The following is a 65,859-nucleotide window of genomic DNA, read 5'->3' on the forward strand; positions in this document are numbered from 1 at the left end:
GACGTTTCACCTACCAAGCACCAGGGGAGAAACTGGCGCTCGTCACGCAATTCCGTTTACCTGGGGGGAATACCAGCTGTCCAAGCCGTGTTGTAACTGCAAGTCGGTAAGGCCAAATCAGAACGCGCCAAGCGCCTGAACGCGCTCGCTGCCCCGCGAGGGGTTCATAAATAACTCGAAGAACTGCTCAGCGGTGTTCAATTGGACGATGATGCTTTCGCATTCACAACACGTAAGCGCTTAGGTGTCCGAATTTTTTCGTCACGCAGCCGTCGCTAAGGCGACGTGCTCATGGGCGACCTTTACAAGCAAGTGTGATTGCAGAAATTATGTCGCGTAAGGCCTAAGCAACACGATTCCCAGAATAACGATAACAAAGGTTAATTAAATGAGACTTCAGGAATACGGTTGTCGCTATATTACTTAAATACTAATTGTGTTACCGTCGGCAGTCACCGTCAGATTTGTTCTGCCGTAATTATTTCTTTGCTAACAATGTGGCGAGCCTGTTCTGCAGCATTAGCATGCAAGAATATATTAGTAGCTGGCGGTCAATAAAAGGTCATTAAAACGGCTAATTAGTAAGAATGATGATTAAAACGATAGCGAGGGAATCTTTAGTCATTTATTTATTCATTTATTCAAGTACCCTGAAGGCCCGGGCAGCCATTACATAGGGGGGGGGGGGGGGGGGGGCAAGAGTAAGCCAAAAGCAACGTAGCACTACGATGTTCACAGAAGTCGCTGGCCGTTAACAGCACGTTGAAAAGAAAAGAAAAAAACACAAGAAACGGCAAGTATCTTCTGGGTATCAAATAAATAGGTGTTGAAATTGTCACACCTTAATATTTACCGGTACTAATTGACTCTCCTGAAAATGCACCTACGAATATTTTAGACGACATTTAAGGGGCTGCCAGCTGCTTCCGAGTCGCCATAAAAGGGCCCGCACAGCATCATTTCTTTCGTGCAAACGGCCTACTGAAATAAACTAGGTGAGTGAATTTTTTTACTTGATAGCGAAATTTTTGCCTGTTATATATATATATATATATATAAAGTTGACGAATTTAACTTTTCCTTGATCATTTCATACAAGAAAAAGTACAATTGACAATCATAATGTACCGGGCTAAGTGTACTATTCCCGAATCTCCCAGTGTGACAATTCTTGCCAGGCACCATGGAGAAAACGTAAAGGTATTGCTCCATAAGCTGACGGGGCATCTTTGGAGAAGTACATGTACGTCCATATGGGCGCCAAGAAGAACATCTCAAGCGACGAATATAGACAACGAGGCATTCAGTATTGGTACGTAAAGAGGAAAGAAAAGCAACAAATAACTGTAAAGACAACGAATTGATGATGGAGCAGACAGTTGGTTAGGATGTGGAATGGTAATCCATCTACGAAAATTAGGCATTGAATTGAATTAGGCATTGAAAACCGGCCTAAGACCGCACTTAGTATTGAAGAGAAATCAGAAATGTGACCACTCCAGGAAAGAGGACAGCCCGAAAGTTTCATTACCAGCATCAGTCATTTCGAATATTTGCCGTTTCCTTCCCGCCATCCCAGAATATCGATACAACCATCTGGTGCCTCTGGCAATATCCACCGCACCTGTCGATATTGCCACAGGTGCGGTGGTAATATCTTTCCTTTAGGAAAAACTTCCAGGTGCCCTTAGCTATCGCCCAACAGACGGTTAGGCGAAATCCTTGCAAAGCCTGCTGTAATTCCTCTTAGTCCGCCTTAATCCTTCATAATCGACCCAGTCTAACACAAACCACCCTAACCCACCTTAAGTCTTTTTCATCCACCTAAATCCACCTTAATAGGCCTTAATTCACCCTAATCTATCTCATTCCACCTTAATCCTCCCTAATTCACCCTAAACTACCTAATCCTTCTTCAGCCACAATAAACGACCTTAACCCACCTTAATCCGGTAACTCTTGAACTTTTCTAATCATTAGTAATCCCTTATACACGGCTGGACATGTTTTGGTTCGCTTCTGGCCTTCTCTTGGTGACGTCATATTTTCTGTTCCTCACAACGCTACCTTGAAAGATAGATATTTCAAGCTTTGGCCTTAAAAATCATCCGTATTTCGCATAGGCTAACCCATATTAGTGCGACAGCGCTAAAGGCCCCCGTGTCGCAAAGAATCCGGCGTCGGCGTTTTGCATCGGACGTCATTTCTCGAAAAATCATTCCCAACTACAAACACGCCGGCCCACCGCGTGGCGCCGAGGAGTTGCTGACCTACTCAAATTCTTGGAAGTAAAATGCGTCAGAAAAATAGTAAAGTACGACCTAAACACAGCCTACAGATATGATAGCGTGGGACGGAGGTTGCAATATACAGGAAAACATAATTCTGATATGCGGAAACTCAAACACAAACCACTTTTCTGGTGTTTCTACCATTCGTAGAGCGGAGCGGCTCACTGGGTTCCTTGAAACAACACGGTCCAGATGGCGCTTGCCTCCGTTTATCCGCAAGAAAGCTGCGCTTACCGGGAAGCGTGACAAGCTGTCAGCGATCTTTGATTGCTATTGCGTTCCACTCTTGCAGGCGCGGCTTAAGCGTCCTGCAAATTTTGTCTGGCCGATTCTACTGGCTCGCCCTTGCTGTGCATGAAATTCATTCTAACGGATAAAATTATTCGGCAGTAACAGTTGTACATCATCATATGGGGCCCAGACAGAAATCCAAGGAAAGAACAGAAATATTCCATATGAGAAAGGCTTTTGCTTCGTCGTCGGTCCTCAAGGTAGCTTCCGCGTCACACGTGCATGCATACACTGCAGCCAGTTGTGCTGTGATCACGTGCTTCGTCGTAACGTCATAGTTCCCCTTGTGTCTTATGCAGCAGATCGCACTTCTTGCTTAGCGTTATAAGAGCCATATATACCCTTAGAGAGAATTTACCTGTTTTTACATCTTACCGCGATTCCAGCGTTGCCCAACTCTGTGAAGCAGCCTTCCTTATGTAGCCACACGCGGTGACATGGAGAACCCGGCGGAGCCACATCTCGATCCTCTCCCCTCGCTCCCTCTCAGTGAAGCACGTAGGGCTTGTGTTTCCTGCAAATAACTTGTGCAGTCTTTACACGTATATCTCTTGCGTGCTAGGTGTTACTGTTGTATAGATGTATGGTGAAACCAAAATACGCCACGTATCCGAGTATTTAGGATGCCTAAAGAAGGTTGGTAACAGCTTCTTGAATTCGCAAACATCCGGAGGAGTGAAGTAACACGTGCCGATTGCTTCAAGCTTTGCGAAAAAAGTTCCAAGCTTGCGTCATTCTGATGGCAGATCTTATTGCATCGCAACGTCTACGCCCAACTATTACGATTTGCGATGCCATCTGAGCCATTCATGCGCGCGAGCTTGGGCAGTCGTGGTGTGCTGACATACCTGTATAAAAATCTTGTGCCGTAGAATTTGTGAAGTGGACGCTCGCTTTGTGCCAAGTGTCACGTAATGCGGTAACGGTAGTGAAGATTTGAAAAAAAAAGCGCTTATTTCTGTATTTCACGGCATGAAAATTGCGTACGACACCACATGGCGCTGCGGGATCCTCCGAGCCTTATCAGGATTAGTGATTCGGGAAAACATGCCAAACGTTACAAAAAATAGACTAGCCGAGCGGTACTTTATCTATCAAAATGTGGAATGTGGTGCCGCACCTAATTAATCACGAAACCATTGTACCTCAAGGTCGTGGACTAAGCTGTACGCTTTTCATCGCGAAAAACCGGCTCCGGGCATCGTCACTTACAGCCATTTTCTATTCTGTCTGCGTAGACAATGTCCAGGTAGGTTTCAGACTTCATAAAGTTGCAGCGTGTGATCGGCAAGAGCACAGAAGTCTCAACAATCTACCTAATGGCTTATCGAAAATGGATTCAAATTTAATCGCCACACAGGTCCTGTGTCCTGTTCTCAAGGAAGACAGGGCTGCCCCCAACGGGATTATTGAAGCGCTGTCGGGTTTGGTTATGCTTTCAGGCGCTGTCCTTTCAAGACAAAAACTTCGACATGAATCGAGCATATGCGTTCGTTCTTGCATACGCATTAGTAATGCTAGTCCCGTGTTCTTCAATTTACTCGGGTATGGAGTACACCGACGGTGAGTATCACAGCGACTGCATAAACATTATTCATACATCGCTTGCCTTATACATTGCTTACCTTATACTGTGGCATGCCAACATCTGTCTGGATAAGAATAGCGATGTGGGCGAGTTGGTTTAAGTTCGTGGTGTAAAAAAAAAACGCTCGTCTTGGTCCTCTTGCAATCCTTCTTTTGTCGGACTTTTTTTTACCTTTCTCTCCTCATTTCGGTGCTTCGCGCTGCAAAAATTTTTCCCTCATCTATCCTGAGAATGATTGCTTCAGCATCAACTTTAATCACTTTTTATGACAACGCAACTTGTTGGGGACGGGGGGAGGGGGGGTTGACTGTGATAAGCACTTCAACTTTTATCAGCACACCTTTTGTTGAAAGGAAAAAAATTACATTTACCCAAGAGTAATAAAAAAAGGCACTCGTGCCTAAAATTTTACGTAATTTTCATTGTTTACTGTGCATTCATCCTTAGCCATCCTTATTATTGCAGTTTCACCGAGGGCAGCTTACACACAACATTCTTATTACAGTTACAACACATTAAAAAGATAATTCAAAACTTATACCTAAATTCTTTATTTAATTCACGCTATCTACTGTGGTGTCATATGATTTCTTCTGTCTACAGAACATTGGTTCTTGGTATTCTTGGGCATAAATTCGTTTTTGGCAAGTTTCCTATGTACACATTTTTGCATATTTGCTTCATTAGGGTACTTCCAGCGCCTGTGTGGCAATACTTTCTGCATGAAGTAACATGGTTTGAAAATGCCCCCCCCCCCCCCCCAACTAGAGAAAACGCTTGTAAATGAACAAATAGTAAACCGAAAAATCTGTACCGTGTAACAAAGAAAAGCGTTGTACTTTGCATATAAAACGGAAGTATACAAGCTTCATATAAAAGGGAATGCGTGCATTCAGTAGCAAGCCAAGCTTTAAGAAAGAAAAAAAAATCATTCAACGCGTTCCAAACGCTGTCTTTTCTCAATATTGTCACATGGTGGTGGCGTTGAAGAACACAGTAGCAATACTGTGAACGACAAAACTGACTTTTATTGGGCGAACCTGTGCCCACAAGACAGGCTACCCTTATAGGACAACGATAGCGGCGAACACGGTCGGCGATCGCCGAAAATCTGATCAGCGGGTCGAGCATGTCGGCTTTTATACATCAATCGTCGAATGTTCCAGAGCAACAGCTGGGACCCGCGTGCCTTCCACAAAGTTCTACATTATTCGCGTCGCGCACACATGCAATCATATTACACAAGGTTCGGTCACACACAGCGGATGGAACCATCGATAACATTCCAGAAACTTCCGATACATGCAGGCGCGTCCTGGGCTGTTCGATAACATTTGTTAGGCAGTGAAACGTGTCGCCCGATAAAGACAAGTACACGTGTCAATATGTTATAATTAAAAATTTTACTACAATGGAATCACACCTGGAAAACATTAGCCTACCACACAATTCCATTACATTATTGATGGTGTCAACGCACGCGATAATACAGCCTGCTTTAAACAGCTGTTTGTCCCAGTTTCTGGCATTTCTGCAATGAATGAATGTGCGCTGTTTGGTGGCGCAGCCATTTCTGCAATAGAAAACTTTGCGAAAAGTCATCAAAGAAGTTTCGTCCTTACATGAATTCTGAAGTGGCATAACACCAAGTTGCTCTTTAGTCACAGTCAAGCTAAAAACACTATCATCAGTAGAATATACAAAGAGCGCAACCTAATGTTGAATGCGTTATGATTTCTTTATTACAGTGGTCAACCACATATCTTAAGCCCACCTAATGTGTTCTACTGTGAGGAGTGCGTATATATATATATAAAAAAGCAGTTTTATTGCGCACCACGGATAGTACCTTTGCATTTCTCTGCGGGAAGCCTAATGCGCAAATAGCGTTGCTGACGATACAACCAATATGCCTGTTAGAGGAATATTCAGGAGTGAAGTGATTGCTAAGATATTTCAACTCAACAGACATTGCATCTTTGAAACTGTAGGCAATATTTTTTATGTAACACACATGCGCTTTTTAGTCACCTTAACATGTCTACGTCATTTATGACATCAGTGTGAAACCATTTTCGAGTCGACATGCAGCACAGCACAATCTTCGGGATACTCTGCAACATGGTATAAAACAGACATAAGCAAATAACCGCACATAAGATGAACGTCAGAAATCGATGTTATCTTTATGTATTAAGAAAGTCGCAGTTTTGCCCAAATGCAAGCACTGATCGCTGCAGCAAGCGAATTGACAGCTATAGGCAGTAAGGTCAGTGGTGCTATTAGCTGTATAGAGTGTTCTAGACATTCTCTTATACCTAAATCAACAAGCACGCTGTGACGCGCACACAGGTAAACATCAGCCCACCTCACTCGATGACGGCGGACCCTTGCTGTCAGAACACGGCGTGACGAAAAGCGAATTCTCCTTCGTGCTGTCTCCCGCTTCGACGCGAACCAAGCGCACAAGAACACAGCACACGTGTAGCGATCAGCTATATCGGGTAGGCCAGCCTATAAAGACCGCGCAAAACGCCTCCAACATAAGAAGCGCACTGCCGCGTTCCTCCGCACTAGAGACAGCCGCGGCCACAGTAGAAGTGGAGAGACGTGCTACCCTGCCCCTCCCTTCCCCATCCACTTCCTGGCATGCGCACATGTCCCTACTACCCCATTCCACGCGTGAAAAGTCGGCGCACACCTTCTCCGCCTTCCTTCGTTGCGCGCTAGAAGACGCCACTGCACAAAGCCACCATACTTCTCGGCTCTGCCTCACATCCGTTCCCTCGCACAAATAGCATACAGCTCACGGCCGCGATTTGATCGAGGTAGACAGATAGGCTAAAAATGAATAAAGTATACAAAGATGTCCCTACTACCCCATTCCACGCGTGAAAAGTCGGCGCGCACCTTCTTCGCCTTCCTTCGTTGCGCGCTAGAAGACGCCACTGCACAAAGCCAGCATCCTTCTTGGCTCTACCTCGCATCCGTTCCCTCGCACAAACAGCATACACCTCACGGCCGCGATTTGATCGCGGTAGACAGATAGGCTAAAAATGGCTAAAGTATACAAAGAATGCTATTCATAATAAAATGACCTTCGACACAATGCCGGACTAGACTATAAAGCGAATACTGGGCCACCGCCTCAACGCTTGAACTTGGTTTCTGACGTAGGCTGTATTCATAAAATTACACAAGCACTTAAACGGGTTCTGCACTACCCCTCGGGTTTGGTGAAAAAATATCGCTGTGAACATCTCAGCCAAGTCTTGCACTCGTGTGCGGCATGTGGAGCTGGCACACGATGCGCGAACTAACCTTTCTCTCAAACGCTCCCGTTTCAACAACAGCCCACTTTTCTATGTTTTCTGGACGCTTTATTTGCTAATATAGCTGATTCTGATGCACGGCTGCTATTGGCTAATAGCTGACATCATTTAAAAAGGGTGTTTCGATCTGTGCGCTTCTTTGTGCTGTTGCTATGTGTATTTATTGACGAAGCTTTATAAGCAGGCTCAAGTAAACGAAAAGGCGCTTTCGAGTTTCGATAATAATTGCGTATTTCCGGAAGATGCAGATATTGTGTGCTCTCGCTCAGCCGTGGCCGTCCGCTAGCAGAGGAATTCAACTTCGGCCACCTCGCTTATTGGTGTCGTGGCCGTCGGGTCTCGCTAATTTCAACCAGTATCGAACGTTCAACTAGCCTCGAACCACGCTAAGCCTAATGTCAGACCCCACGCACGCTTGCCAGCGCATGCTCACTACTGGCCGCTCCTTTCTTGATGCCTTGACACACTATTGATAGCGCAACAAAACGCGCGCATTGGATGTGGCTAATATCCGTCGGTCATGCTAGTGAGGGACAAAGCCAGTCCGCACCCCGTAGCGCGGCCAGACCGGAGCATATGAGCATGAAAACAACTAAAGCCCAGTTTCGAGCAAAGCAAACGCTGCGCATGCGCACTACGGATGCACGTCGCTGCGGTATGCTACGTAGAGCAGATAGCACGCCCGCCGCGGGTGTCCGCCGCGACGAGTGACCTGTCTGGGTGCACTGCGGCTCGCTGAGCTATTCTAGGCCACTCTAGTTGACGACAACCACACTTGGCTTACGCTTGACACGTCGTTGGGTGCCAAAATCGGAAGTAGTGGCGTCTACATCAAGATCGAAAATCAAACTTGAACTGCCCGCCCCGGTGACGTTCAGTAGGCGGAACGCTGTGGGCACACACTGCTCTGCCGTAGCTTTCTCAGTACAAAGCATTGAAAAAAGAATGAAAGTACCACAAAGGACGTGTTTGATTGCCAATAATCCGCTTCTGCTGAGTGCATTCAGGTACTTTTTGGAACAAAATAATAGGGAAATAGCCTGTTTTCCCTTCAAACGCGTTTCTACACTTCGATAAAAATATTTCAGGGCCCCTTTAAGTCACCTTACGTGCACGGAATGCGAACGCATTTTGACTCTTACGCGCGATACTTTTCACTTGGCGAAATTGCGTTGGCTCAAATTAGGCGAAATAAATTTTGAGGGTGGGGCACCAAAATTTTGGGGTGGGCCAGGTTGTTTTGACGTGGGTCAACTCAGTTTTCGAATTGGACAAAGTCAATTTTTGGTTCTGGACCAAATCAAGGCTCGAACCTTGGTCAAGTATACTAGATTTCACGGTATGTTTGAGCCCCTTGCATTATGTGCACTCTACAAAAATGGAAATAAATTCATTGGTCATTTGTCAACTTCGACCCATTCGTGGCGACCACCGAATGTTGGGTGACAATGCATGACGTACGAGGCAACGAGGTCAAAGAGGAGGAGACGACGGGTGCGGCTGGGCAACTAATGTGACGTAGCGCACCGGTAAGAAAGGTTTGACAAGGCTTTCAGTTGGTCTAGATGGTGTTGCTTCCTGGCGCTTCTTTTTTTGGACATGCTGTGCCAGCTAGTGGCGCTGCCGAGAAGTCCACGTGTGGCCTTCGTGACAAGAAGCGCGGCGCGTTGGTGCTTCCGAACGCTTAAAGTTGTTCCCTCGCTCTTCGCACAGCCAGTCGCACATACTCATGTACCCAAGTTGTTCATTGAAAAGCGGCACATTCCCAGTGCACTCATGGCGCAGCTCGGGAAAGCGTTTTCGTGAAAGACGATCATTGAAAAGTGGCACATATCCAATGCATTTGTGACGCAGCCTGCTAAGGCGCCGGCTTGCTGTCCTTGAGGTACTCTGTTGAGATGGGTTAAATTCTGCCGAGCATCGGATAAATTGAAACGACCTTTTTGTCAGTGAAGAAAGGCAAATTACCAGTGGTATGTACCTAGCTACCCAAGTTGACCTCAAACATTTTTATTTAAGAGTGGTACACCCACTTGCGCATGCCCACTAGCCCACTTTGGTATCCAGGAGGTTCACGGAACCGCGGGTACATGCCATGTCCTACATCTAGTTTGACCCATGTCGGTGTGAAAGAGGTTCATTGAAGAGCGGCACATATGCACACATTACGACATGGTCAGCCAGCCAAGCTGGTCCAATGGTGGGTATCGAACCCCGTTCTCTCAGAACAGCAGCCCCATGCGATACCCATTCGACCATAGAAATCTTAGTGTTCCAGGTAGGCAAAAGAACGGTTAGCGATATACATCTATACGTGCACACATACATGCGTAGTACATTGGAAAGTGCGAGAAGTGCCTCAAGAACGCTGACCCTTGAAAGCCACTCTAAAGAATTCGGTGACAACCTGAAAATGATTCGAATATTCCATCAGACCTTTTTTTCAGAATATTTAATCACTCGACTTTGAAAAGAGCAGAAACGGATTGTTATTTATGCGAAGCTCTGACAGCATTGTAGCCTTCAGTTGCACCCTTGATATACTAGATACCTATTTCTTCATTTGAGTTCCTTGCTGTGAAATTGTGGGCGTTATTTGCACAAACAAGAAAGTAACTATCACTTAGCTGTGCATAATCATCCGATACTCGTAGGCATGCTAAAAGCAAGTAGGACACTATCACTAATAATGTAGGTTCTGATGTGATCGGCCGTTCACCCCGCGACAACCACCGGTCACGGCTAGCGCGATTATGGGGAACGGGCCGACGGCCTCGTCAAAATGGAGAAGTTGGCTCCGGCAAAAACCGGAGGCCACGCCTCGGCTATGCCGGCAGGCGAGGCTTAGCTGAAGTGTGTACAGATGTACGGTGACATGTGCCGCATGTATAGCGAGGTCGAGTGGTGACGTCGCTGTTGTGCCGTACTTATGACGCACTTGTTCGGATTAATACGGCCGCCACAGATTTTGAAACGCCCATGCGCAATGACATACAAAGATTTCACAGGACCTTGGAAAAATGGGACTCCAGGTTGCGTAAATTTTCTCTCCTCCAGGTTGCGTAGATTGTTAGTATTTCTAGTGCCTTGAAAGCAAGCAAACCGCTAGTGAAAAGTCGGAGATACAGACGTCATACGGGGAACACCGGTCACTAAACAGCATGTAGCGCCCTCCGTTCACAGAACGAAAAGCCGCCGCAAGCAGGGCTGTCCTCTTCAAGACCAGCTGCAACGATATTTCGGAAAACGTAAGAGGCCCATTTAGAAGCACTTTGCACATGGAGGAAGCTCCGTGCAAAATTTTACGCTTGAAGTTCGATAGTACGCCTCCCAATGAGTAAGCCTCAAATATCGATGTTCTTATGCAGAAACAAAAAAAAAATATCCACGCAGAAACTCCTCTCGCAGTTGTCTAGGTATACGTAAGCATTGTGCCACTCGCTCATCTTCATACAGCGCGGTGTCATTATTAATGTTATGAAACTTGATCCAACTAGTACACATCTCATCAACCCTTACTGGTTGTTACTAACCTTATCGGTCTCGCTCCGACCCTTATGAATCCTTATTGGTATTTGTCAAACTTAACGCAATTGGTCCGATCATTGTCAACACTTACCTGTTTCTATCAACCTTATAGGCGAAGGTCCGACCTTTCTCAAGTCTTGTCGGTTCCTATCAACCTTATCGGAATTGATACAACAATTAATAACCGTAATCAGTGCTTATTAACGTTATCAGAAGTGATCCGGCCATTACAAGCCCTTATAGCTTTTTATCCCCTTATCCATCCACGTCGAACCACTATTGACCGTGATGAAATACATATCACCACTCATCGCCCCTTATCATCCTTATAAAGTCACATACTGCTTACCCTTCTGTGTTACACAACGCAAAGCTCATGAGCCCTATAGATCGGTTGCAATTTGGTCGGTGAAGGAAAGCCCCAACAGAAAGTGCATCCCGCGACTACCGAAATGCAACGGGCATTTGGCCCGTGTGGCATTAAATTTTCCCAAAATCAGAATTTTTCATATGTCCACAATGCACCAAGTATCCTCTACATGTGGTTCTAGAGATGGATTTTATTCCACCACCACAAAATAATTTCAACGGAGCTTTCATAGAAACAAGGCTGTATACATTACTTTCTTTATAGCGATTCGTCTTACGTGACGCACAGCTTCTCCCGTGTGGTAGGCACAAAAAAAAAAAGAAAACCCCCTGTTCACCATTTACCGTAAGTGACCTAGAACTTAGACGGTAGAAAACGAGATCGTGTGCCACCTACTTCCCTCGCTTGTCCCTGTACCGTACATCATCAAAGGTCCTGCATGTCTGCTAGCTGCGGCGTGCGCAGTGTCAGTAGTTTTCGTTGCTTTACTATATAAAACAGTGGCAGTGCAAATGGGCCCGTTGTGCCTCTGCATACACTTGAAAATACACTCTACTCAGTGGCCTAGTCCTGAATATGTGGTGCGAAAAGGGGAAAGCAGCAAGGACTTCACCAGGGAGGAGGGGGTTTATGAAGGCAGATGTTCTCACACATAATTTGTGCCATGTCACGTGCCACACAAAAATTTTGGGGGGTTGAGCATGTGCCAGGTGTGACCCTGCCTTGCCCATGAAACGGCCCTGTTTGACTGTATCTGCACACGCCTTTCGTTTGATGCTGCTTCGTCTTTTAAATTTGGTTAACCTCCCTGCCTTTCTTTCATTTGCATCTCTCTTTCTTATATTATTAAATGCTATAGGTGGGCTTCTACGCAAATATGAAGGAGAACCTACATTGTTCAATTGAGTGCGATAGATATCGCTACCAGCGCGGCTAAGGGTTTGCTTTTCTAACGCACCAGACGTTTGGCAGTGCCTCTACGCATTCAATGTGTTATTGGCAAATTTTTACAGTAAGATTTATTTGAAATGCACATGACACATGGTTTCAGAAAAAAACCGAAGTAAACACGAAATAAAGCGCTAACTACATGCGCAGTTTGCAGTCAGTGGTTAATGTATGAGACATTTCATAACTGGTCCGTTCTTAGTGTTGCGCTAAATTCTCTGGATAATATGCTTGATACCCGGTATCGATAGCAAGTCACAGATATTGATCTGCTCTGGGACAGTTGGTCTGACGTAGCGAAAACCAATTTAGCCACTTATGTGTAACAAGGAAAGATTATGACTTGTAATGTTTGCTCCCTACTGCCCGACAGCCACACCCATGGACCGTCGGGTCATGCGTTTTAAGAAGTTCATTGCACTGTTTCTTTCCGCGCAATATTGTGCTGCACGTGTTCTCTAGCAACTGTACAAGCTGCATAATAAACCTATCATGAAAACAGTGCACCAAAGCTAGTTAAACACCGTACCTGATGGTCCAATAGATGTGATATTCGAGTGGTAGTCACGACGCACACAAAAAAAGAAATTCTGTGCCGAAACCACTTTATGATTATGAGGCACGCCGTAGTGGTGGACTCCGGAAATTTACACCACCTGGTGTCCTTTAACGTGCTCTTTTATCTAAGTACACAGGTGTTTTCGCATTTCGCGTCCCATGAAAATGCGGCCGCCGTGGGCGGTATTCGATCCCGCGATCTCGTGCTCAGCAGCCCAACACCATAGCCACTGAGCAAGCACGGCGGGTACTCGGGGCCCACTGTTTCTGTCATCTTGCCATTGAAAGATGTAAGCGGGGGAAGTGGTTTTCAACATATGAAGCAATGCGCCGCAAAACCAAACACAAATACTGATAACGCGACACCACATAAGTGTACTTCAGCATAGCAGATTAGCAACAGCGTTACATCGCAACGCCAATAGTTGGCTGTGATTAAGCATTTGTTTTTTGCAATGTTAAATACTCACTGCGAACCTTAGAGCTTTCCGCCGCCTAATTTCTGTTGATTTCAACATTGCTGAACACCAATTTTATGCACATTACATACATTGTATTGTAACTCTTTACCTATAACACATTTAACGCCAGATCTACTTCTAGCAGCCTGTTTCTTTACCTAAATGAAACATTCCACCGCACTGGCACTGACTGTCATCGAAATCAGCCACTGAGAGTAGTTGTTCCTTCATCTTTGCGCAGGACTCCATCTGTCAACTTCGCACATGTGATGATGATAAGGTATGCGTGTAAGAAGCACGGATACGTATGTATCTGAAGGTAGCGGAAGGATTTGCTGCATGCTGCTTTTCAGAAGAGGTTTTTGCTTATGGATCCGCCGTGACGTTAAAAAGATCAGCAAGCATGGTTTAAATGCACGAACAAACGACCACAGAAAGAACAAACGAGGACCAGTGCCTGTCCTTGTTTGCTGTTTCTGCGGTCATTTGCTTGCGCATTAAAAAATATTTTCTAATGTGCAACAACACGCCAAATAACAAGTTCCAGTAAAAAGAGCAACTGTGTCGTCGGAAGTACCCGGATAGAAGCATGAAGGTATGCATCTAAAAAGTCTTCAATAAATGTTTGCACTGTACATCCTACGTGTCTCTAAACACTTCGTAACGCGAAAGGCAATCGGTAAATGTTGAACGAGCGATGTGCCTGGGCGTGTAGCAGTAACTCCGTTAAGGCCGATCCACACGACGGACCAAGTCTGCGGGCCGATCGGTCACGTGATGCGACGTCACGGCCCGCCGCGGTCTGGTCCGGCTCAGAGCACATCCACACGGCGGACCGCCATAGCAGACGGCAGAGCAGACCAACCAACTACACTAACGCTTTTTCGCGCTATCATTGTAACCATTCCAGCTCCACACCCACAAAGCGAGGAACTGCTCAACGAGGGATACAAAATAAGAACCTTCTCGTCACTCCAAGTGGAGTGACGAGAAGGAGGACGAGAAGGCCAGAACTGAAGCGGGAAAAGCCTCGGCGATTTGTTGGACCGCGAGTGCCGCGGTCTTGCGCGGGCCGACGGCGGTCCGCATGAACTGGTGACGTCCTATCACTTGATGCGCGGACCGCGGGACAAAAGAGCAATTTGGCCCTTCGTGTGGATCGGCCTTTATCAGCACTCGTGCACGGTCCTGGCGGGGCTGAAGCTTTCTTCATATCCGGGATAACGTCTGCTCACTGCCAGGTGCTCGAGTAGTCTGCCTAAGCAATATTTAAAATCTGCTAAAACAAATCTAGACAAATGCCAGCCCTGCGGCTTAGCGAAGATTGCTTGGACATATTATAAAATGCATTTACAGTCAAGTTAAATTTTGTTTCAGTTGTCCTTTAAGCGAAAGGCAGGTGGCTACGCTCGCGTTCGAAAGTGCTATTTTGAAAGCGGCCATGACGCAGCCTACTGAGGCGCCTCAAGCGTTGGAGCACAAAGTTAATGTTACGAAGCCAGTAGACGCCGTCTGCCTGAACACTGAAGTGGCACGAAGTCGAAATGCTCGAGCGGCGCTCCTGTCGTTCAGAAAAGCCGTGAGGGGCGAAACATAGGCACCTAGGCTGGAGTCGGTTGAGGAACGATCTCCAAGACTCAGTTACTCCAAGATATTACATGTATACTGGGGTGCTACTCGCGTGGCCCTTGAGCAGGTTATATGCACTACGATTGCTGGGTGGAAGTGAAAAGTGGGCGATTTGGTGTATTTTGAAATTGGAAGATAACAGAGGGAACAGATAGCACATAGCTCATCTGCGTCCGTTTCTCTTTCTGCGCCTTCTCTTCGCACTGTTTCTTTTGCTATGTGCAACAATCCGTGGTCATTCGAGATAATGCTTAGAAATGAGCCATAATAATCGGATATTGTAAGTATTTACTAGAACAAATAACACAGCGAAAAGCCAACTAGTCACATATAGAAACATCAATGAGGCACCATCGACGCCTTCGCGTGTTTGTCGTTGAAGTGCAACGGGAAAGGCCTCCACAGCTTTTATTGTAATTTCATGCATAGTTTCATTGTTACGAAGAAACAAAATTTTACCGCCGAATACGATACTCCCTAAGGCGGATCTTAAGGGCAGCTGTTTAAGTGTTTTGAATTCGCGACATAATATGGCAAAACAAAAAACGATACTGAAGGACAAGATCCTATTAGTGGCGCCGCTGAGCCTCTGCTCGGGCAGCTCGTTTAGCAACAGTGGCGGACGAAGCATTTCTACCGGTTACCTCAGTCATTGTTCAGAAAGAAAATGTGAAAATGGGAATGCGTGGCTCGCGCACAACGCATTCGCTCGTGGCGGCGGCGCCGCAGGAAAGGTAGCGCATGCGCAGTAAGTCCGAAGGCCCCACCAGCGCTTTGTTTACGCGCTGCCCCCATGCTTGGTTGTGTCGGCACTGCGCTACAGTCTACTAGAATAAGTACACTGCACTAGTACACTGTAACTCCGCTGTACTTCAACCTTTTCGCCAGACCCTAATCCGCTTTCCGCCTCTTCGATGCACTACACCCTCCACTCCACTTTCCTCCTCGCGTATTTCATGCGCCCGCTGCGCTCCGTGTTCGGTTTCATCTTTCGCTGTGCTCGTTCGCTCGGTTATGCTGACGGCAATGGCGACGCTCGCCGCAGGAACAGGCGCCTAAGAGCTGCGCTGTAAAATAATATTTCAGTGGTTCTATAAAGCAGGTACTTCAAAATGTGCATATAGCTTGACAGGTAAAACACTCCTGCTCTAGTATGCCATACAGCTGCAGCGCATGCTGAAAGAAAGCTTTAATTTTTATGAAATCATTACGACGTTATTATTTCTTACCTGCTGTGGCTGCTTAGAGGCTATGGTGTTGGGCTGCTAAGTACGAGGTCGCGAGATTGAATCCCAGCCACGGCGACTGCATTTCGATGGGGGCGAAATGCGAAAACGTCCGTGTACTTAAATTTAGGTGCACGTTAAAAAAGCCCGGTTGGTCCAGATTTCTGCGGTCCCCCACTGCGGCGTGCCTCATAATCAGAAAGTGCTTTGGCCACAAATAAAACCCCCTAATTTTTTTACTTGTTCATAGAATAACTGCGTATAGGAGAATTCATATATATTCCAATGTTCTAGGGTTCTGCAAATATTATGGCAATTATCTCGGCGATTGGCAAACATCCAACTTGACCTATCCATGCGAAAGAGTGCTCTGCAAAGCAAAAAAAGGGAAAATTGTCGTATGGGGGTAAGTAAACTGTTTTGAAGACTTGCGTACATGACAGGTTCTGTCTTCTTTTTAAAGCGAAACTTTTTTCGCCAACCCTATCGGACATTTCTGACCCGTGGCTGCTTGGTGCTGTTGCTATCTTCCTGAATAGCTCGTACGGAAAATATTTGGAGGATGCTTCAGGTTCGCCTTTAAGAGTGGGACGCGATAGCAGTCAAAGATCCCTGATTGCTTTGCACAATTCGCGGCAACTGCAGCTCATGTAAGCGTAATGGTTACCGGGAAGCGTATTTTCATCCGCTAGCAGCTACAACGGGGCGTGCCACTTTTGACGGAGCTCGACGTTTCTGCGCAGGCGCGAGTAAGAGCGGGCGCGAGAGAGAAAATCTGGGGGCTTTTGCTCCTTGAATATATGACTCAGCCTAGGCACTACGGAGGAGGTTTCTTAGATTGCGTTGTATTCGTTTGTCCCCTGACATGCCGGCATTGCGGAGTTCGGTCGAGTTGGTTTATACGCTCCGCCGCTGGCTGCCCGCGCGGTGAGGCAGTGGGCGCGGACGCCGCTTGGTGATCGCTGTGTCTGAAGGGACAATGTTCTGACTGGTGTTTTATAAGTCACGGGTGGAATTTTTCGTCGCGACGATAGATCGGATTTTTTACAAGCACTGCTCCAGGAGGGCACATGTAACCGGCAAACGGAGGCCTCAGGAGAGCACCTGAGGTTATATTAAAGCAGGCGGCGCAGGATCTCCGGGGCACCCAAGCGGTAGCGGGGGGATCAAAGCTGGAAGCCGGGCGGCCCGTGGGTTGGGGCCGCAGAGGCCGAAGCGTGCCTGGGGGTGTTCGCATAAAACATTGGCTGTCCGCGATAGCGGACAGCCGATCTTATACTCCCCTGGCACGCGCAGGCCTCTGCGAGCCCCAACCCACGGACCAGTCCGGCTTCTAGCTTTGATATCCCCGTTGCCGCTTTGGTGTCCTGGAGGCGCCGCCAATAATGCGAAATAATGACACGTTGTTTTCATTAGTAAAAACATGATCGATTAAATATGATTGCGTCGAGCCGCCAACTTGCGATGCTAAGTTCAGCACAACCGCGCTCCGCGACTTCTGCCGGCACGGCGCGCCTAGGGACAAGCGCATACACCGCGCCCCAAGGGACTCCTCCGTAGTACCTAGGCAGAGTCGTATTTTCAAGAATCAAAACTCCCCACATTTCCTCTCTCGCACCCGCTCTCACTCGCGCATGCGCGCAAACGTCCGTCGTCTCCGCAAGTTCCACGCCCCGTTGTACCTACGAGCAGTTGGAAATACGCTACCGGGAAACACTGCCACCGAACGCTATGCGTGAACGCAAGCTTTCTGGTAGAAACGCGGGGCCGACCTCGGATGTAGTGCATAGCAGTGCCAATATATATATATATATATATATATATATATATATATATATATATATATATATATATCTTATTTTCAGGTTTCTGTTATTGTTTCGCACTTTTAACGCTTAGGTCTGAGAAGATTTAACATAAAGGGCGGGCGCTGTGGGTGTATTGCTTGACGACATATATTTGTGAGCTGTAACTCGCGAAATTTCGAGAAATATTCGAAGAATAAGCTTGTCAAGAATGTGAGACAAGGTATGAGCAAATTATTGATAGAATATTACGACAATATAACCCGCATACGTACAGCAAGGCCTTGTCATATACATAAACCCAAATATATAATTTTTGTTCCCGCTGAACTCCGCTGACGGCAAATTCGACATCAAATTTTCTGCGGCATGGGGCTCTTAAACGCTACCGCGTTAAAAAAATCGATTTGAATTGGCGCGATCCAACCTCGGTTTCACTGCATCGCATCCTGATGCTCTAAAGATTAAATTATAATCGCACGTATGCTTCGGTCGTGCAAACACCAACTAACCCTTTGACATAATCACCGAGTGTGTCACATCGTGTAGCATTGGTGTGCCAGAGCACATGTGCGCACCAGTTTACGCCAAACACGCAGTCAAGTAATATAAAGCATTTTATATAGCAAATTTATAGCATTTGATTAACTAGTGCACGAATGGTTTGCTCCATACAGATTTCAAGACATGCGTCGCTCTGCATAACGTCTGCTATTTTCATTTTCCCCAGTGAGCAGTAGGCGGCTCGAGTGATGAGCCTAAGCCAAGATTTGCAATTTTTCCTAGCCTACCTTTTCCGGTAGAGCTCAAGTTAACATCTAACAGCTACGGACAGGTTGAGCTTGCAACACTGTCCAAATAAACTAAGAAAGCTACGACATCAAGTTTCTGGGTGGCCCTTTTGCTTGGTGCTATGGTGACGGTTCTATTTTGTGGCGTCGAATCAAGGTGTTTTGTGGAAGCCGAAAGGGTCCTTACTGCTAATTACCTTATTTTGACCGGTCTCAAAGGTTTCAGTGACGAAATCGTGGAAATAGTTGCACTATGCGTGCAATCGTCTGGCCTACCCAGTGAGCCACAACAGATTTATTCAGAGAAAAAGAGCCCTTCAAGTGAACTCGAAATTAAAGGGGGGATATGTTTGTCCGTAAGGGGCCTCCGAAAGCGTATAAGCACTTTAATTTCTTGTCGACGATTTATTAGCTTACGAAACCGAATCCTAGAAACACTGCTGCGGCTTCTTGGATTATATTTACCTGTTGAAAATGCGCCTTATTTGGGTGCCTTTATACTTGGGCATAGCGACGGGAAGGTTAGCGCCTTCATCCAAGATTTTCTTTTAGGATCAGGGAGATTTACACCCTCAGTACAAAATTTTTAGCCTTCTTTTCTTTCTCCAAAATTGAACTTCAATTGTTTTTACTTTATGTTCGTGGTAGAATTTTCACTTTCATAAAATCATGCAGGCTCTACAATCTCTATTTCTCGAATATAACTGACATATATAAAATCTGGACTTACTTTACACTTTACTAAAACCTACCCGATTCTTGGCCAAGCCACCAGAGTGGGTACGTGCCAGTGGATCACAAGGCTACATCTGCACCAATAACAAGCGCTTTTCACGCATGAAGCGCATACGCTTATATGACGGAGGTTACCAAAGGAGCTGTTAAGCATGACGCTGGTAACGTACATAAACTGGGCGAGAAACATTTTTTGTACCATATTCTAAGACAGCAGCTCGTTTGATAACGTCCGGTACAACGTATGGATGTTCCTGACTGAGAGTACAGCGTATTTAGAGAAATGCGGCATATGCTCATGTGAGGCCGGAGATCTAGTTTTGGTTATAAATATTTCACATAAAGTTATTCATGTATGGGCTGTACCCCCTTGTTTCTAAGCACGGGCGTTCTAGTGGTTCTGCAGCAATATCTCCAAGCGGTCTCAAAGCGGTATAGAGGCGCATCATGTCCCCTATACCTTTGGCGTCCTCACGGAAGTAGTTTCTTAGCTATATCGGGATTGTGGCGCCGCACTTTCTCACAAATAACTCAAATGAAATTTACAATATTGTTAAGGGGATGCTGGGACGTCATTAACTTGACGTAGGATTTCATAAGTCCCTGTGTAGCGAGAAAGACGATTCTGGGAGAGGTCGAACGCAGCTGAAGGATATCATCAAGGACTTTCGACAACAACTAACGTCTGCGATCCGTGAGGAACTGGCGTGGAGCACCGCGGTGGAGGATGACGTTGTGTAGGAGGAAATCCGCGACCTCAATGGCACATCTTGTAGGCAGAGCACCCGTACTGGCAAAGCGCGTGGCGCAATCGGTTGCAACCGCAACCTATTTGTGGCGCTTAGTTGAGGAAGGGAAAGGGCCAAGTAAGTGAGCCATACGCGAAAGGAAGTCTCAGTGGGAATGTCTATGGGTTGTAAAAGCCCAGCCGGAGCCATGGGAGTGGGCTCCCGGCGTTAGCACCGGTCGCAAGCAGTCACATGCCGGCGCGCAGAGCGGTAGCGGTCGGGCCAGAAGAAAGACCGCCGGACTCGGTCAAAGGTGCGAGTAACAACGAGATGCCCAGCGGTGGGCGCGTTGTAGAGTTGTTGAAGCACGGTGGTTTGAAGCTGCCCCGGTACTGCCAGCAGTAGGTCAGCACCATCAGGGTCCACCCTGATGGTGCTGTGCGATGGAGTCCTGTACATTTGTGCAGGACTCCGTCGGAAATACAGAAGAGACGAAGGGAAGCATCAGGAGTTGACGAGATTAACCGATCCATGATGGTTCGCAGAACGAGATCACGGCGCTGTTCATCGACGGTGCTGACGAAGCCTCAGACAGACATAACGCGTGTGTCGGATTCGAGGTCTGTGGCTTCCGGTGGGTCAACAGGGAGGCAGGAAAAGTCGGCGTGTGTACTCTTGAAAGCCCAATGCCCAACGCCTTAGACGCCCTGTAGGGTCCTTCAACAAGGAGAGCCAGCAGAGCGCGTTGTGGTCGGTAGTTACGCAGAAATGGTGACCAAATAGGTATGGGCGAAACTTTCCTATCGCCCAAATGAGCGCTAGGCAGTCTCGTTCGGTGATAGAAGAGATGCGCTCTGCCGTGGACAGAAGACGGCTTGCGTAAACGATAACGCACTCTTGACCACGTTGAATCTGGGCGAGAACAGCGCCAATTACGTGACCACTAGCATCTGTACGGATTTCACTGGGTGCTGAAGAGTTAATATAGGTTCAAATTGGGGAGCTCGTCAAGAGTCTGAGGAGTGCTGTGAAGGCTACGGCCTGCCGCTGTCCCCACGCGAAAGCGACGCCGTTCTTTAAAAGCTCGGTGAGAGGGCGAGCAATGTCAGCAAACTTTTGAACAAAGCGACAAAAGTACGAGCATAATTCTGAAGCTGCGAACGTCCTTAAGTGAGCACGGCATAGGAAAGTCTTGCACGGCTGGTATTTTGGCCGGCTCAGGTCGAATTCAGTTGGCGTTTACAAGGTGCCCGAGAATGGTTATTTCGCGACGACCGAAGTAACTCTTCGAAGTAACACTTCGGTAGTTGTACCGTCAGCGCATTGCCTGTCCAAAGGAGTTTCTCTGGCGGCACGGCCACTTTCGCTGTACTCAACACAATAACTGAGATTGTACTGCTTTTTAAAGGCGCTGTTGTGATGTGCGATTTGGACACTATGCCGGTCTCTGTGCTTGCCTCGACTACTGCTGCTTCGCAACCACCCACAGCTATACAAGCGATCCTTGCTTCTGTTCTCGCTATAGTGCCATCAGCACCTATCTGACGCCACAGGAAACGGAGGAGTTACTGGCGTTGTTATCCAAGCATAAAGACTCCTTCGATGTGCACTCTCCTCTTTTGGGACAGACTTCTGCGATGGATCATCGCATACACAGAGATGGAACTTCCATCGTGCGCCGGCAGCAGTTCATCAAAACCCACCTTATCAACATGCTGAAATGAAGCATAATCCGCCCTTCCTCAATACCTTGGTCGTGACCTGTCACTTTGGGGCTAAGAAAGAAGGTTCAATGCGCTTTTGCGTAGACTACTATGCCCTTAACAAAATAACCCGCAAAGATGTATATCGACTCCCCCTAATCGATGATGCGCTAAATTTATTACAAGGCGCGGAGTATTTCTTCAGCTTTTCCGGATTTTCTTCAGCTACGCTCCGGATACTGGCAGATCCCCATGCACGAAGCAGCCAAGGAAAAAAACTGCCTTTGATATACCCGATGGACTTTCCGAATTTAACGTATTGCCTTTCGGCCTGTGTAATGTTCCCGCCACATTTGAGCGGATGATTGACACCGTACCACGGGGCCTAAACTGGAAAGCTTGCTTATGCTACCTTGACGACATCGTCATATTTTCGTCGACCTTCCATCAGCACTTTCAGCGCCTCGATGAAGTCCTGGCATGCCTCTCAGCTGCAGAACTTCAGCTGAATACAAAAAAAAGTGCCACTTAGCCCGCAAAACTACTAAAATACTCTGACACATTGTCAGCAACGACGGCCTTCGGCCTGACCCCGATAAGATTACCGCTGTCCTCCGTTTCGCCAGGCCTCAACGCGCCAAAGACTTGTGTAGCTTCCTTGGCATAGCTTCGTATTTCCGGTGCTTCATACTAACTTTGCCACCATCGCGGCGCCACTCCATCAATTCCTTCCTTCTGGAGGTCCCTACATATGGCCGGAAGAATCTCGAACTGCTTTTGACGCTCCCAAGTGTGGCCTCACGTCCGAACCTGTGCCTTGTAATTTTGACAACACAGCGCCCGCTATTCTACATACTGACGCCAGCGGCAACGGTATCGGCGCTGTTCTTCTGCAACGTCCGAAAAATTCCGAAGAACATGTGGTTGCATATGCAAGTAGCACGCTAAAAGCTGCAGAGAAAAATTATACGATTACCGATCAAGAGTGTCTCGCCGTTGTTTGGTCCGTCCAAAAGTTTCGGCCTCATCTGTACGGCCGCCAGATTGCAGTCGTTACTGATCACCAGGATTTGTGCTGGTTGGCGACGCTAAAGAATTTAACTTGTCTCGGCTGTTGGATAATTCGTTTACAACAATACGACTTCGACGCCACGTACAAGTCTGGAAAGAAACACTAGGATGCCGATGCTCTCTCTCGTTGTCCTCTACCACGGTCTTCAACCGATGCTTGCTTACAACCTTGCGTGAGCAAACTGCAGGACGCGTCTTCTGCATTTCCTTCGCTCGCAGCTCTCGACCGGTTCTCATCCAGTCATTCTCATACGTTTGCATCTTGCCAACGTTGTGACTCCTACTGCCACTCCGTTATGAAACGTATTCGCGTATCATCTAGCGCACCTAAAACTCGGCTCCGTCGGCAGTTGAAGAACTTCAAGATCGAAAATTCGATGTTATGCCGGTACGTGTTTCATCCCGAAGAACACCGTTGAGTTCCTGTTATTCCCTAATCCCTTCAGGCTCAGATACTGGAGTCCTTCCACGACGACTCCACTGCCGGTCACTTTGGTTTCCATAAAACCTATGAGCAAATCCGCAGCCGCTTCTCTTGGCCTGGACTTGCTACCAGCGTAGCGATCTAAGTGGCTTCCTGTTCGCTCTGCCAATACCGCAAACGACTCGCCTCACCTCAGGCTAGACTGCTCCAACCTGTCCCATGTCCCGAAGCTCCTTTCCCAGTCGTTGGTATTGACCTCTAGGGACCGCTACGCTTATCCGCTGGCGGTGTACAATGGGTCGCTACTGCTGTAGACCACTTGACACGGTACGCCGAAACAGTCACACTTTCTTCGGTATCCGCAGCGGAGGTTGCAGCCTTTTTCTTGGAAGCCATCTTTTTACGGCATGGAGCCCCATGTGTGCTTTTGAGTGACCGCGGCAGGACCTTTCTGTCTAAACTTCTCGACGATGTTCTCCGTGCGTCCAATACCATCTATAAAGCGACTTCCAGCTACCACCCTCGAACTAAAGGCCTCACAGAAAGCTTTCATCGGCAGTCCGACTTGATACCAATCTACTATCGCGAGCAATATGAGCAGGAACACAGGAGTGCGTGTCAGATAGCCTCGAGCCTACCTCGAACCCTGCTATGGGAGATACGCGGTGGCCGCCGTAGGAAACAAGGTGGAAAGGAAGACGCCGTTCTAATAACTCTTGGCGCTCCCACCATGAGTCTCTTTATAAAACATGCAGAACTTCCCATCGCCAGCGCATATTGACAAAGCTTTTTGATATTGCGGTTAGTGATAACTTTGTGCACCGAAGCGGGGCCAATAGCAGCACTGTTTTGAAGCGTAAACATTCGAGAGCTATTGCCCTGGAAAATCTTTCCGCCTGCCTGGAACACGTGACACGATTAAAAAAAATTGAATTATGGGGTTTTACGTGCCAAAACCACTTTCTGATTATGAGGCACGCCGTAGTGGGGGACTCCGGAAATTTCGACCACCTGGGGTTCTTTAACGTGCACCTAAATCTAAGTACACGGGTGTTTTCGCATTTCGCCCCCATCGAAATGCGACCGCCGTGGCCGGGATTCGATCCCGCGACCTCGTGCTCAGCAGCCTAACACCATAGCCACTGAGCAACCACGGCGGGTGCGTGACACGATGAGCTTCACAAGGCATGCATGTGTTCTTATGGGGGTATATATGAAACCAACTTACGCTAAACGCAACGGGCGCCTAAGAGCTGCGCTCTATAAAAAAAGCATGCAAGAAAAAAAAGTCTCGCTGTAAGTCAATGTAAACGTAACGGTCGTATCGGCCAACGGCAGCCAGTGAAATGCCGTAAGCTGCCGTTTTCGACACACGCAAGCGCTGTGGGAGCGCCAACAGTTAACGGAAGGGCGCCCTCCTTTTCCCCCTTTTTTCGACAGCACCATCCGCGTATCGCTCTAACTTGATTTCGAGGCTATTTGCCACGCGTTCGCGTGTTCCCGCTCATATTGCTCGCGACAGTACATCAACACTGACCACATCAATTGGAATGTCATTCTACCATTCGTCACTTTCGCATAGAACACGGCCGTCCCACGCACTACGGAGTACTCGCCCTTTTTTCTTCTGTATGGTCGTCAACCGATCAATATACTCGACGTTTCTTTCTTTGGTGTCCCCGTGGCCTCGTCCACATCAATGTGTAAGCAGTTTGTTTCGCGCATCGCCTGTTGTCGCCAACGTGCCCGGCTCCACACCTAGGCAAGTCAACAGAACCAGAAAACTCGCTATTACGTATCCCACCATGTGGTTTCCTTCCACCCTGGAGGCGCAGTTTTGTTGTGGGCCCCAGTTCGGGGAGGGGGGGGGGGGGGGGGGAGTGCTCCTGGCTTATCCGAGACATTTGAGCCCCGTTTCATCGGGCCCTACTCTGTTCGGAAACAGACTGCGCCCAGTTAACTATCAGGTCACTGCCGCTGTTCCGCTTTTGGACGGCCGCTGCCACGCCACAGAGATCGTGCATGTTTCGCGTTTAAAGCCTTTCATACGGCGCTCGCCGCGATAACCGGCGGCTAGGTTGGCCGCTTCCATGCGCGGGGGAAAGTGCGTCAGCATTATTGAATTGGATTGGATCCAATCCAATAATTATATTGCGCCTTCATCTACTTCATGGGGCTGTGACCAAGTCAAGCTGTTCTGACACAGATTTTTGGCACAGTCCTTCTTTCTGCATTATTGAAAGAGTGAAAATAATGATTGATTGATAGATTGGTATTCATCATCATGGCCAGCGGCATCGTCTTCAGTGCGCGGCCTGCAAAACAAACCGTCGATTTGTAAGAGCTGTCTTGCAATATATATATATATATATATATATATATATATATATATATATATATATATATATAGACAAGTATGTCTGACTATTCCGCTCAGCTCTGGAGAAATCTTGGAGGAGCAATTTTTGTCATGGAAGAGTGGCGCGTACCCCGCAACACAAGTTGGCGAGAACAATTTTCATTAAGAAAGCACATATCTACTGACCGAAGTTCATGCAACGATTGTTTTCAAACCCAGTTCCCTCAGCACAGCAACCCGAGCCCTACCGTTAGACCACGGGATACCCAGTAACCTAATTTGGCGGGAATAATGTTAGAGACAGCGATACCTACCGGAAACTGAGTTAAGTTTCCTAACAAAGCTAATATCAATAAAACACTAAACGGACAAGGCCCTTGCGCGGTGCGCGTCTGTTTCTTGTTTATGCATGTGTCTGTGTGTCACTGTCTGTGCCCCCTTAGTAGAGCAGCAAACATTTGTCATTAGTTTCTCGGTGAGGTTACAACAGCGGGTTTCGGCTGGCCTGTAGTAGCCGGATTCAATGGGCTCACCTCTTTTGATAGCTCGGTATCCCACCTTTCAGTGAAGCTTATGCATTCCTACTCTCGTAAGGTAAGAGTGCTTGAGTCTTCCTTCCACTCGAGTCTGGCTTCGTGGACATCATAGAAGGAATTGTGCCGAATATTTGGACCACTCTGCAAGAGCTGGCTCTGTTGGTCCAATGGTAAACTTGCGTTATGTCGTTCGCCAAGAAAATATGCTCGTGTAATCGTGCTCAATCCGAAAAAAAGAAATTGTGCCCGAAAGGATGGAAGCTTGCGCGACGTCTCTGCTGCGCCGATTACGGGCAGGGTCCCTGCCTGGATATGTGCGATATCGTACACTGCCTCCCTCGCTGCTTCTTGTACGGTCGCTTGCCGTAACGCCAAGAAATCAAACGTTGACTTGGGGACCGTAGTGTTACCGCTGGCCGGCGCATTATCGGGAACGCCTCGCTTACGTTGCCTTCTCCAGCGTCGTTGCTCCTAGTGTACCACAGTCGCTACCTTAGTTTGTTTCTGGCAATACAGATGTTGCATTCATAGTGACAGGCATGGTGGAGCTGAAAGGTTGACTTCACACGTCTCGGGCATACGCTGTCCCACTTGTCCCGCTGTGTTAAGAGTACATGTATGCTTACCGATATAGAGAGAAGACTTGAAAGTGTATTTATACTAAACAGCATTTATTGATGTAAAAAGTCAGAATGGAGACTAGAATGCGCTGACTTACTAGCTGACTAGTCCGTTGCATGCGCTTGCTTACCGATGCATCACACAAAATGACAGCTTCACAAAGACAGCATGCATCGAAGTCAAAAATGATGCATGCTACTTGCTGTCCAAACAAGGTGGCGGCTGAGCACATCAAGTCACAAAGACGCCTTGGAGATGGACGTGCTCTGTCAATTGGAAGCGATGCTGTCTTCTAAGCCATCAGTGTAGACTGCGTCTAATGCCAAAAAAAAGAAAAAAAAAGCGACCATCCATTGCTAAAATACATCTGACGCAACGCCTTCTGCGCAAGGACACCATTAGGTCCAACACTTCCATGCACCCTATTGCGGAGCTTTGTTGCACTCATATGTGACGTGCATAAGAATTGATTGTGACTGGATTTCCGAGAGAAAATAAACGTTCATGTTGTGCATATTTTCAGATGTCTGGTATCGAAACTTTTAATTTTCTTAACTTGCTCACTTAATTAGCTATATTAGCTCGACCTTTCCTGCACCACTATTGTTTTCAAATTGATATTTATGCTGACTTTCACAGCGGCAACGCCCTTTAACATAGCCTAACGATAGCCACATTATTGGCAAGTGCACAAGTGCGTTCAGTCGTTGTGTCGGTCGATTAAGTTACAGACACAAGTATATCGCTAAACTGCATAGCAATACTACGTTTTCTAAGGCACGATCAGCTGCTGCACTATTAGGGTTACTATTGGGTTACGTTGTTTTGTACTTTTTTCTAAATCAACCAATAAATGTGTGGAAGTAATATTGGCAGTGCGCTCGATGAACACTTCGTACGTATGCTAGGGGGCTAGATGAATAGGCATGCTGTCCTAGGGCTGTTCCCCAGTTCTCGGCATGACGTCGCATAAAATGGCCCTGCATTCAGTAGAACGGTGCCTCTATGAGCGTCATCGTCCATATGTAATGTAGGCGAGTCGTGCCTGAGGATACCGCTGCGGCTGGTTTTGACTGTGATGCACACTTCGTAATGTTACCCTTCTGAGCAGAGCGAACAAAGCTCTATGGCACATTCTGATTTTGTAAAAAAAAACCGAAATGCTGGGATTACTTTGTCCAGCTCGTATGCAAGAACCTGGCACGGCAGTTTCAGTGGCTTTCAAAAAGTTCAGAGATATATTAGAGTCGTAGAATGCGAAAATATTTGTCATGGACTCGCTGCAAGCAAGTATTGCTTAAATCAAATCAGTTGTGATGTTCAAAGTCCAGAAACAATCAACACATTGGCTATGACAGACGATGCAGCAGGATACCCCGTAATTCTTTTTCACCACCTGGGCATCAGTAACGTCCATCTAAAGCTAAGTGCCTGAGCGTTTTGCTTTCAGAACCCATCGGAAGGCGGCAGGTAATGAAACCCGCGACCTCGTCCTCAGCAAGAAAACCATAAGCACTGAACCTCATGGTGCTATGAGTCGTTCGTAGCAAGAATGTGGCACTTGTAGCTGAACTCGCTGCTCCCATATATATATATATATATATATATATATATATATATATATATATATATATATATATATATATATATATATATATATATATATATATTGGTTTTGTTTTCGTGCTCGCTTTCTTGAAGCTTCCTGCAATATACTCACTGGCATTGACGCCATTGCTACCGATATTTTGGTGTATATTTCACCAAATAGCGAACTTAGCTCTCCTGTAGTTATGGTTCAGTTGTCGGATCACAAGCCTTCAATAGAACCTCATTTATTGAGGTTAGTGTCACAGTGTAAATTCACACGAATAGAAAACGCGGGAGCCGTAGGAAATTACACCGCAGGATCCAATGTGAGCATCAGTCAACATGCACGGACTGACAAGCTCCGCAAGCGCTCGTACCAAAATATAAGGTTGTAGCAGTTGGCGCAGGCTTCTTTTAGCAGCTTCTTGTGATCTCTCGGAGTGGTTGTGGTCTTAATCACGTTTTTTGATCAGTTCAAATTATTATATCGCTTCTCTCTTCTCAGGCATCATACTACAGAGATGAGCGGAACAACTGTATCATTGCATATCTGTGACACGCGTTTTTCTGCCTTATGTTAAACCTATGGTAAACCGCGTGGGTGAAAGAAATTACCTGTTTTACCTGAAATTGCCTGAAAGGAATTGCCTGTTTTTAAAAGCGTCCTTAACCAAACAAGCGGCGTCCGTTTCGGCTCTTTCCGGCGCTTAGAAGAATGCTGCGGTAGTCCCTTTGTCTTACAATTCAGAGCAAGGAAATACGCGTGCATGTTGATATTCTTTGAGAAAGTAAAACCACCACTAATTGCTGTGATCTCCGGTGATTCCTGAGTAATGAGCTTCCGCTTATCTTGCCCCTCATGTTTTCGTCATAGAAGCTTTTGTTGTAAAGTGACGTCAGCCGCAATCAGACTGCCTTGCAAGCGCTAATTACGGGTGCGTTCTTCGTTCGATATCTTTTCCCTTGTCCTCTCTTCCCCCTCTCTGTTTCGTATATATGTTCTCGAGACGTAAGCAGGAAAATTTCTTGTTCCAACCTTCAAACCACTTGCTGTCGTATTCAGTAGACACGTCATATGTGTCGTAACGACTTAACAGCTTCCACATTATTTATAAACTTCTAACAGCGCAATAACAGAAAACCATAGCACCTCACTGTACAAACTGACGGCTACAGGTCATAATTTTTCACACTGCTTGTCTTATTCGTCATGCGCCCCTCATCCCCGTTCTCCTGAATGCCGTGTTAATTTTGCGTCATGATTCGGAGAAGTGGGGTACTATGTCCAAGACCGGTCGGTTTGCACACCTACTGCTCAAGCCACCATACATATATGCTTTGCTTCTACTGCAGCATAGTTTTGACGCCTGATTTATATGGGTTTGATTTCACTGACAGTGTAACTTGTTTATCCGTACACAGATGCCCATTTAGAGAGAACAACGAAAAATTTGTTGAAGGACAACCATGGCCCCTTTGCTGCCCGAAAGAGAAACAGAGGGATAGTTCTTGAATAAAGACGTCGCTCTTAAATGGCCTGCTGTTCTTGTCTCGACTTTTTTTCACATTTCGCGCAGAGTAAACAAATAGCAGGTGGAGTTTCGCTCAAGATAAAAGTGTGAACGAGATGTGACCAGCGTATTCATTTTACTAATTACCATTTCTTTCTGCAATTGGGAATCTGTAACTATATTTTACAATGTCTATTTATATTTCTTATACAATACTCCTTTGAACAACTGACAGCAAACTTTTTCAAATAATCTTCCATGGTAAAAGAGGCGCTGTAATCCAGTTTGCAAAAACGCGCCGATGCAATTGGACGGCGCATATACCTTTTCGCCTTTGACAGCAACTAAACATCACATACTTGTGATTTCTGGAAGAATGACAACCCAGACTACAGCGAAGCAGAGCATGACACAAAGACCCCGTGGTGCAATTCTCTTCATCCTTCAAAACATCTTCTTGCAGACCGCTGTTTTCCGAGTGCTATTGAACTATTCCAATGCGTTCGTATGCATCCTCACCGACCACGCTCACCATCAGGGGAGCCAAACACGTGACACATGATAAACGAAGCTCTCACGTGACCACATATATACTTCATAAGATCATTTTTATTTCAGTGAATTTAGGTGCCCGAGGACGCCCTCGGGAAGACGCCCCCGGGAAAACATTGCACATAGGTACTAAACGGTACATATTTGACGAGACATCACAGACTGTCAGAGAAACAGCATAGCAATCGCATTATCCCACGAATATAAGAACTCGCCCTCCCATCCCACGTAATAATCTGTCTTTTTCAGTAATTTTCACGAACATACGCAGCTTTCCGCCAAAGCGTGAACACGTATCAAATCTTATGACATCATCCGCCAGTAACTTACTGATACTAACAGAAACGTGGCTTACAAAAGAAATCAGTGACTCAGAAGTCCTGGCCGATCTTCCCAACTTCGACGTTTATCGATGCGATGGGAGAGACGCACGTGGCGGAGGTGTTCTGATTGCCGTGAACCAACAATTGCCGTATACACGAGTTAAATTGACAGCCACTTGGAAACACTGTGGTTAAAATGTCAATGTTCCCCACTAACATTACTGCTAGGTGTTTGTTATCTAGCCCCTCACCATCAACCGGACCTTTCTAATCTCTTAAACAACATATCAAATGAAATTACTGCAAAGCATCCCAATGCTATTATTCTCCTTTTAGGAGACTTTAATTTTCCCGACATTAGCTGGCACAATGGCAATGCTTTACTAACAAATCAAATTGAACCGATCGACCTTAGAGAAGTGTGCTTAAATTGCAATATAACTCAGCGAGTACTGGAGCCAACCCGTGTGTCGGGGACATCTGCCAATATTTTAGATCTTATACTAACCAGTCATCCTGAAAGCTTAACACCCCTTACATATCTTTGTGAGATTAGTGATCACAAAGTTATTCATGCTGCCTTCACTTTCGCTCCGCCACCACGCGACATGCACGAGAAGACAATTTGTTTATATGACAAAAGTAACTATGAGGCTATAAATACTGAATTAAACTCATTCTTTTCTACATTTGCAGATGAATTTATTAACCATTCGGTTCACGATAACTGGCTGTTGTTTAAAAAGAAACTATGTGAACTAAAGAACCAATTTATTCGCAGGATAACCATTCGCCCCAATCGACAAAAACTATGGTTTATGAGATCCTTAAAACGATTAGAAAATAAAAAGCGCCTTTATCGCCACGCTAAAGTTAAGACAAGCTCAGTTGCGTGGGAGAAATATCACGCTGCCGAAGCTGCGTACTTAATCAGAATTCGCGATTCCAAGCCAACCTTCTTTCACTATGACCTGCCAAAAATTTTACTTACTAATCCAAGAAAATTCGGGCAGGTGATAAACCGCAAAGAAGCGCGTATCCATAATCTTTCTAACAAGCTGGGTGAATCAGTGACAGATTTAACCTGCGCTAATATGTTCAACAACGCGTTTTCTTCAGTCTTCACTAATGAAATGAACACACTTCCAACCCCGCCAACCACAAATATACAATGCAACATGTCAGCTATCACATTCGCAGTAAGTCGGCTTTTATCAGTGATAGAAAATATTAAGTTATCTTCATCATCTGGCATCGATGACATTAACTCTAAACTACTAAAAAACACGAAACACATTTCTGCAGAGTTTCTATATTTATTATTTTCACAGTCGCTTTCCACAGGCACCATGCCCGATGAGTGGAAGATGGGGAATGTTACTCCAGTCTACAAATCGGGCAACAAAAATTATCCCCTAAATTACCGCCCCATCTCATTGACAAGAGTTCCCTGCAAGATCATGGAGCATGTAATCTACTCTCATATTGTGAACTTTCTAGACGCTAACAACTTCTTTCATCCTTGACAGCACGGGTTCCGTAGGGGCCGTTTTTGCGACACCCAGCTTGCACTATTGCTTCATGGTGTTCATGCTAATCTTGACCATAACATAGAAACAGACGCCATATTTTTGGATTACGCGAAAGCGCTTGAAAAATCACCCATCAACGCCTATTACTAAAACTTTCTCGTTTGCAATTGCATCCTGATATCCTAAAATGGCTTGAGCAATTTTTAACTAACCGCTTACAGTATGTCTCATTTAATAACCACGCTTGAAACATTACACTCGTCACATCAGGCGTACCACAGGGGTCTGCCCTTGGCCCCCTTCTTTTCTTAATTTACATTAACGACCTACCCTTGCATGTGTCCTGCCATGTCCGTATGCTTGCCGATGACTGCGTTATTTACCGCCCAGTCAATACCATCACTGACCAAATAACTCTTCAATCCGACCTTAACCGAGTACAAGAATGGTGTGATGTTTGGCTGATGACACTCAACCCTAATAAATGCAAACTTGTCTCGTTTACCCGTCGTCATTACCCTCTTCGCTTTTCTTATCGGATTGGTGAAGTCACAGTGGAATTAGCGGAATGCTACAAATACCTAGGTATCACCTTGACTAATGATCTAACCTGGAATGCGCACGTTACTAATGTTATTTCATCGGCTAACAAGACATTGGGATTTCTAAGGCGTCACCTTCACCTCGCTTCATTGCGTGTAAAACTGTTAGCCTATAGATCATTGGTAAGAACGAAACTCGAATACGTATCTGCCATCTGGAATCTGCATCAAGCATGTCTCCCCAATGCCCTCGAGGCAGTTCAACATCGCGCCACCAGGTATATTCATTCCACATACTCTTACAACGTCAGCATATCATTTTTAAAAAAAGAATATTCCTTATTACTTCTATCCCTTCGTCGCCGCATTGCCACCCTTTCCCTCTTCCACAGGTTCTACTAGTCGGCGCTCAATGGACCACCATACATTGTTCCCCCAACGCGCCGGTCACGACGCATTGGCCATCCCCTGCAGGTAGCACAACCACATTCACGCACAAATACATTTTCAGCCTCATTTTTCTACCGAGCATTTGAAGACTGGAATGGCCTTCCTCATCAAATCGCTGCCATCACCTGCTCTTCACAATCTGTTCAAGATGTAACAACTTTTTATTTACAGAATTGAATTCATTATAACACTTGTTTGTATATGTTGTATTCCCACCCCTTATGTAATACCCCTACTACGGGGTCTTTAAAGAAATGAAATGAAATGAAGTACAGTGGGTCACTCGAGTGTAGTGCGTATTGTCACGAGCCTTCTAAAGTACTTTGGGGGTCTAGGAACCGCAGAGTAGCTGGCTTCTGAAAAGCGCAACTGTAGGAGATGGCTCGCAAGCAGGAAGAGGCACGCGGGTTTTTTTTTTTTTTTTTTTCTTTTGAGGCTCGACCCACTCTTGCCCTCGACTCGCTACCTATACGTAGCATTATCCCCTCTTCCGAGCAAAAGAATCGTCTCGAAGGAGCAAAATATTACTAAAAAATAAAAGAAAATATTGAAACATAGCACAACGTAGACAAACCGAAGGTACAACAAGAAAAACATCCCTATGGCCCAGCCAATGAACGAAAAGGCAAGCTCACGAAGATAAATGAAAAGCAGAAATAAAGAAGGGTGGATGACAGAAAAAAATAATACGAACGCGCAGTGTACGGTTTCATGCGCACATTAATATGCCCGAGCTAGGTTGTCTTTGTGTCGTGGACCGTGTCGGCAGTGTTGTGTCCGGGAGCACTTCGTAGTTAACGTCACTGACGCGGCGGAGTACTTTATACGGACAAAAATACCGGCTCAGTAACTTTTCAATCAGGCCGCGGCAGTGAACGGGGGTCCACACCCAAACTTGGTCTCCTGGATTGTTGGACACGTCCCTGTAGCGGTTGCTGTAGCGTTGTACGTCTGTGTGGTGCCGCTGACCGACGTGTAGCGGTGCGAGCAGCCGAGCTTACTCATCACGCTCAGAAAATTTCTCGGTGTCAATTGTGAATTGGTCGCGCCTTGACATGGTAGCATCGCATCCACCATCGTCTGGACTTTGCGACCGTAGAGAAGGCGAAATGGTGGGAATCGCGTCGTCTCTTGCACCCAGTGTTTATTTCTAAACCTATTTCTAAATCTTGGTTCATGATAGTTGGGATACCCTGTAGATCAAACAGCAATATTCGATTTTCATATTCATGTCATGCGTGTTATCGGTGGCTATGGCTGCAAAATGATTCTTTCAGTAAGGTGCAAGTAGCAATGAAGTTAAACTGTCTTGGAGCAATGGCATGCAATCTAGAAAATCAAGCAAAAGGTCAAGTTGTGTTCACTATTCAGATGTTTAAATGAAAAGCTGTAGAAAAAGAAACTCAACACCTAACAGCGCAAAATTTGAAAATCTCAACTGAACTGCAAACCAGTTTTTGAAAATGCAGTAGAAAGCCACCAGCTTATGTAGAGTACACCCTTGCTATCTACTCCAGGTGAAGTAGTTGCTACCGCAATGCTTGGGCGCCATATGAACGTAACAAGCAACAAATTTCAGCAGAATATTAACACCACTAAATGAATTGGGCTTTGAGGATTCTGGATCTGAAGTTGTCAACAACTTTTTCTGGCATTTAAAGTGTTGCGCTCATTCTAAATTCTGAAAAGCCAGCTCCCAGAAAGCAAGCTGGCAGCCGCAATTTCTCTAAAGGCAACATCAGCTTAAGTCTCAAGACCGGGTTGACCTGCAGATAAAGTGGATAATGCATGGCAAACATCATGAACACGCTTACATTTAATCAGTGGGATCACTCATGCAGCCATGAAATTATGTGATGCAGACACATGATGTATTGAAGCTGGTTTCGTGAAGTGTGTCAGGCTTCCAAGGCTTCTTTTCCTGTTGTGAAAGCTGACCCACTACACAAATAGTTAACGAGAATAGAAAAAGAAACTCAACATGCTAACATTACGTCGGCCATTTGCAAGCCACCAGCAGTCTTTTTGGCTCCTAGCTTGCTTCATGTAAATCTACTATGCCACAGTATTTGCTTTGCCCAGTACCAGCCACTGTAAAATGTCATGTGTTCAGAGCCCTTGCCTACTGTTTTTCTGCTTTGGAAAGAGTTTTTCACAGGTCCAGTTGGCGTCGAAAAAGGGGACACAAAACACTGTGCACAACTGATTTCTAACGTTTTGCTGGATGCAGCACGCCGTGCCGGATGCAGGTGAAGCCTGTAGAAATGCAGTGTCGTGCATTTGCTTTTCCTAGGAGCGGGGAATATGGTGCACTAACTGGTGCCTGTGCTCAGATAATATTGCTGCCATAAAAACTTTTCTTTGTGGTTTTAACATTTTAGGAGACGTTCTTTCTACACACCTGGTAAGCGCTTTTATGGCAATCTGAACCCGTATACGACAGTGTTTTCTTGCATAAAGCGTTTTCTCATTTACCAGTGGTTCCAGTACACGCCATTTATGTTAGCGACACTGGGCGCTGTAATAAAAAAGTTCTGGACATCTTCTCGAAACACTGCTCTAGCCTGCATGGGTAGTTTATGACACTCGTGCAGACGAAGTGCTGCTGCAAAGTCGTGAAGCACCAATTTCCGGGATAAGGTTGGCTTCACTCGAGGGCGCTCGGTGTGCTATCCACCCCTTGTAGTAGAGGTCAGGCGTGCGGACCTTTTTATACTGGATTTCCTTTCTGGTCGGAACCTTGGCAACAGTTTATACCTTACTTTTTTTTTTAACCTGCCGTGGTTGCTCAGTGGCTATTGTGTCAGGCTGCTGAGCACAAGGTCCCGGGATCGAATCCCGGCCACGGCGGCCGCATTTCGATGGGGGCCGAAATGCGAAAACACCCGCGTACTTAGATTTAGGTGCACGTTAAAGAACCCCAGGCGATCGAAATTTCCGGAGTCCTCCACTACGGCGTGCCTCATAATCAGGAAGTGGTTTTGGCACGTAAAACCTCATAATTTTATTTTACTTTTTTAACCTGCAACATGTGCAGTGAAAGTCACATCACTGTGCGTTGATTCTATAGCTTTATTTTTCTAAGAAATTGCCGACACACTCTATCAAATAATTCAAAAATACAGTTAGCACATTTTTACTACTGTATATTGTTAAGAACGGCCAGCTGCAATGCAAGTTTTGCCACCCAGTTGCGACTGTGGAGGCAACATTCCGGGAGCGTCGCCGCCAACCTCTAGCCATGGCGTGACTAAGTCGACTTTGTGTCATGAACAATACGCGCATCCTCCACTCCCCGTCGCTTCAGCTAGGATGCGTTCGACGAAGCAGGCTTTGTGCGCAACAGCACAACGGCGACCTGATCTGCTACGGGTGGGCGAGTGGACGCGGGAACGCCGACGCAGGCTCCTTCCCACGCACCGACCAAGACGCAAGACAACGCGTTACCCGGAATGGCTCCGAGTTCTACGAAGCCCCTCTGACGTCGGCTCCGGACCATCGCACCTGTGTGTATGCGTGTGTGCGTGTGTGTGTGTAATCCGTCCCGGAAAGAGGCGGCCTGTTTAAAATGACTGAACGAACGTTCGCGTTACCTTGTATCGGGAGAGGACCGAGTGTTTAAAAACCGCTGTTGTGCGGCTGCTCAAGGCACTCTCTCTCAAGCAGTCATGTTAGACTGATGTAATTTCTCAAAGACTCATGTTAGACTGATATAAATACTGTAAATAAACCCTTATTCCTCGTTCTCGATGAGAAGCAGTCCTTCCCTTCATCAACGTCCTCAGCGTGGATAAGTTGGACGGTGGCATGGGCCAGCTACTTTCTAATTCATGCCCGACTCCAGTCTTGACAACGGATCACGAGCGATGGGATTGAACCCCCAATCATAACATACAGACAGGCTAGTTGCTAGACGTGTAAAATATGTTACCAGCCCTCTGACAGAATGCTACAATAGAAGCATACACTGTATAGCTACACTAAACTTTAAATTTACGTGACACTGTATGAGCATACAGTGTGCGCACTGTATGCTCTAGCCCTGTGTCAAGTAAAAGGTAATTGTCAATTGTTTATGGTGTATTTCTTCTTATTCTGAGTGATCAAACTACACAATGTTCCAAGTTTACACATTGCTGGCTTCTCATTACCTATGTGATTCGTTTCGTACTTACACATGCAGTAATCCCACTGCAATAAGAAAAATGAGTTAGAAAAAGAAATGCCGCGATAATCTTCCACATTTGTTGAGGGCAGGAGCAATGGCTAGTCGCACGTGGTTGAAGCTACATAAATATTCAGTTTTCACAGAGCTTAATTGTTCAGCATGTAATAAAGAGGTACGCTGTGCACCTCCGCATCACAAATGCAATCTGCCTACTTGAGACTGCACTGAGGCTGCTGCTTGGTACTGTTCGGCAGTTCGGCTTTGGTTTTCTGCCATACAGAACTGTTTAGGTACCCGTAGCTTGCTTTGCGATAAAAGATAACTTGGAGCACTGATCATTTTCGCATAAATAATGCGACTGCAAATATAGCACAAGGGGAGGACTATGGGACTCTTAGAAAAAGAACATATACATTACGATTATATTGCGATGTGATACCGCAATTCAACAAAAGGCAATGCATAGAAGTGGATAGCGCCTCCATGCCACCACGGTTATTGGACAGGCAGTACTTCAGACGTGCCCGCGACATAGTCAAACAAGGCAAAGCCGCGTTTTCTCGTATTTGTTTGAACACAGCTCCACACGCGGTAGCGATTCCAAAATAGCTGCCCAGTAATTTAGCTCGCCATAGTTTGAAGTGCCAGAAAATATAGAGAGAAAACTGCATTACAGCCTTGTCGCAAACAAGAATATAATGTGAAGTACATTCCGAGGCCAGAAACTATCGAAAACAAAATCTTGCATTATATTCATACAAATTGTTAAATTAGGCTGCATGACATGTTTCCCATGATAAATTTTCCTGATGCATTTTATAGACAGTAAATATATTTTGTACAAATATCAAATTACCGTGGTACGCAATTATGGTAATCTAAAAATATGAAAGGTGTTGCCTTAATTATACAACAAAAGTTGACATTCAATCATGGCCCTGTAAGTTTTAGCATGCAGGGGCACAACATGGTTAAAGAACTGTGATATAGTGTCTATGTATACAAGTATTACCCACGCATTTCTGCCATTGTTCAAAATAAATATATTTTCTAAGCTAATTCTGCCTCATAAAAAATTAAAACTAAAGCATAAATTATATATAGTCACCCTAACAGTAACACCTTATTTGAACTTCACAGTAAGTAGAATTCTGTTGATGCCAGCATGCCACAATCCTAAACCGTGCTGCGTGCTTTACGGACTAATTATAGTGGTATCAACTCTGAAGCTATACAGGACTGCAACATTGTAGAACACATCTACGAATGTCTCATTTGACGTGTAAGAGCTTGATTTGCTCGCACAACTTACGAAGCGCAAATTGAAATTACTTCTCCTTGTCTAGCATTTTCGCCTGGTAGACTACATTCGATTGACGTCAATATATAAACATATTAACTCAGAGAACCTAATTTGGCTTATACAGACACACTGCCACAGCTGCGCTCTCTCATATGTGTTGCAATATTGAAGGTGGGCTTGTCCACCAGCACTCCAATTTCACTAACAATGATCACCTACACAGCTAAGTAGATGGTCATGATTCAGATAGCAAAAAGCTAAGAGGAAAGAATCCTCTCACTTCGAGAGCTACAATACGGCGATAACTTGAGAGATGTGGAGCTAGGGCAGGCAGCAGACCTCTTCTCAGCTGCAGCAGGACAACAGCAACCATTCTTTTAGTAAAAGAAAATGATTAATTAGGAATGCTAAGTTACCTTGTTCCTACTGAGTTTCAATACAATCTGATTTTGATGCATATCTGCTCTGCACTTTAGTAATACAAGTGAATTATTCGTAAAATACAGTCTACTATGATAAACGAGAAGAAAGAGGGTTAACCGAGGGGCCCGATTTTTATTAATCATATCATGAGAAGCCAACAAACACTGACACCAAGGACAACATAGGGGAAATTACTTGTGCTTAATAAATGGAATGAAGAAACGATAAATTAATGGAAACTAAAGTGGTTGAAAAAACAACTTGCCGCAGGTGGGAACCGAACCCACAACCTTCGCATTTCGCGTGCGATGCTCGACGAATTGAGCTACCGCGGCGCTGTTTCCCCATCCACTTTCTTGGGTGTTTTATGTGTACTAGTAAACCCTGGGAGTGTTAGCCAGCGCCACCACTCATAGACCTTGGCGGCGGACGTGGAACGTCCTTGTTGCCGCAGGCGTCACGAGAACGTGATCTTTTTGGGTGAAGGCAGCTGGTCAATAAACCCACGTATGCTACCTGAAGGCATCAATGTTGCCGGATTCGAGACCCTCGTTATGTAATAAACGAGAAGAAAGGGGGTTAACCGAGGGGCCCGATTTTTATTAGTCATATCATGAGAAGCCAACAAACACTGACACCAAGGACAACATAGGGGAAATTACTTGTGCTTAATAAATGGAATGAAGAAACGATAAATTAATGGAAACTAAAGTGGTTGAAAAAACAGCTTGCCGCAAGTGGGAACCGAGCCCACAACCTTCGCATTTCGCGTGCGATGCTCTACCAATTGAGCTACCGCGGCGCTGTTTCCCCATCCACTTTCTTGGGTGTTTTATGTGTACTAGTAAACCCTGGGAGTGTTAGCCGGCGCCACCACTCAGTGTTTCACTCATGATACAACAAGCACTGACACCACTCAGGTGTCAGTGTTTGTTGGCTTCTCATGATAAGTCTACCATGATATCATTCGCTTTTCTTGTATGTCCAAATCCAAAAGCAGGAAAGTAACTATCACCACATAGTGAACCACTGCTATTATCCCGAACATTTAGTTCCATATTCTAACCGAAGTTCTTGTCGTATCGGATACAGTATGCTCTCAAGCCGGTGCAAGCGTCAATAAAAGTGCGCAACTGAATGTAGTTTTATTTTGCGCTTAGAAGCGAGACGTCAGAAGAGTCACACGGAAAATTGCGATCGTGATCGAGCCGATGGCACCACCACTGTAATTGCTGTGAAAGGATAGGGTGAGCCTTTTTTCCATTTATACGTCATTTTTCCCCTAAGACGATGTTTGGGGCCTTTTGAAACAATATTTGTTTTCGCGACGCTGACTATGCACACATCATTTTAACACCTACTTTATGCAAAGGAAATAAAATTAAAATGGGCTTTCTTTATGAGCAAGTTACGAGCGCGCGTAAACTGTTGAACACCCGCTCAGAGCAGAGCGTGTCCAAGCGCGTACGTGCACCCGAACACAGGACAACTTCGATGCTGCAGCGTGAAGAGTTTCGTAGACGAAATGAAACACATTCAGCGCAAATATCCCCAAGCTATGACGGCACATGACGAGCACACAAGCGTACACCACAAAGCGACAAATTCGGAACTTTGCCAATTCGAATGTGCCGAGACTCAACCAGATAACCATCAATCGCTTATGTTCTTCGCTCCCGATGCATCAGTCTCTTTTCGTTGGGACCCTGCTCCACTCTTGAGTACAAATGAAGACATACTTACGGTAAATTAACAATTTTTACAACACGAAACGATCAATGCCGGCTGGCCACACATGTGCAGCTTCGTCTACCACTCCTTGGATCGGAAGCGCAACGTCCGCTGCCCCCTGGTGCCGCACCCGGTGAGCGCAGAGAACAAAACAGAATCGGTTTCATTTGCGCGTTTGTGCTCTTGCTGATGGAACAGCGAAATAATTGCCTGACAAATAATTGAATTCTGAAAGAGGAAACACTTTCTCTCCCACAAGGTAGTGCATTTTTTACAGAGATATAGAGAATGCAATAAGAAAGGTAGGGATGTCAACCAGACGGTTTGCTACTGGAGATAGCAAACAGAAGTGTTACAATGCAGTGCAAAGCAGTGCACTGCGATGCGTCAATAAGCTTTAGTATAGTGCTGATTTGGGTTGGTTGGTGCATGTAATGCACGGGTAAATAATGATTCGTGTGATAACATTTACCCATGGATAATGCATATCGATAGAATGGTGTTGCATGATGGGTCCAAAAGAAATAAAGCTTGAATGGTTACGCCGACTCGGCACTGGGCATTCTTTCTTTCCTTTTGCATTTTTTTTTCTTTTTTACAGTACACACAGTATTAGCACGGTTCGAGGTCATTCATCTTCAGTCAACTTTCCATAGTTTGCACACATGTCGGTGCATGTTCGCAATCTTTATTCTGCCGTACAAGAAAGTGCGCGCTCACCGGTCTTGTTTCAAGATGTCGCGCCAAATGTTTGCGATTACATCTTACCGCAAGAATTAACACATGAACCCTGAAGATATCGCGTAATCGTGGTGTCTCAGTGAATGAGCAGTTATTGACAGAATCGAGATATTTTGGATATAATATGGGAATGAGTGAAAGCAACTACATTACAGTTCAGCAAAGCCCTTTCCCACTTAGGTTAATTGCTTCCCGCGTTCGAAAAGTTTATCCGGCCGTTGTACTTGGATCTATAGGCCTCCAGTTCCCTTCGAGACCATTTGTTGTTAAATGTAAACGCAGTTACGGTCATTATACCACTCCCTCCGTTTCGTTACTGATGTATAGTGGGCACAATTTTTGGCGTAGAGCACCAATGTCTTTCCCAGTGCACCAGTACCTGAGTGCCGCAAGTTTGTTTACGTTTGATACGCATGCCCACGGCTGTTCGTTCACTTAAATATATATGCTGTATTATTACCTACAAAGTGCTTAATTTGAGAACATTGCAAACACCTGCATATACTTGCCTATATGATCAGCGTTACAAGGCCCGTATGCACGGCAAACTGCGACCGCAATAGAGGATGCGTATATATATTTACACGATCTGTTATTGCAACTTTTCGTAGAAGGCTAGCTACGCATTTTCTACGTATCTTCATAATGCGTACATGTTCATTATTCAACAAAATATTGTTAGATGAAACTATGAATACAAACGATAATTCAGACAGCGTCTATAGTTTTCCTCGCAAAAATACAGATGTTCGCTAATCAAAAATACGGAATTTTGTCTCAAAAGCGTGGCAGTTTGGGCGAGTTGGTATGTCATGACTGTTTTAGGCTTGTAGCGCAGCTCAGGAAGAGCAAAAAAGGAAAGAGGTAGAGGTAATCAAAGGAAACGGAAAAACAGAGTGAGCGCTAACTTCCAACTGATGGTTTATTTCGTGACACAAGACTACTTATACACTCGGCAAACCATATGACATCAAGAGATAACAAAGAAACCAAGCGACAAAACCGATAGTAACCAAGTGGTAACATATTCAGACAGCCTGTGGCTGCAGTCGGAGATACGCCAATTCATTGCTTGATAATGATAATGAAGGTGAGCTTACACATGCATGGCCCAGACCAATGATAGACTTTGCTTCGATGATTTCTCTTGTGAGCTGATTACGACTGCGACCAAGAATGACGCATTCCTCTAAGACAGGTTCGCAACCACACGTTTTGCAATGCTGCGCAAGAAACCCCCCCCCCCCCCCCCCCCCCCCCAGCTGTAATACAATTCTTGTCATTGCAACCGTGTTCGCGCAGCCTGTCATTCAGGCATCGGCCAGTTTGACCAACGTAACGTTTTCCGCACTTGAGTGGAAAACAATAAACAACACAATGTGCGCAACTGACAAACTTATTTTTGTAGTTCTTCTCACAGGAAAGAGGAGCTACCTTATTGGAATTAGTGAGTTTGCAAATCCTCATTAGCTTGTTAGGGGCAGAAAACACTACACGAACATTCACTCGCCGGGCGATTTTCTTAAGATTGTGTGAGACGGTGTGAATATAAGGGATGACGCTAGTCCTACCCCGAGTAGTTACAGGATTATCTGCGTGCTGGTTGTCTTTTCTACGCTCTCTTAGAATTCGTTCTGCTATTGACACTTGCAGGGACACGGGATAACCAGCCTGCGAAAGCCGTTCGCACTGCGAGGCAAAGCTAGACGAAACACTATGGTGGCACGACTTTTTCAAAGCATTATTAAGGCAAAGGTTAGCAATGCCTCTCTTGATCAACTTGGAATGGGCAGAATGAAACGGAAGAAGTGGTTTGTTTGCACGAGGTTCATAGTACCAACACGTATGAATATCCGAACAAGCTAAGCGCAAATCCCAAAACCGGATCTTATGATCCTGTGGGAGCTCGTAGGTAACGTCAAGGGGCGCAAGGCATTCTCGGACTATTGGCACTACCGAGGCAACCTCAGTCTCAAGGTCAGCCGCAGAACACTGAACACAAAACAAAAAATCATCCACGTAACGAAATATTTTAAAAATGTTAGTCTGATAAAGGTTGACTGACATGGCGACGCCTAGGCGAGCTAAAAATAAAGGAGCGGGGCAATGCACGAACCAATGCATACTCCGTTTTTCTGCAAATAGATGGTGTCATTCCCTGTAATGAACGTAGATGACAAATAAAAGCTCAACGGTTCTAAAAAGTGATTACTAGACAGCCCAGCATTATTTTGAAAACGGGTGACGCCAAATTCATCAATTGTCTGCGAAATAGCTGACAGCAGGTCATTGTGGGGAATAGAATAGTAGAGGTCCTTCACATCGACGGAGAAGACTTGAAAGCCTCGATCAGAGTTGTCCTTTAAAAAATCAATTACTTCATCGGAGTTGCGTATTAACAACGGGTCATTCACGGGTAAAATGGCTAGCTTGGCCTGCAGAAACAGTGCGACAGACTTCTGCCACGTGTCCTTTTCTGAAACAATAACCCTCAACGGGACGTCAGGTTTGTGCGTTTTCGCGCTAAAGAACACCTCTAGGTGATCTTGTTTGCTGCTGGCAATGTTTCTCAACACTTTGTCCAAGTTGCATTCCCTGCAAAGTTTCTTAGCCTTAGCTTTCACCTTACTTAAGGATACTGTATCCTGACGCTTAAAAACGGCGGAAATTGCCAGACCAGCTTTTGCGCGAAAATTCCCTTCTGAGAGTACACAGAACCCGCCTTCTTTATCTGCCGGTAACACGCAAATCGAATTGTCACGCAGATAGTTAGCTACACGTCTCAACGAAACCTTCGGAAGTGCCTGTCTAGAGCGGGATATGGCCCCTACACCTTCGGAAATAACGTGCGAAACATCCTCTTCCGCCGCGAACTTGGAAATCTGCCTCACCATTGAAAGCATCTCTTCCGGTGGTTTACTAGACTCATTCGCGAACTTAGGTCCCAACGCCAAAACGTTATGGATGTGTTCTGGTAGGTCCAAGTTTTCCGGCGAGTGAACAGTGTTTCCAGGAGTCTGTCTTCTCCCGGAACAACGGCCACGAAGTTCACGCAACTGGCACTGCCACAAGCAGTCGGTTTTCTGGTCAGCGAAGCGTAGAAATTTCCGCACTTTCCGACCCAGCGAAGAAGGTTCCGTAGAAACCTTTAGCTGAGCAGAGAGCACCCGGCGGTAGAGCCGAGCCTGCCTGTGCAACTCGGATTTGAGAATCTTGCAGACTCTGCTGGAATGTCCGGATGAGGGAATGAATCCACCAAAGAGGGAACCTACTTCCAGTGGGATGATCTTGCGGCGAGCACAAAATGCCAAGGTACGGGCTTTGCACACGGTTGCAGCGATGAGCGAAACAGTAGCATACGGGTCACGAGTTGTAGCAAGCGAGGGGCCCGTTGAACTAGAAATGAAGGTCAAAAGCGTGGCAGTTTGGGCGAGTTGGTATGTCATGACTGTTTTAGGCTTGTAGCGCAGCTCAGGAAGAGCAAAAAAGGAAGGAGGTAGGGGTAATCAAAGGGAACGGAAAAACAGAGTGAGCGCTAACTTCCAACTGATGGTTTATTTCGTGACACAAGACTACTTATACACTCGGCAAACCGTATGACATCTAGAGATAACAAAGAAACCAAGCGACAAAACCGATAGTAACCAAGTGGTAACATATTCAGACAGCCTGTGGCTGCAGTCGGAGATACGCCAATTCATTGCTTGATAATGATAATGAAGGTGAGCTTACACATGCATGGCCCAGACCAATGATGGACTTTGCTTCGATGATTTCTCTTGTGAGCTGATTGGACAAAGTGTTGTGAGCTTGGACAAAGTGTTGAGAAACATTGTCAGCAGCAAACGAGATCACCTAGAGGTGTTCTTTAGCGCGAAAACGCACAAACCTGGCGTCCCGTTGAGGGTTATTGTTTCAGAAAAGGACACGTGGCAGAGGTCTGTCGCACTGTTTCTGCAGACCAAGCTAGCCATTTTACCCGTGAATGACCCGTTGTTAATACGCAACTCCGATGAAGTAATTGATTTTTTAAAGGACAACTCTGATCGAGGCTTTCAAGTCTTCTCCGTCGATGTGAAGGACCTCTACTATTCTATTCCCCACAATGACCTGCTGTCAGCTATTTCGCAGACAATTAATGAATTTGGCATCACCCGTTTTCAAAATAATGCTGGGCTGTCTAGTAATCACTTTTTAGAACTGTTGAGCTTTTATTTGTAATCTACGTTCATTACAGGGAATGACACCATCTATTTGCAGAAAAACGGAGTATGCATTGGTTCGTGCATTGCCCCGCTCCTTTATTTTTAGCTCGCCTAGACGTCGCCATGTCAGTCAACCTTTATCAGACTAACATTTTTAAAATATTTCGTTACGTGAATGATTTTTTGTTTTGTGTTCAGTGTTCTGCGGCTGACCTTGAGACTGAGGTTGCCTCGGTAGTGCCAATAGTCCAAGAATGCCTTGCGCCCCTTGACGTTACCTACGAGCTCCCACAGGATCATAAGATCCGGTTTTGGGATTTGCGCTTAGCTTGTTCGGATATTCATACGTGTTGGTACTATGAACCTCGTGCTAACAAACCACTTCTTCCGTTTTATTCTGCCCATTCCAGGTTGATCAAGAGAGCCATTGCTAACCTTTGCCTTAATAATGCTTTGAAAAAGTCGTGCCACCATAGTGTTTCGTCTAGCTTTGCCTCGCAGTGCGAACGGCTTTCGCAGGCTGGTTATCCCGTGTCCCTGCAAGTGTCAATAGCAGAACGAATTCTAAGAGAGCGTAGAAAAGACAACCAGCACGCAGATAATCCTGTAACTACTCGGGGTAGGACTCGCGTCATCCCTTATATTCACACCGTCTCACACAACCTTAAGAAAATCATCCGGCGAGCGAATATTCGTGTAGTGTTTTCTGCCCCTAACAAGCTAATGAGGATTTGCAAACTCACCAATCCCAAAAGGTAGCTCCTCTTTCTTGTGACAAGAACCACAAAAATAAGTTTGTCAATTGCGCACATTGTGTTGTTTATTGTTTTCCACTCAAGTGCGGAAAACGTTACGTTGGTCAAACTGGCCGATGCCTGAATGACAGGCTGCGCGAACACGGTTACAATGCCAAGAATTGTATTACAGCTGGGGTGGGGGGGGGGGGGTTCTTGCGCAGCATTGCAAAACGTGTGGTTGCGAACCTGTCTTAGAGGAATGCGTCATTCTTGGTCGCAGTCGTAATCAGCTCACAAGAGAAATCATGGAAGCAAAGTCTATCATTGGTCTGGGCCATGCATGTGTAAGCTCACCTTCATTATCATTATCAAGCAATGAATTGGCGTATCTCCGACTGCAGCCACAGGCTGTCTGAATATGTTACCACTTGGTTACTATCGGTTTTGTCGCTTGGTTTCTTTGTTATCTCTTGATGTCATATGGTTTGCCGAGTGTATAAGTAGTCTTGTGTCACGAAATAAACCATCAGTTGGAAGTTAGGGCTCACTCTGTTTTTCCGTTCCCTTTGATTACCCCTACCTCCTTCCTTTTTTGCTCTTCCTGAGCTGCGCTACAAGCCTAAAACAGGAATTTTGTCTGTTTCGTGCAATACAGTGTGGCCCCTCTATTACTACATTTGAAATGAAGCAGACGTGCCTCGTGTTTCCGATAGCAGCTCGGAGACGACAACGACCCGTACTATGATTTGGAAGAAAGTTCGGACTGTTCGCTGCTGCTAGGCTACTGTTTATCTGCTGCTTCTCACCTTTAAATAAACATTATTACATTTGGTGGAGATTGTTGGAACCCCCCAAGTCACCCAGGAGCTCCGGAATCGCATGTTGCCCACCGACACCATGGCTGATGCGACCTAGGCGCCAACTGTACCCATGGCGGCCCCTGTCACTGGCGCTGGCGTTCTCCGTCAGCGCGACCCGGCCATGTTTTGCAAGACCTGAGAAGATGACGTCGAAGACTGGCTGTCCTCCTATGAACGTGTAATCGCTCGCAATACGTGGGACGACCAGTATAAACTGAATAAAGTCTTATTTTACCTCGCTGACGTCGCAACTCTGTTGTTTAGGAATCAAGAATCTGACATTTCGAGTTAGTCCGCATTTAAGGCACATTTCGCTGCCCCGCTGTCCGCAAGCTACTCGCTAAACAGCGAGCACAGCAACTGGGCGAGACTTTCCTCAGATTTATTGAGGATATCTTGGATTTCTGCAGCCGTGCTAATCCAAGGATGGCGGAGGACGAAAAGGTCAACCATGTTCTGAAGGGTGTTGAGGACGGCGCGTATCAAATGCTGCTGGCCAAGAGTCCTACCAGCGTCGCCGTACTCTTCAACCCGCGCCAGAGTTTCGACGAATTGCACCACCAACGTAACGTCGTCCGCCGAAATGTCCCACAGTTTGACTCGGTCTGGCCCATTGCAGTTGCCCCTGGTCATACCGATCCTCCGGCTCTCGTCCTTCAGCTCAAGGATTTCATTCGGGACGAAGTGGCCCGCCAGCTGTCACTGCTGCCTCACAGCCAGGAGCCTGCCCCAACACTGACTCCGGCCGTGCAACAAGCCATCCGTGCCCAAATATCTGATGCACTTACCCCCGTTCGCCCGCCAGCTCCTGTGACGGCACCGCTCTCCTATGTTGACTACCCGCCGCTATTCCCAGCTCCGACGGCACCACTCTCTTATGTCGACTACCCGCCGCAGGTCACAGCTCCGGCGCTCAACTATGCTGCACCCACGGTAATATTCTGTCCCACCACCAACGCACCGGGTTCCCTCGGCTCCCGTTCCACGGCAGTCACCCCAGCTTCTTTGTCGAGCCGGCACGTGGCGCACGCCAGAGAACAGGCGTTTTTGCTTCGCCTGTGGCATTGCTGGTCATGTTGCGGGCTTTTGTCGTCGTAACATGCCTTCGCACCGCGACGCCTTCGACCAGTTTCCCTACGCGCCACAACATGCCGCCGAGATACGCTGCCAAGATGCCGCTGACTTGCCGCTGAGACCCTTCTATCGCGACCGCCGTTCAGACAGTCATCGTTCTCCTACTCCACGTTGATGGTCGCTGTCACCTATGCATCGTCGGCCACCTACTGCCGAGGGAAACTGACTAGTGCAGTTCCGCAGGCAAGAACTGCAAGCTCATCAAACTTTCTAAGGCCTTCATTGTCACCACAGAGTGTCATTGATGTCCACGTCGAGGGAGCGTCCGCCCAAGCGCTTATCCGTACCGGAGCCGCCGTTTCTATCATCCATGAAAATCTTTGTCGAAGCTGAAAAAAGTCACGACCTCTCCATCTGGCAAAGCACTTTTCATTGCTAGCGCTCAAGGCCTTCATCCTACAGCTGTATGCACCGACCATGAAGTCATCCAAAACGTTTTGTACATCGAGTTTTTTGTGTTGCCCTCCTGTTCTCATGATGTAATCCTTGGGTGGGACCTCCTGTCACGTCGTAGTGCCATCACCAATTCTTTCATGTGCAAGTAGCCCTTTCGCCGCTATGTGACTCGCCATAGGTCGGCACCGACCTCAGTGTTCACAAAGTCTTCGTTGATGATGATAATGATCTACGTCCGGCGATGTCGGTGCTTGTGACTTTGTCGTGTACAGCCGTGCCAGACTCAACTGTGGCGTTTACGCCATCTGACATGCTTTCTCACCGCAAGGACTTATTCCTCCCGTTCGCCGTCCTCACTGTTAGGTTTGAATCCGCTTTGATAGCCATGCGTAATCCGCACTGATATCCAGTGACCATACTGCGCGGTTAGACCTTAGGATTTGTGCAAGCTGTCTCGTGTACTGAAGACCTTGACGTTCCCGATGGGCCACCCGGTTAAACATGGACGCCATAATTTCCGTCTTATCAGCACCGCATTCAGCAGTTTTTGACAACGCCATCGCTGTAGACCATTCGCCGTCTCATCGCACTCAACTTCTTACTCTACTGAACGAGTCCGTTTCTTCATTACACTGCAACAAACCATCCTTGGGTCGCAAGACAAATGTCTCTCATACAGTCGACACCGGTTCCCTAGCCCCCTTCCGACAACGGGCATATCGCGTATCCGCAGAAGAGCGCCGAATTATCAAAGTGAATGACATGCTGCAGCGCCGCGTCATTCACCCTACTCAAAGCCCTTGGTCGTCACCTGTCGTTCTAGTGTGCAAAAAGATGGTATTATTTTGTTTTGTATCGATTATCGTCGCCTAAACAGGGTTACAAGAAACAATGTTTACCCACTGCCTCGGATCGACGATGTTCTTGACTGTCTGCAAGGTGCCGAATACTTCTCGTCTTTAGATCTCCGCTATGGCTATTGGCAGGTTTACATGGCTAAGCCTGACCGCCCAAAGACAGCTTTCATCACTATCGATGGCCTCTACGAGCGTAACGTTATGACTTTCGGGCTCTGCAATCTTCGCGCTACGTTCGAGTGCATGATTAACACCATCCTTCGCGGACACAAGGGGAAGACTTGGTTATGTTACCTGGATGACATAGTTGTTTTCTCACAGGATTTTTCGACACATCTCTCCCGTCTGCATGACAACCTGACTTGTCTCACTTCAGCTGACCAGCAGCTCAAACTCAAGGAGTGCCGTTAGACTGCCCGAAATGTAACTGTCTTTGGTCACGTTGTCTGGAAAGACGGCGTCCTTCCTGATCCTGGCAAGCTTCGCGTGGTCGCCCAGTTTCCAAAGCCCGCATCTATCAAGGCCCTGCGAAGTTTCATAGGCCTGTGCTCTTGTTTTCGACACTTCGTGAAGAACTTCGCGCTTATTATCGCAACCTTGACGAAGCTGCTTACCACAAGCAAAGGCATTTCCGCGTGGTCCTCAGCATGCGATGACGCCTTTCACAAGTTACGCGAGTTGCTGAATTCACCGTCGATTCTTCGCCATTATGACCCAACTGCGCCGACAGAGGTTCACACCGACGCCAGTAGTGTTGGCCTTGGTGCAGTCCTGGCCCAACGGAAAGCCACGAATGATGAATACGTCGTAGCTTATTCCAGCCGTTCCCTTAAAAATGCTGAGCTGAATTACACCGTTACAGAGAAGGAATGCTTAGTCATCATTTGGGCGTTGGGCAAGCTTTGTCCTTATGTCTACGGCCGTCTTTTCAGCATCATCACTGACCATCACGCCCATTGTTGGCTCTCCTCCTTGAAAGGCCCGTCTGGCCACCTCGGCCGTTGCTCGCTTCCCCTGCAGGGATATGACATTCGTGTCGTATTCCGCTCTAGTCAAAAGTATCCCGACGCTGACGCACTCTCCCGCTCGCCGACGACACCTGATGTGGCTTTTTTTCGGTCCTTCTACAACCTCAGACCCATCACTACTAACCGCTATTGACATGCCCTCCGAGCCACACAATGACCCATCGCTTGCCATGCTGCTCACCTACCTTCGCGCTCCATCGGTCGTTACTTCAACGTGTGCGCTACGCCGTGAAGCAGCTCACTATGCCGTGCTACACAACACTCTCTACCGCCGCAACTGTATGCCTGATGCAACTATATGGCGTTCAGAAATGGTTTTTCGCTATCGCTCGTCCCGTGCGCTCCCATATGTGTGCGTAATTCCATGCTGGTCCTCACAGCGCCCACGCCGGCGTCTTAAAAACTTTCAAAAACCTGCGTCAACGATATTACTCGCGTCGAATGTATCGGTTTGTGCAGCAGTATGTTCGATAATGCACCACCTGCCAAAACAAAGCAAAACCCCCCACTGTGCCCTAATAGCCCACTACAGCCGCTACCATGCCCTGCTCGACCATTCGACCGCGTAGGCATCGACCTATATGGCCCGCTCCGTTACAGCGGATGTGGAAACCGCTCAATTATTGTTGACGCTGATCACCTGACGCGCTACACCAAGACCACAGCTCTTCCCGCCGCGACCGCGCGCGACCTTGCGATGTTCCTTCTGCGCAACTTCGTCCTTCGCCACGGTGGTCCTCCAGAACTACTCAGCGATGAAGGTCGTGTCTTCTTGTCAGAAGCGATACAATCCCTCCTTCGCGAGTGCCAGATCGTTCACCAGAAGTCGACCGCGTATTACCCCCAAACGAACAGTCTCACGGAGCACTTCAACCGAACACTGGGCGACATGTTCAGGATATACGTCTGGTCCGACCACACCAAATGGGCCACCGCACTCCCGTTCGTTACCTTCGCCTATAACACCGCGACACAAACAACCACCGATGTGTCACTTTTTTTTTCTATGGGCGTGAGCCTTCGCGTCCTCTGGATACTATCCTGCCCTACCGACTTGACGTTTCCGAATGCACAACTATTTCAGAAGTCGCCTGATACGCTAAACATTGCCGCCAGCTGGGTCGTTCGTTGACCAGCGAGGACCAGGGCGTCAAAAGACAAGACGCGACAGTCATCAGGCCACGCTCACCTTCCCTGCCGGTTCTCTTGTTTGACTGTGGATATCGCCTCACATGCCCGGCTTTTCTTCTAAACTACTTGCGCGGTACCATGGTCCGTACCGGATCATCGACGCCTCCTCTCCTGTGAACAATATCGTTTAGCCTGTCGCACCATCACCGGACCTTCGTTGTCGAGGTCGCGAGAAAGAGCAGGTTAGTCGGCTGAAGCCTTATTTCGACCCCCTCATCTTCTCTGCTCCTCGAGTCGCAAAGATGGCTAGGTTTCACACCTGGGGAAAACGTAATGAAGCAGACGCGCCTCCCGTTTCTGATGTCAGCTCGGATATGACGACGACGACCCATGCTGTGATTTGCAAGAGTGCTCAGGCTGTTTGCTGCTGCTAGGCTGCTGTTTCTCGGCTGCTTCTCGCCTTTAATTAAACATCCTTGCACAGTGCAAATGTCAGCAATCACTAAAACGGGGAGCATTTCCGTATATTAACGGAGGCGTCTGCCGTATTTTTGAAATGCGACATACTTTCCATATTTTTACCTGTAATTACTATGTATAATGACGGAAATCATTCGTATAATGACGGAATATTTTTACACTTGTATGAATTACAGTGATGACAGCAAAGGGAAGAGAACATAGTCGATGAACAAAAATAGGCGACTGTGCAGGAATGCCAATGGCACCAGTAACACAGTTGGAGCAAAGAAGTTCAATCATAGAAGACTGCGGAGGAATCGTAGTGTCATCTGCATCGAGCAGTTTGTCCGCAGAATCATCAGGGTTATTTGATTGGGCGTCAAGAAATGACAAAAATTCCACTTCCGTGTGAGAACAGACAATAACGGCCGTGTGATCGGGAAGGAAGTGCCACCCTAAGGTGATGTATGAACACGCAGACAGAACAACAAGGCCGACTGTGTGACTGTGTACGTGAGTTCTTGACTCGTGACGCGGGTAGTGCATGCAGCAACAGCGAGACGGATGGATGGAAGTGGTGCTGTGCGCTTGCTGCACAAAGCAACAGTGCAGACAAGGGTGTCATTACTTCTTGAGCGAGCTACAACATTTTTCGGCAATTACGGAAACGGCAGCTCCTGCGTCGACTAGTGCGAGTACAATTCCATCCAGACATACTTTGGTAACTTTTGCCGTGGAAGAGCGAGACCTTAGGTGTTCGACGCGGATTCAGTTCGTGCCTCGGAAACTGCGGCGACTAGTTTTCCTGCTTGGTAGGCGTAGGACGACGACAGCTTGGGGAAAGCGAACAGTGTCGTGGAGATGACGAATGGCGATCACAGGCAGAGGTGATGCGGTGTGGATCGGCCATGCGTGGAGAAGTAGGATGTGATTCAAGGAGGCGACAAGTAGAACGTAACTGCAGAAACGTAGTAGTTTGCAGGTTCGTCAGCTCGCGGAACCCAATGAACGACGTCTACAGAAGTGCGCCCCATGACCAGGCATGCCAGAATAGAAACATATTGGGTGTGATTGTCGGGCGTGCGCCATGGTCCAGTGTTGGCTGCTAACCTGGTCGGAAGCGCGGAACGAAGTCGACGTGATGATACATTAGAATGACAGAAAGTGGAGCTAGTTGCTAAAAATTGATAATGCAAAAAATAGGTAAGGCGTGCAGACATGGACACAAGAGAAGTACACGTACACCGCGCATCTGCGCACGATCTAGGATGGCTGCCACGCATGTTGCTGCAATTCTAGTGCATGCGCAGATGAGTTCTATGTCTTTTTTTGTTTTTGTTTTCGCCTCAGTGCATCCTTCAGTTGATAGTTGTCGTTCGTGTTGCCCAAGTCTCTTCTCTTGTGTCCGTGTCTGCGCGTCTTACCCATTTTTTCAATTGTGATGATACAGTGGGTGACAGGGGAGGGGGGGGGGACGTCGGTGGCAGTGTCTGTGAGAAAACGTTGGCGTAGGATATAGGTGCAGGCACCGGCGGCAATGCACGCGGGTACAGAATAGCCTCAGATACTCGCGCCTGTATTACTGGTTGCAGGGTTCGAGTCAACGACCGCCTAGGGCATAGAACGGCAGTGAGCCGAGAGAGCTGCCGAGCGACTTAGGCTCGAATGAACTCTTTCATCTCGCAGGGCAGGTACCGTAGCCGGGAACTGAGGTTGAGCTCGAAATTAAGGCATCCTAGGTAGAAGAGCGCCGGGTCAGGAGACGTCTGCGCAAATAATATCTTTGACAAAGGACAGCGATTTTGACGACGGCTTGTGCGTTTTTCGATTGGAGCATTCGAAAGGTCTTGTCTTAGATTCCCTTCAATATATGAAGGATGGTGTCGGCTTCGGTCATTGATGCATTGACTCCCTTACAAAGGTCGACGACGTCTTCTATGCAGTTGGTGAAGTTCGCACCGGGCTCTTGGGAACGGTTGCGCAAGCGGCGCTCTTCGGCACGAAGATTTCGCACCGTGGACTGACGGAAAACTTGCGTGAAGTGTGTGTTAAGTTGGGCCAGATGCGAAGGCCAGCTTCGTGGTTGCGGAACCACACGTTCGCGACGTCCGTAAGGTAGAAGACAGCGTTGTTCAATTTACTAGTGTCTTCGCATTTGTTGTGGGCAATCACACGTTCGCAGGATCAGAGGAAATCTTCGACGTAGTTTTCGTTCGAGGCACTGAAGATTCCTCGATCCCGTTGACGCAGCGAGCCGGCACATAGATAGGTGGGCAATGTCAGCTGTGGGGTTTTGTTTGCATCGTCAGGCATGATGGTCGGGAACTTCCAAGTGCGGAGTTACAGGGTTGGGGAAAGCATAGCAACCTCCACCAAATATATAAGACAGTTTAATTAGAAAGCTTGAATGATAATCAGAACATGACGCCCAGTTTTGTATACCACAATATCCAATAAACGTGGAAGCAAAGTAGGAAAACAATTTACAAGGTGTATTTACAAGAGGTAGCAAACGATGGCCAACAGAGAAGCCCGCGACTATAAGGCAAGACACGTCGTGGTCTTCAGATCAGCCAGTGGCCGGTTATGAGTACGTCCTACTCAATCCAAGGTTCATCATTATCCTCGAGTAGCACATAGCATGAGCGTCGGCGGCAGAAGTGCCGGCTCGCGCGCGCCACTAAGGACCTACAGCAGAAGAAGGGTGGTAATGCTTGAGTCTCAAAATGTGGACAAAGTCCCTGTACAACAGAAAGGAAGAAGTAGTGGGACTGGAGTTCACAATCTTGTAGGAAATTTTCACGAAGAGCCACACATTGGAAGGGGGACCAAAGTAGCATGATGGCACCCGTAGTAAAACGTTCGTCACGGTGCCGCTGGTAGGCAACACGCTTCTGATTGTCCTGGGGAGCAGCGTGACTACTATGGACTATCCGCCGCAAGTAACCAGCCCGGGAACTGGCCTGGCGTGTCTAATGTGTCCAACCATAAACTTGGTTCCCGTCCGAACAAAAGGTAAAAGACTAGTCCAGCAGTGTCGTGCGGCAGTTTGAGGTCCGAATCACGGTGGTCAGCGGACACGAACTTTGAAAGCTTGTCGATTCTGGTTCTATTCAAGCCGTCGGTGAGCCCGCTCATCTGGGTTTCTATGACGTGGCAATTTTGGGCTGCATGAAGCAGCAGCGCAAGATATCGTCAATTACTTTAGAGAGGAAGATGCGGCCTCGCTCAGTCAGCAATTGACGTCGGGCACCGTCTATTAAAATTACGTCATGTAGGAGAACGTACGGTACGTCTGTAGCACAGCTGGTCACCAGCGCTCGTGTCATTGTATAGCGCGTCGCGTAAAAGGCACCGACGTAACCCATTTGTTTCATGAAGCAGATCTAGGAAAGGGCCCGAGAAAGCCCAATCGACACGGAAGGGGGGCACAGGTGGAGATCGATGGGCCAGCAGGAAGCGTAGACTATTCCTTGTGGCATCGACAAAGCATTGATGGCATGGACAGAGACACTGACATTACACCGCACTCATCGTGCTAGACCAGGCCAACAGAAGCGAAGACAGAGGCAGTCATGTGTGCGAGTAAAATCAAGGTGACCAGCGCTTGGGCCGTCTTGAAGCTCACGAAGAATGGTGGAGAGCAGCTGTGATGGCATAACTAGGAGCAGATCAGGACCATCAGGGTACACGCTACGCCGATATAAGGCACCATTCTTTAGGGTGAACATCTGCAGAGAAGCGCTATAGATTCCTGGCAGTAGATTATTTTTCTGAAGTAGGCAAGAGGTACGGGGATCGACACCACGCACTTCCACTAAACAAATGTTCCGTAGAAACACAGCAGGAAAATTATTTACAAGGTGCATTTACAACGCGTGGCAAGCACTGCCTAACATGGAAGCCAGCCAAAGAGGCACGTCGTCTTCTTTAGATCGGCCAGGGGCCACTTATGGGTACAGTCAATGACTAAATCCAAGAGTCCCACTAAATTGAAGGGTCGACATCATCATATTCGAGTATCACACAGCAATATAAGTGATATTTTATCGCTCCGCTCAAGTGACCTAAATTTCTTTCACTCCGCCCGGTCATATGCGTGAACTGCCGTTAGGCGTGAGGCGATACCACGGACACGAGCAGAAGAGGATTGGACCTTCCTACGCTCAGCGGTGCGTGCCTTAGCTGTTCCCAGGAAGAAGGGGATGCTGTGGGTTGAGCTGATCCTGAATATAATTTGATTTTTTTTTATTTATTGATACTGTCAGTCCACGAGGGACTGTAACAGGAGTGAGAGAGGACAAATGTGAACACAATACAAAGTACAAAATGAAAAATATGAGCAGATATTCAACTTACAATAAATGCACATACGGTTGTTAGTAGGTACAATCTCACCGCACAAAACAAAACAACAAAACGTCATAAAGGCTAACAAACGTCAGTTCACACAGGCAATACAATTCTACTGCTCGGTCTCAGTGGCAAACACAATATTTTAAATATTAGGCAGGTTTTCGGTAAATGTGGATGATGATACAGCGGAGTCTGGGAAAGTGTTCCAATCTTGGCAAGTGCGGGGAAAATTACTAAACGTAAAACAGTAATTTCTTAAACCCGGTAATGGAATAAATTTACTATGGTGACATCTGGATGTTTCCTTGGTTTTATTTGCAAAATATTTTTATTTGTTTATTCTAATGTTGTTGTGAGTAATAAGGTAAAGGAATTGCAATCTTTCGTATCTGCTTCTTGTTCCAACAACCGATTGTTGAAGCTTGTTCGCACAGCTGGGTTGGGGAATAGATATAGCGGTACTTAACAAGCAAATCTTGAGGTAATCAAGGTACTGAATCGTTTCAAGCTTGAGGCAGTTGATTGCTGTGCAAGAGTCCCATACTAATTTTGTATACTCTATTACTGTTCTTACGCGAGATTTGTATGCCAGACTTGAATTTCGGAGTAGCACTGTGAATCGTACGTCTCAAGCACCACAGCGAATTGGAAGCTTTGGAAATTACCGCATCTACATGGGCATTCCACCATAGGTCTGATGTAAATGTTACTCCTAGATATTTAAATTGATTCGCTAGTTCAAACGTGTTCAAAATAATTCCATAATTCTAATTAGGAATTTTTGTCTTCCTAGGTATGGCCATGAACATCGACTTTTGTGTTCGCAACTGTTCGAAACTAAATATGTTTTCCATGCGTGTTAACCAATATGCCCAACAAATGGCAATGCTGTCTTTTTTATGTTCAACTTCATCTGTCATTCCTCACACCATTTCATTATTTTTTTATTTTTATCTTGCATCAAGTCTATTTTACTGTAAATCACACAATCATTAGCGAAGAGCTTCTTTTGCACAGAAATATTTTTTTTATATATAATTAATAAAGATACATAAAGGGCACCTAAAGGACTACCTTTTAGTATCACAAAGACGGCAGGCACAGTGCTAGACTGGTAACACCCAAAATCTACATATTGTTCGCGAAAAAAAAAATGTACGAAGAGAACCGGTTTGTAAGATTTTGATTTTTCAAAAAGTAGTAAACTTTTGTTACAGTTTCGAGTACGACACCTTGTCAAAAGCTGTATTGTATGTGATGGTATGTAATATATGCTATACCACGTAAATTGATTATTTCAGCAGCATCGTGAACTATTTGCTAACAGTTTCCATGTTGACGATAGTAAAGAAGGTTATGCTGATGCAGGTAGTGCAAGAGATGTTTTGAAATGATGTCTTCAAATAACTTGGAAGTTGCAGTGACGAGGCAAATTGGTCTGTAATTGTTAACAGAATATTTTTACCGCTTTTGTAAACAGGTATGATTCTTGCTGGCTTCAAAGAACGAGGAAAACATCCGCTTCTAATAGATTACTAAAACATTTTTATAAAATAGTTAGAAATCAATTATGCGTACCTGTACAAAAATTCGTTTAGGATGCCGTCTGGGCCCGGGCTCTTTTTGATGTTAATGTGGAATAAGAGGTTCTGAAAACCTTCTTCATCAATTTCTAAATCGGTTATAGGCGGTTCTGGATTTTCATCAACAAAAGACGGTAACACATTATTGTCGTATAAGAACACAGATGAAAAATAAGACATAACATTTTAACACCTTCTTGGCCATTCTCTTCTTCTGCAGCAAGGTGCATAATGCATGACGGATTAATGTAACGCCAAAATTTATCAGGGCTGTCACAAAGAAACTTCGTTAGTGTTACGTTATAAAACCTCTCTTTGGATTCCTTTAGCAGGAGCTTCAATTCCGTGCTCACACGGGCAATGCAAATTTTCTTTTCAGGGTCAGGGTTTGCTCAAGACACCTTCCATTTACGTTTTAGTCTACATTTAATATGAAACCAATCTCTAGTGATCCAAGGACTTCTTTTATTAGTACGCTTAGTTTGTTTCCGAATAAACTGGTTAACGCCACGTGCTGTCATTTGAGAAAAGAGGTTCCAAAATTGGTATGTACTGGCACCAGAGTCGTAAAGCTGCAAAAAATCAGAGAGTGAAAACTCAAGAAAGTCTATTACCACAACCTCATCGGCGGTTCTAAAATTACAGAAAGTTGTGAGGGAATGAGTATTCGTTATCTTTAGTGATGCGTCTAATGACAACAAGAGCATCACGTGATCCGATAATCTGTCGATTATTTCGAACTCACGGACAGATGACTTTTTGCACTCGGATACAAAGGTCTAATCGAGAATGGATGATGTGGTAGGAAATAACCTTGTGTAGTCGGTTGCAACCTGAAATAAATTATGACAGAAGGCAAGAGCTAGCAACTTTTCGCCACTGGGCACCTCGTGTGCCAGGAAATTTTGAAAGCCTGTCAATCCCAAGCAAACACAAACATCACGTTCACTTCCTTTTGTCTTTCGTCTGCTGTTGAACTGCAGAGCTTTTTTCCGTATTTGAAACCCTCTTTCAGAATAATACTCTGAAATGCTGATTCCCTGTCCTTTCAATTTGAAGCAGTCATTCAACACACTCATTTTCTCCCTGAACTCTCCAATCCTAAAGAAAACTGGGCGATCTTTATCGAGAGGCTTCTTACCTAGGCAATGTATTCTTTCAATCATAGTTACTTTCTGTCTCACCACTGCCCCAAAAATATCCTTTTTTTCGTTTTCACATTCTTCTTCCTGTGTTCCTCGTACGATAAGATTGTTACAGCGGGACTGATTTTCCAAATTATCAAGTTGTTTACAGAGCATGACAATGCTGGTCTCGTGGTTACTCATTCCTTCCTTGTGATTCGATCATTGTGACTGCATATGCCACAGGCGTATGGTTGTCATTCTACCATCGCGAGATAACCTTGGCGAGGGGTGTTCATAAGAAAGCGTGCTAATCACGGAGACCGTATATGTCGCTTAAAGCCCAAGCACTTCATATCGCAGGAGGACCACCATACATTCTAAATATAGGTGTCTATATAGGTGCCTAAATATAATCGCAAGAACTTAGATAGTCATCTTAAGATTGGTTCTGCCTGAATAATTTTGTCTTCGCGACATGAAAAAAATTTTGGTTAACATTGTTCCCAGGTAATCAAGACCTTCATATCATAGAGGTGATCACGCTCAACTGTGAGACCAACCACCTGACGTTCGATGGAGGTAGTGCTATTAGTTTTGCAGTGGCCCAGCCTGTCAACAAGGAAAAACACATTGGGGCGGTCGGCAGCGGCGGCGAAAGGCAAGCCTCAAGAGTGGCTATACATTACAGAGTCTAATCGAAAATGACAAAGAGTTAGAAATATATTTGCATTTCAACAGCGCTAAAGAGATAGCAAACTATATAGCTGCAGCGATAATCATGGCAAAAAATTCGCCAGACTGCTCTCAGGTACCTAAGCTCTCTTTAGTTTAGCATTCCCAAGAGACATTGACGAGAGCACTTTTGGCACAGCTGGTTATATTTTGCAAGACCAGACGACTTGCCTCGAGGCAGAGTCTTCTGCAATATATCGTTGCTGCACAAAAATATGTAGACTTTTGACTACGGTCACTGATGAGCCACTTTGCACTGCCTGCACATGATGACTTCAATAGACAAAACATTAAATAGATAAATTTTATACAAGGTATGAGAGTACCTAAATAAAGCGGTGATAAACAAATCCTGGAAAGTTCACTCAACATTTCGTTGTGGTAAAGCATAGTGGAACTGGCTACTGGTTTCCAATATTTATCTTCATTATTTATTCAAGCGAGTTGAATATGCTGCTGTAGTTTATCGCAGAATTAGTCGAACTAAATAAATATAAACTCCAAAGTGCGTATTCTTCTTAGATAAATACTCTCAGCCTACGCAGAAGCTGCAAGATTTGTTAACATTGGTAACAGGGTTGTGAAAAAGAAACGAGTACACAGAAAATATTATTGTCACAATGAAATTTTCGTTTAAATGATGCTTGCACACGTTAAGAGGCTAAATCCTCGTCCTCGCAGCCTTGTGCATGTTTTTCTAGCAGTAGGTGGGTTCTATGTCAATTCACGTGAACCAACAAGCCGGTCATATTCCAATCTGATGAGAAAGACTACGTTGCCTACGTTGTATTTCCACTGCACTAAAACAAAATTAGTCAGAGTGGATATTTGCATATATTACTAAACATGGATGCCTAGAATGTCGACTGAAATACTTATACCAGTATAATGACGCGGAATAAAGCAATCAAAATGGCATATTACAAGTAAAAGTAGGATGGCACATGAGCATTAGCCTCGCTTATCACCGACTTCTATTTGGTGAAAAAAACTTTAAAAAACACTTCTAGCGGGCGTGTGTTATGGTATTCGTGAAATTTAATAGGCCAGCGCATTTAAATTCACATTCAGGCAAATTTACTGGCTCGTGTTGTATCACTGTATACGCCATTGTTATTATGGCGTTCAAAGGTGAGATGAAATGGCTGGCGGTGTGCAAGAGTGTTCACCTGTGCTTTCGATTTAGTATATTGCCGCACAACTATTTAGAAAACGAAGTACGGCCGTTCATATTACACTGTAAGATACGAGCATGAGGATCGCCCAATGTACTCTTTTTTTATATCTTCATCCTTAAATGAAAGCTGGTGTTCTGCCACTCCCAGTGGAGGTTGCCGGCCTGATTCCTCCCTAGTTTCCTAGCTGACCGTTGTATATGAGTGTTTTCCGACCAAATATATGAATAATAATCTCTGTGTGTTTAGCTAGCGATCAAATAGAAAGATTGTTTATCTCTCGTACAATTAAAGTAAACAGCAAGAGGGCAGCACGACACAAAATTCCTTTCATGCAACTTGAAAACCACGTAGCACTCGTTGATAATTGGCACTTAATTCAGCATAAGCAAGAACTCTACCTAGACTTATATAGCCTCAACGGATAATGGGGTGAACAGCATGGCACTGGGCCGGGCAGGGTTGGGCCCGGTTGGCAACTTTCGGTCCAGGGCCGGGTACGGGCCTGGTTTAAAATAACCGGGCTAGGCTCGGGCCTGAAAAACTGGCCCCTGCAGTGCTCTAATACCAATACTTAAGGCGAAGACCCCTCGTTAGCCATCAGATACAGGCTAATAGTGGCAACAAGCTGTCTTTGCCGACTGTTTGAACAAATGATCTACCAGTACCTAATATGTTTACATGCTATACACCTTCCAATGTTCTTTGCGATAGGGTAGGTCCAAAGTAGACCACCTTGTTCATACGTATGCATTTACACATAAGCAGTTCTTACTTTTGGTATTTTTATATCTAGTGAAAACGTACGACACGACATAGCATTTCGGGATTCTGTGACATCTTTCGGCGATGGGCGTCCGTGGTAATATCTTAACGACACTAGACGGCGACTTGTCTAACTGCACATTTCCCGTAGAAGCTGCTATTCTTTCTCAAGTTCAATCACCCAGGAAATTGATATGCCACAAGGCGGAGTGTTTAGTTGCGCACTCTTTGTTGTAAAAATAAATTCCCTGCATGCAGACATTCTACGCATAATGTTTTATTCTGTATAAATCGATGATGTGCAGATAAGTTTGAAATAATGGAATATTGCTATCGGCAATCGGCAGGTGCGGCTTGGATTAAAGGAATTCTCTAAACGGAGTGATGTAAAGGAGTTTAAAATATACGCACAGAAATGTACGCGCATACTCTTCTTGAACAAAAGAGCCGTGAATCCACTGCCAAACCTTACAATATCCCTGAACTAACTCTCTTTGTGCAGTGAACTAAAATTCCTACGAATAATTTTACTCTCTGAGCTTACCGTCACCGCCCATATTAAATATGCGAAGGCGAAATGTCTGCAGAACCTTCTAAAATTTCTGACGCGATCAGCACCGGGTAATGAATGCAAGTGCCTTTTGAACTTTTGCTACAGTTTCGTCCCCTCATGCCTTAAATAATTTGCTATAATTTATAATTATGCAACACTGTGCATGAAAAATTCTAGACCCTGTTCCCTTGTTATGAATCCGCGTCGCGACTAGTGCTTTCCGGATAAGTCCTGTAGAAAGTCTCTACGTAGATTTAAACGAGTTATAACTCCGTCTACAGAGGTCACATTCCAGCTCAGCATATTATCTGAAAGTACATACAAATCCTGAATAGCTTTGCTACAAAATAGCGAACTATGTGTCCTGTGCCTCACTTTTTAATAATCGGCCCAGAGCTGCAGCGCCCTTCTCATTGAGTGTAAGGGAGCTCAGTGAATATAGGATGTGATATATCTAGGATATTGTCTAATATCTCCAACAAAGCTGCTAACGCCATGACAGCGAGAGCTGGTAGAATATGACACATCCTTGATTAATGTCAAAGATCAAAGCAGGCCTTAAAGGCACACAATTATATGTAGTTACGTGAACTTCTGCCGAATTATGCATGCACAGAGCATTGCACTGACGCATCAAGGTCACACGCTACCGTGTATTTAGAAGCATTCATCATCATCATCATCATCGTCGTCGTCGTCGTCGTCAGCCTGGGTGCGACCACTGCAAGGCAAAGGCATCTCCCATACTTCTCCAACTACCCCGGTCATGTACTAATTGTGGCCATGTTGTCCCTGCAAACTTCTTAATCTCATCCGCCCATCTAACTTTCTGCCGCCCCCTGCTGCGCTTCCCTTCCCTGGGAATCCAGTCCGTAACCCTTAATGACCATCGGTTATCTTCCCTCCTCATTACATGTCCTGCCTATGCCCATTTCTTTTTCTTGGGTTCAACTAAGATGTCATTAACTCGCGTTTGTTCCCTCACCCAATCTGCTCTTTTCATATCCCTTAACGTTACACCTATCATTCTTCTTTCCATAGCTCGTTGTGTCGTCCTCAATTTAAACAGAACCCTTTTCGTAAGCCTCCAGGTTTCTGCCCCGTACGTGAGTACTGGTAAGACACAGCTGTTATACACTTTTCTCTTGAGGGATAATGGCAACCTGCTGTTCATGATCCGAGAATGCCTGCCAAACGCACCCCAGCACATTCTTATTCTTCTGATTATTTCAGTCTCATGATCCGGATCCGCGGTCACTAGCTGTCCTAAGTAGGTGTCTTCCCTTACCACTTCCAGTGCCTCGTTACGTATCGCAAACTACTGTTCTCTTCCGAGAATGTTAAACATTAGTTTTCTGCAGATTAATTTTTAGACCCACCCTTCTGCTTTGCCTCTCCAGGTCAGTAAGCATGCATTGCAGCATTGCAACGTATTCAATAATGAGTGCCCAACGCTAAGGCCGCCCAAACATAATGGTAGTTTACATCCTGTCGACGATTTTGTCGGTTGGTAAAAACTTTTATTGAGTGTCCTGCAGACTGATGAACCAGGCTCTTGTCTCCCACGGTGGGACATCCAGGCATTGCCTAGTTGCCACTTCGCAGGCCTGCTAGACGGCCCAATTTTGGTCAGTGAGCATGGAGCTGTGCAGGGCATTGGCCCACGTCGCCAAGAGAACACCGCGATTAACGCCTATTGTCTTTGGCTCACATGCCGAGAGCATGTGTCTTAGTGTAGAAGATTCTAAACTGCCAACCTTGCAGCTGCGGTCGTGATAGATACCAGGGAGGAATCTATGATATGCTAGCGAGTTTGGATAAATATCAATTTGCAGTTGCCACCAAGTGGTCGCTTGAGCCCTGCATAACCTGTTGTTAGGCGGAAGGAAACTTCGTCGCGCTAGGTAGAAAGCCTTAGTTATTTCATTGTAGCTCGTTAGCTTATCCCTCTTTGCGTCAAACTCGAGGGCTGTTCTGTAACAGTCAATAATGTCGCGAGCATCGGAGTGTGCCCTCTCGTTAACGTTGGTAAGTTTCCACTTCATAATTTATATGCCGTTGTAGCTTTGTCATAAATGAAAGGTCAGCGAAGAAACATCCAATTCTTAAATGCATCAGCCTTGTGTATCAACGACCTTATCAAGCAACTAACGCATTCCACTTCATAATTTTTATGCTATTGTAGTTTGTCATCACTCAAAAGACAGCCAAGAGACAAACTATTCCTATATGCACTCAGCCTTGTGTGTCGATGGCGTTATGAAAAAACTAATCCATTACACTTCCTAATTTCTGTGCCGTTGCACTTTGACATCATTTAAAAGACAGCGAAGAGAAATTCTGTTCATACATTCAATCAGACTTGTGCTTCAAAGACCTAATCAAGAATAATGAGTATTCCACTTCGTAATTTCTAAGCCGCGGTAGCTTTGTCGTCAATCAAAAGAGAGCGAAGACGCATACTTTTCATGTATACCGTCTGCCTTGTGTCTCAACGACATGATAAAAAATTTATTTTACTTGTACGCTCGAGTGTGACTTTTGCCAAGAGCGTGCCCCTAGACTCGGGTAATTAATATTTCCCTCTATAAGAAACTGCTACACAAGAGGCAATAGGTCGATGTTTCATATTCCCGGCATGCGATCTTTGTACAACCGAAAACGCCATGGCGCCTTGCGAATTTCATTATAGCGTTGTCATTGCTACGTAGAATGCCGGGGCAGAAAAGTACCAGTTTTATAAATCACAAGATAAACTTATAACGTACGGAATCAAAACTACCATAAATGTACATTATTTATAAAGTTTCAGTGAAGTGTGCTTTATTAGCCCCAGTTGCAACACAAGTGTTACTAATTCAAAACAGAAAGGTGGTGCCATGGAAAAATCACAGTAG

At 45.9% G+C, this 65,859-nt stretch overlaps 1 long non-coding RNA gene across 1 annotated transcript; it reads left to right on the plus strand.

The window, feature by feature from the left end:
• Nucleotides 1–761: 761 nt before the first annotated feature.
• Nucleotides 762–30,121, plus strand: LOC140220009 (uncharacterized). Its single transcript, XR_011896259.1, has 4 exons — nucleotides 762–995; nucleotides 4,025–4,145; nucleotides 16,517–16,628; nucleotides 30,008–30,121. It is a non-coding gene; the product is annotated as an uncharacterized lncRNA (long non-coding RNA).
• Nucleotides 30,122–65,859: the final 35,738 nt, after the last annotated feature.

This window comes from Dermacentor andersoni, chromosome 8 (genome assembly GCF_023375885.2).
Source record: "Dermacentor andersoni chromosome 8, qqDerAnde1_hic_scaffold, whole genome shotgun sequence".
Taxonomy (NCBI): Eukaryota; Metazoa; Arthropoda; class Arachnida; order Ixodida; family Ixodidae; genus Dermacentor; species Dermacentor andersoni.